General features: G+C 37.9%; 4 protein-coding genes and 2 pseudogenes across 8 annotated transcripts in view; 4 read left to right on the forward strand and 2 right to left on the reverse strand.

The window, feature by feature from the left end:
• Positions 1–11,302: 11,302 nt before the first annotated feature.
• LOC112204024 lies at positions 11,303–14,812 on the reverse strand (annotated as a pseudogene).
• A 327-nt stretch (positions 14,813–15,139) lies between these two features.
• Positions 15,140–18,068, forward strand: LOC112190790 (DEAD-box ATP-dependent RNA helicase 21). Of its 2 annotated transcripts, XR_002932594.2 has the most exons (2): positions 15,140–17,479; positions 18,035–18,068. XR_002932594.2 is itself a non-coding variant. In XM_024330268.2 (1 exon), the coding sequence occupies exon 1, from the start codon at positions 15,235–15,237 to the stop codon at positions 17,371–17,373; it is 2,139 nt and encodes a 712-aa protein (XP_024186036.1). In that variant the 5' UTR covers positions 15,140–15,234; the 3' UTR covers positions 17,374–17,633. The 2 variants fall into 2 exon arrangements, 1 of the variants encoding a protein (XP_024186036.1); XM_024330268.2 differs by lacking the exon at positions 18,035–18,068 and having other exon boundaries at positions 15,140–17,633.
• Positions 17,937–19,781, forward strand: LOC112190827 (cell division control protein 2 homolog). The gene is made up of 4 exons (XM_024330320.2): positions 17,937–18,078; positions 18,166–18,350; positions 18,576–18,696; positions 19,387–19,781. The coding sequence occupies exons 1-4, from the start codon at positions 18,070–18,072 to the stop codon at positions 19,546–19,548; spliced, it is 477 nt and encodes a 158-aa protein (XP_024186088.1). The 5' UTR covers positions 17,937–18,069; the 3' UTR covers positions 19,549–19,781.
• Positions 19,782–22,456: 2,675 nt separating this feature from the next.
• On the forward strand, positions 22,457–34,091 carry LOC112190809 (annotated as a pseudogene).
• Positions 34,092–38,812: 4,721 nt separating this feature from the next.
• On the reverse strand, positions 38,813–46,022 carry LOC112190800 (protein GLUTELIN PRECURSOR ACCUMULATION 3). Of its 3 annotated transcripts, none has more exons than XM_040516990.1 (17): positions 45,628–46,022; positions 45,443–45,540; positions 44,709–44,844; positions 44,583–44,611; positions 44,357–44,453; positions 44,214–44,269; positions 43,978–44,085; positions 43,261–43,317; positions 42,520–42,611; positions 41,740–41,824; positions 41,063–41,215; positions 40,343–40,443; positions 40,173–40,196; positions 39,885–40,064; positions 39,689–39,792; positions 39,306–39,396; positions 38,813–39,109 (listed from the first exon to the last, which is right to left on the reverse strand). In XM_040516990.1, the coding sequence occupies exons 1-17, from the start codon at positions 45,687–45,689 to the stop codon at positions 39,038–39,040; spliced, it is 1,545 nt and encodes a 514-aa protein (XP_040372924.1). In that variant the 5' UTR covers positions 45,690–46,022; the 3' UTR covers positions 38,813–39,037. The 3 variants fall into 3 exon arrangements, with proteins under 3 accessions (XP_040372924.1, XP_040372925.1, XP_040372928.1); XM_040516991.1 differs by having other exon boundaries at positions 38,813–39,091; positions 45,628–46,021; XM_040516994.1 differs by lacking the exon at positions 40,173–40,196 and having other exon boundaries at positions 45,628–46,021.
• Positions 46,023–67,749: 21,727 nt separating this feature from the next.
• The window catches only part of LOC112190847, a 7,700-nt gene continuing 3,360 nt past the window's right edge, over positions 67,750–72,089 (forward strand). Inside the window, exons 1-5 of one of the 2 annotated variants that reach the window (XM_024330351.2) lie at positions 67,750–67,910; positions 68,035–68,112; positions 69,571–69,691; positions 69,806–70,239; positions 70,773–71,121. In XM_024330351.2, coding sequence (XP_024186119.1) covers positions 68,078–68,112; positions 69,571–69,691; positions 69,806–70,239; positions 70,773–71,121 — 939 coding nt within the window. In that variant the 5' untranslated portion in view covers positions 67,750–67,910; positions 68,035–68,077. The remainder of the gene's footprint in view (positions 67,911–68,034; positions 68,113–69,570; positions 69,692–69,805; positions 70,240–70,772; positions 71,122–72,089) is intronic. The other variant, XM_024330364.2, reaches the window with a different exon arrangement.

The raw sequence follows: 72,089 nt of genomic DNA on the forward strand, positions 1-72,089 counted from the left end.
TAGATCATAACTTTCACATTTGAACTCTGATTTGAGCGCCACATGTCCATGGATTCAGTTTAATGTCCTCTACAACTTTTGTGAATGAAATTTTCTCAAAATATGAACGAAATAAAAATTCAACTTTTTGATCCACTAAAAGTCCGAAACATAAGTAAAAAGTAATGATAGTTGTTGTTTGCTATCCAAATGACTAGTAAACCGATAAATTAAGATATATGATGTAACACCCCCTATCATTGCCCTATAAACCGGTAAATTAAGATATATGATATAACACCCCCTATCATTGCCCTATATACCAATGTTTTGCCAAAGTTCATTTATGTAATTTAATTGATACAAGCTAAAATTTTGGAACAGATTTGGGCTTGTAAAGAGTTACCCACTTTCTATGGTCGATTTGTCGTTCGTTCTCCTGCCACACTTATTTTATATTCTTGTCGTTTGCAGGGGAAAAAGGAAAGAAAAATTAAAGTATTTGTAATGAAAATTTTATTCACAAATGATGAATCAATTTAGAAGCCTTTTTCTTTTTCTTTTTTTTTTTAAATAAGGATTAGTGCAGCTGTCCTTAAGTCTAATGAAACTACTAAATACAATGTGGGGGACACATAACCTAAACTCTGAATAATTAGTAAAAATAGAACATCCACAAAAATAATAGGAGTATCCACTAATCATATGTATTCAAACATGTATCAACTAGCAAGGGTTAATGTACCAGACATCTGGGCAACTCTATTTGCGTCACAAGGGTGACATATCAAAAAGATAAAACTCATGTAAAGCCATAAAATAATTAAACATGCTTTCCCTCGATGCTGCCGACCATAACAACCTCTGGCAACACTTCGTTTCATCTTGCCACTAGGAAGTTGCCTGGTGACGAGGTTTTTTCTAGGACAGATAAGGCACTTTGCATACACACATAGGCATTCGGCCCGACTCTTCCTACAATAACTTGATAGGGCTTTATTCATGGCCTAAGACTACCAACTCCCAAAACATTAAGGTAAAAACAAAACAAAGCAACAAACTAGCCAGAAGAATCCCAAAAAGCTTAGCCAGATCCAAAGACCCCTAATCCATTAAGGAAGCTAAACGACAACAAAAGGCCAGACTAGCACAGTCGCGATCTCTTTCGTATTGTTGCACCACCATCCACCCACTAGCCATGGAACCTATCTCTCGCTATCTGCTAGGCTACAATCCAAGCTCCATATTTTCTCCATAACCAGATTGAGGAAGACTCGATTAGATCTGGGTCAGCTGCACGCGGCGGCCTCTGTAGCAAACATGGATTTAAGGTGAAATCGTGCCTAAGCAATAGTTGACTATAAGAAAATATAGCCTCCTTCCCGGGAATGATAGTTTTATACCTTTAACCCTGCAACCATAGAAGAAATCTAATCCCGCCACCCATTACCAGCCATCGTTCCTCCTCTTAACGACCCTGCCCAACCGAAAAATGCCCAATAAGAATCATGGCCACCAAACTCACCTGTTTCCTCATTTGGTCTCAACTTTGCTCTAGAGCCCAACCGATGACGGTGTCCTAAAGACACGCCGTCGGACGAAAGGGAGACCTCACACAGTCTGCAAGTGCGTACGGCTCATTCTCTTATGTTTTTTTTCTTCTTCTCTTTTTATGGTTAAATGTTCGATTTAGAAACTTTAAAACCACAATTGTCAATCCACTAATGATAAATACAAGGTGATTGATATCGAGAGAAGAAAAAATTAGTATTGTGTGCTTCTCTCTTTTGCTTTATTATGATTTGATTTCAAGTGCCTTTTTAAGGAAAATCTTTGGGTTAAATTCATTTCACCTTGATCTTTAGATTTTACACCAAAAAATCATTTGTCCCTGGAGTTCTGATTTGAGCCTCTCTTGATTTTGTCGATCATAGCCATCAGCCAACTAATTCATCAATTTTTCATGAATTGTTGATGTAACGAGTTCACTTGGAACAATTTTTTAACATTAATTATGTAGATTGGGTGTTTCTTAGGTAACATATGGTCTAAAACTAGTTTAAGTGGGCTCGTCACATTAATAATTCATTAAGAAATTGATGGATTAAATAAAAGATGGTTATGATTGATCAAATTTGAGAGTACAAGAGCATATTTGATCAAAATACAAGTTCATGGGCTCAAACGATTTTGAGTGTAACATTTGGAGAGGTAAAAGGAATTTAGCTTTAAAAAATTTTAGAGGGTAAAATTTGTTTCCTCTTTGGCCGTTACACCCTAAATCACTTGTGCCCATGCACTTCTAATTTTATCTCGAGCTTACCAATTTCAATCGGTCTTGACAAATGTTTTGCTTTTTAACCAACTATTGTGTGATATATTTTGAAATTTTGTCACTTATGATATAATTTTGCATATCATGTAGTGAATCATTATCATACAAGGCAGCCTCTAGAGCCATCTTTTAAATTTACAAAATATTTTGAGAAGAAAATTAATAATATAATAGTATTCACCTACTTTTCTTGTCAAAAGTGTGAAGCTTGGATCTCTAAGCTCCATAACTCTCTTCCTCCTTTCCCCTTCCCTTTCTTCCTTTGTCCTCCCTCCTGCATGTTACCTTTTTTGGATCTAATCCATAATCGACCCCCAAATATTTATTCCTCTCATCCTAATATACTCAACCTTATAGTTTTTCTCCTTTGGTTAACTTCCAACCCATAACTTGCACCTACTACACTAACTATGCAAAACGTCATGATGATTTATCATGCTCCGCTGTTAATTTCTTGGATTTCTTATGTCTCCAACTTGATCTGTTATCATTTTGGCGCTCTGCGTCACCTACCTCTACTTTGTCTTGACTAAAGTACTTGACTTCCATTAGAAGACCGTTTTGGACATCTGTCTTCTCCTACTCTCATACAACCATCGATCTTTTCTTCCTATTCTAATTGTCTCAATTTCTCAATTATCCTCACGACGCTAGCATTCATTGCTAGTCCCTTCAGGTTCCCTAGAACTACTAGGCATAGTATCTGGCCCTATCTATTTGTCTCTTTTATTTGTCTGCCTTTCTACCCTTCTCTCTTTATAAATCTTATGATTCCTTATCATTCCTCTTCTCAACTTCACTACCTTCTATCTCGCCTCACACTCTCAGTTTACTCTTTCATTATGTCCAACATACAATCCTCAAACCCTTTCGCTCTTTTGAGTTCCTTCCTTGAATATATTGATCATCCGCTCTCTCCTTACCCCAATTCTCTCCACATGGAAGGCTCAAGCTCAAGACACCTATATATTGCCTCCCCTAACCTTAATTTTACCACTCCTATTCCTCGAATGATTCGCAAAGTTAAAGATCAAATTTCTATTGCTTCGAATCCAGTTGAAGTGAAGCTTGACGATCCATTTACCCATGCATATGTTGGTGAAAATACTCACATTTGCCTTGATGGGAAAATTTTTGGTGCACCTATATCTCTTCATCATATCCTTCAAAGACTCAAGTCAAGTTGGGCAAAGCTAAGCGGAGGCTTCAAACTACATATTGTCGGCTTCAAGTGGTTCAAAATTAAATTTTCTAAGAAAGAAGATCTCATGCATGTGTTGGAAAATAGATCGTGGTATGTTCAAGGTCAGACTTTTGCTATTAGAAGATGGGCTTCTAGTTTTCATTCTACTCATGCAAGACTTGATTATCTGATTATATGGATTAGATTACCTTTCTTACCTTTCATCTCTGCAATAATCCATGCATCACTAACATGGCTAATCATATTGCGCAATGTGATCGAATTGATAAGGCTACCATAGATTGTTACAAGTACATCTTTGCTTGAGTTTATGTAAAAATATCCTTGAAAAAGCTTGGGCTAGAATGTTGCATGTTTTAGCTAACCCCACTAATGATGTGTCCACCCCTATTCACTTGCACACTATGAAACATACATAATATTTTGACTTGACATTCAAACTTGGTTCATATTGTCAAGGTAGTTTACCACCAGTGGACTTATGAGACAAAGTATATCTAGCAGTGTTGACACTAGTATCAAGATTAGAAGAGACACCACTAAGATCAAGATCAGGGCGGTCCTCTAGAATCAATTTATCAAGGGAATCATTATCTAAGAGGGAATAGGGGTCTTGACTTCTTGAACTTCAAAAAATTTCAATTCTTTCTAACCCAACAGGAGAGGTGATAGGTCCCTACTTACTGTGCGATCGACATTTGAGCCATTGTGATATCTTGGTTCTTCTGGTCCTCTGATGATCGATCATTTGTCTAATGTGGTCTTTGGAACCTTTTGAGTCAGAGGATGAAAGCACTTATATATAGCCTAACCCATAGTCCCAAGAACAAAACTTGGCTTTAATACCAAGTCAATTATTATGAAAATATGATTTGATTGAATAATATTCTGATGTGTATTCTTCTCACAAGGATGACATATATATATATATATATATATATAGATACAATCTATGTACCGTAAGGTAAGTGACAATCATAAGGCAAGTACTAATCCTAATTGAAGTCTAATTAATCTAGATTACAGAATATACAAGAATATCCTTGATATACAAGGAAAGTAGCATGAATCACACCAACACTTTCCTGTATATGTATCCTCATAAAGAATTGCAACTAGACTTATGGAATGAACTTAGATTACTTGAACCTATTTCAGCCATACCTTGGTTTTTTTTTTTTTTTTTTGAATTCACCCAAACCGGGCACCAACATATTCATTTGAAGCCAGAATACGTCATTACATACCCTTCCACTGTCCTTTCATAGACAGACTAGAAGTTAGTGGTAGTACCCACAAGTGGTAAGTACATATAGTTCTACTCATTATACATTCAAATATGTAAAAATAGCGGATATCCTCCTTCGGTACTACTCCAGAGACGCTAGAAAGACAGAGCAAAAATGCCTAGTTTCCTAATACAAGGAATTATTGTAACTAGACTAACTAAAAACATAGGTTGGACCAAAGGCTAAAACCCTAGCCCAAATTAAGCCTAACAGCTCAAAGGAAAGGACCCAAACTCAAGGCCCAAAAGGAATGCAGGACTAGCAGGTAACATCAACCCACCCGAACGCCAGATTGTTGCTCTGATGCTACGCCGCCCGACTCTTCAACACCACAAGTTTGTAGGACCACGCCATCTCGACCCATACCGCCATAAAGCCACCCCGGCCAATGCAACACCCACGAAAACCATGCTGCCTCAAATCCTCCAGACCCATGCCTCCACGATATTGCACCGCTCAATACAACATCCACGACTCATGCTGCCATCCACAGCTTCGATGCTGTTGACGAATCCCACTGGACCTGTGCAATACCACCACCCGCTGCAGCGACGTCCACCCGACGACCATGTTGTTCATCTTGCAAACCTCGAGCTGACAACTATCCTTGGGAGCCCCGGACAATACCATCTATCATCCCGTCTGAGCAGCTTGCAAACATTGGCAAGGCTGGCAAAACTAGCTCAGATGCGAAGCCCTACCGGACGAGAGATTGATCTCTCAGACGAAGTCGGCTGTAGCCACACCTTGGTTATTAGATCTTCTAATATTTATGATAATGCTGCCCTTGTAAAATTAGGCTGGAAAATATATACTGAATCAAACAATTTTAAAGCAAAATATCTCAAAAAGCATTCTTTCTTTACAGTGAAGAAAATCAGTTCCTCCTCTATGGTTTGGAAAAGTATTTTAGATTCCAGACACATTCTTTTGAATGGAATGAGATGGATAGTAGGTAAAGATAGTCAAATTTATTTTTGGCTCTATAATTGGGTTTATCTCTTTCATCTGATCAACATGGTTGAAGACATTTTAGACATTCCATCAATATTTTTGATTTAGTCAAGGACTATATTATTCATAATTAATGGAATATAGGTAAGCTAACTTCTGTGCTATCTCAAGATAGAAAGATTTCCTCTATACCTCTTCCTTATTATGACTATATATTAACATGAATTATTTGGGGACCAAATGGTCATATGGTAAGTTTACAATTAAATCTACTTCTAATTTACAGAATGAACACATTCCAACTCATTCTCAACCAGAGTTTGTTCGCCGTCGAACTCTCTGTTTGTCAACCTTGTACTTTCTTCATCTTTCATGGAGATTATGCGCATTGGTTTCCGGTGGTGCTGTTAAGGGCAGGAATCTCCTTATTCTTCAGGGCTTCATTTCCTTATGCATTTTTACTGCGGGCCTCTTTGTGGGTGATTGTTGGCGACTGGAGGGGAGTTCTGCTCAGGTGAACGGATTGTGGTATGCTTCTCGGATCAGATCGATGCCGGACTATGATTCTGTTGATGGTAGAGGCGATACCAGTAAATTTGATGGAGTTGTGGCTTGGAGACTGGGTAATGGCAGCGTTGGGGACTGTGCTACATCAGACTGGCTTGAATGGGGTCAGATTGTTCCGATTGGGGTGACAGCGGGTCGGGTCTGCTAGTCCATCTCAGAGCCGATTTCTGCTACCTTCGACGGGGACAGTGCGTCAATGTCGTTGGTGGGTACAGCAGCTGTAAGTGTGGTAGCAAGTGCGGCGACATATCTATGGGGGCGGAGAATCTCTCACCTAGGGTCAGTTGTTTCATGGCTCTGGAAGGGTGGTTTGGAGTCAGGGTCCTGGGCTAGAGTTTAATGATCCCGTAGTGCTGGTCGGCCAGAGATTTGGTCGTGGGTTGATACGACGACAAGATCGGGGACGACAGTGATGGTGGTAGCAGTGTCAGCGTTGGCAGTAGTATTTATGGCTGGTGGTGGGTAAGGAAGATTCTTTTCCTACTTAGGTCGAAATTTGGAGTGGCTGGGCCTCTTGGGCCTTGAACTAGTCTGTGGGCCACAGCTTTGGGCTCACTAGTCTAGAGTTTCAAGTGGGCTGGATTACCCTTTTGCTACGGGGTTAGATGGATTGGGTCTCTATGGCCTACAGTACTGTTTAATTTTTATTTGGGTCACAAAAATCAGAGGCTTAGTTGAAACCATTTTATATCTGCTTCGAGGCTTCTAGGTTTTTGTTAGAATAATGGTGCATGGATTTTCTAAAAGGTGGGTGTACTAGGCGTATGCTGGGTTCTCATTCTTATCTTGGATAGGATGTTAGGATGCTCTGAGGAACGATTCTTTCTGTCGACCCTATATGGGTGTTTCATTTTTGTCCTACTTGCTGAACTTAATGAATGGGCTGTCCTCTTTCGATTAAAAAAAAAATTCATTCTCAACCCTAACTTTTAAATACAATGTGGAAACTTAATTTGCCTACTAAAGTTAAAGTTTTTAGTTGGCAACTAATTAGATAAAAATTAAACTAGAGACTCCATTTTTACCAATACTGTAATTGATAGATCTTGCCCTTTTTGTCATAATGATCTTTAGCAACTCTTAACCATCTGTTCTTACATTGCTCTTACTCTAAGAAAGTTTGGTCTTATTTTTCTCCTCAATTTTAACCATTAAAATCAAATCTCTCTTATGTTGATCGGCTCATTTCATTAATAGCACTCCAAGTATGGAGAAGTATAGAATTCTAGAACAAATTTTGTTCCTCATTTATAATCTATGGAATGCCAGAAGCAAACTAATCTTTAGAAATATTCATGACTCCACTAATCAAGTTGCCTTTGCTGCAGCCTCTATGGCTAGACAATATATACAAATTAACTCCCTTACCCCTTTAAGGAAAAGAAAATGTACTTGATCAGATTATCATATGGAAGTCTCCCTTACTTTCTTATGTTAAAATGAACTTTAATGGCTCAGTATTACATGATAAATAAGCTTCTTTAGGTTTTGTTATTAAGAAAGATTATGGCATTCTCATAATAGCTTTAACTAAAGGCATAGGAGAAGCTGATGTGCTGATTGCTGAAGCTAAAACCTCAGAGCAGGCCTCCATGCTACTTCAATTCATGGTTTCTCAAAAGTTCAAATTAAAGGTGACTATAAACTTTTGGGGCCGTGACCACTTACCCATTTTCAGCTTTTAAATTGTCCACATACTCCACTAAGAGTTTTTAAACCCCATTTACCCAATCTAACATCCATTGACAGTTTTGCCCCTATTTTAATTAATAAATTACGTCTCTCTCTCTCTCTCCCTCCCCCGTCTTCGATCTATTCTCTCTCTCCTCCCCCCTCACCGGAGACTTTCCTTCTCTCCTCGCCGGATCGTCGTCCACCTCGTTCTATCCCAGCCGCACAGAGGAAAAACGTCACCCTCTCCAATCATTCCCTTCCCCATGCCGGAATCAAAAGCCCAGACGCAGATCGAAAAATTCCGATCGGATCCAACCCATATCGGGTCAAATTGCGCCGAGCCAAGCAACGTCACAACAATCCCATCAACTCCAGTCCACCCGCGACGCCACTTTACGCCGCCGACAGCCCTGAACTAGACGCGGACCAGATCATTGACGCCGGTGGCAAACTGTTGATGGTGGAGTCGGACTCCGCAATGGATCGAAGGACTTGAGAAGCGAGCAAACTCGGTGGCCGGTGAGTCTGATTCGGATTCCAGCGAGGGCTTAGGTGTGATTCACTCTCTGCTCTACCATCCCACCGATCCCCTCGTCCTAGATACCCCAGCCTCCAAATCGCTGTCGGGGAAGCACTGGCGAAAAAAAAACCGGTCTCACACTTTGGTGGGTGCCCAAAGCACTTTTTTTTTTTTTTTTTTTGGGTATACTGTGAGCAGAAGGCTTATAAGGAAGGAAATAAGAAAGAAGAATGAAAAAAACAAGGTTTTATTGAGGAGTTATATATGTCTATTGCGGGTCAATAATACGATTATTAAGGGCCAATAATAAGATTATTACGGGGTAATAATAAGATTATTTATTTGGATAAACCTATACAGACTTTCAAAATTGTAAACATCTTCATTTTTCATTAATTATTGATCCCTAATAAACTTGTTACTGGGGGGCAATAATATGTTTATTGGGTGGCAATAATATGATTACTGGGTATTATTGGGGGGTAATAAAATCAGACGCCGGAATCCGGTCACAGGTCCTGTAGCCGGATTCGGGATTCCGATCACCAATCGCCGGATTCCGGTAATCGATAGTAGGATTTCGATCACCGGTCGCCGGATTCCGGTCACCAGTAGCCGGAGTCCGCTGCCGGCCACTAGTCACCGGAGCATAGCAAGGTGGAGGATGACTTTTCTCTCTACGTGTGAAAGAAGAAGAGGGCAAAAAAGTCCCAAAAATAAATAAAAAGAATAAAAAAAAAATTAATTGGGTAGTAGGGAAATAATCCCTTAGAGTGTTTTGGGTAAATGGGATTAAAAAACTATTTGTGGAGTAAGTGGGCAATTTTGTTGTTGAAATTGGGTAGATGATCATTTCCCCTAAACTTTTTGGGAAATGATCATGTACCCAATTTTAGCTTAAAAATTCCCCACTTACCCAAACACTAAGAGATTATTTCCCTAAATTAAGTATTTTTTATTTATTTTTTTTATTTTTTTTGGGACAATTTTGTCCTCTCCTTCTTTGTCACTTAGTGAGAGAAGTCATCGGAGACCTTGCCTGACTCCGGTGACCAATTGCCTACCGAGGACTCCAGTGACCAGTCACTGGAATCTAGAATCCGGCTACCGGACTGGTGACCAGATTCCGACATCTGATTTTATTGCCCCCTAATAATACCCCGTAATCATATTATTGCCACCCAATAATTATATTATTGCCTCCAAATAAAAAATGTATTGGCCCCCAATAACAAGTTTATTGGGGATCAATAATTAGTGAAAAATGAAGATGTTTTTAATTTTGAAAGCTTTCGGAGGTTTATCCAAATAAATAATTTTATTATTGCCCCCCAATAATATTACTATTGCCCCAATAAATATTTTATTGCTCCCCAGTAATCTTATTATTGCCTCTCAATAATCGTATTATTGCCTCCCAATAATCGTATTATTGCCAACCAAATCATCTAAAAAAAAACAAACTTGACCATGCGCCTGAGAGAACATTGAGTTTTTCCTCCCTGTCCGACATCACAGACTTGTCCTTCTCACATTTGGAACATAGTTTTTTTTTTCTTTCCTTCTGGGTTTTCTACCCTCATTTTACCCAAAAATAATAATAATAATAATAATAACGACGACGTTGTCATCAACTCTGCCTCTAAGAGAGAAAATGGCAGTGGAGCCCTGTGAACCTCAACATGATCAGAACCCTTGAACCTCAAGATGATCGTGAACCTCAACCTAATTGGATCCCTGTGAACCTCAACTCTAAACACTCGAGTCGCTGAACCGAGTTAGGACAGCATGCCGAGCACAGCAACGCCAAGCAAAGAACTGTTGACCGGAAATTTCCGAGCCAGAATTCCAGATCCGTAGACATGGAGTGAGAGAGAGAGAGAGAGAGAGAGAGAGAGAATTCGGTTCAGGACGCCGAGCACAGCGACGGAGATCGAACCAGTTTTTCAATTTGTTTTTGGCGAGGAGCCTAATCTCCATCGCCGCTTGCTTCTGCTCTTCAATCAAACCAGACTCGAGGATGCCGATTTCGAGGCTGACTGTGGTTGCTGAGTCGACTCAGCTGGGAAGAAAGAGAGAGAGAGAGAGAGAGAGAGAGAGAGAGAGAGAGTCTGAGACGAGTTGAGAGAAAGAGAGAGAAATTAGTGAGGGGAGGAGAGAGAGAATAGATCGAAGAGGGGAGGGGAGAGAGAGAGAGTCTGAGAGAGAGATGTGTGTAATTTGTTAATTAAAATAAGGGCACTACGGTCAGTAGATGTTAAATTGGGTAAATGGGAGTAAAAAACTCTTAGTGAAGTAAGTGGGCAATTTTTAGGCTAAAATTGGGTAAGTGGTTAAGGCCCTTAAACTTTTTATGGACATTATTAGTAAGCAATTAAAATTTCTTGGAGAATTCATACCCTTGTTCGTGACAATTGCATCATTACTACTTCATTTGAAGACATTTCTTTTAGACATAGATATCACTTAATTTGGTCATCGAACTATTTCTCGTTCAACACTTTGGTCACTCAACTATGTCACCGTATATCACTTTGGTCTCTCCGTCTATTTTCTCCATTTAAATGTGGCAATTGAACCTCACGCGCCTAATAAGAAGGGATATATTCGTCAACCCATATAAAAAAAAAAGTCTTAAGTGTTCGAGCTCTCTCTCTATATCAGATTTCAAGACAAACTCTTTTTTCCACAATTGATTCGTTTCATTGTAGAAACACTTTCAAAACTTGAATCAAATATAAGAGATACATGTTCCCAGTCCTCTACTACATGTGATTCTATCATTGAACATTAATGTCCAAAACCTTGGAGCTGCTCGTAGCTTTAGGAATAGTGATATACAAAACCCATCTTTAATTTCAGCCTTAATCTTCTCGAACTGAACCTTCTCAGCAAGTAACTCTTGTAACGTCCCGAACCTGAATTCATTAGTTTACTAGTCATTTGGACGGTAAACGATCTTTACTTTCACTTTTACAGTCGTTTTAGTACTTGTAGTTGCCCTAAAAGTTGACTTTTTGGTCGGGTCAAAATTTGAGAAAATGTTCTTCATGAAAGTTGTAGAGGAAGTTAAACCGAGCACATGCATATGTGGTACGTAAAAATTGGAGTTCGTATGTGGAAGTTATGGGTGAAATACGAAAGTTACTACTCATAGTAAGTTTCTATAAAAAGGTGGAAACTACTGTGATAAGTTTCCATTTTTGGAAACGTACCAAGTTTTCTCTCTCCTCTCCCCCTATCCTTTCCTCCTCTTCGGCCCGATTTTTCCTCCACTGATTTCTTCCTCCTCCGGCCACCCCACAACGGAATCCGAGCACCGGCAAGCTCACCTCCTCCCCCTTGTCACACCTGCGGTGGTGTTTTTCGATGACTCGACCGGAGGAGCTCGGATGTGAGCCGTGAAGCTCAATGTAGCAATTTGGAAGTTTTGTCGATTTCCGACGATTCCGACTGTCTCCGGCCACCTAACCAGCGTCGAAGGTGCAGTTTTCACCAAAGATCATTTTCCCTCTAGCCTTGAGCTACAATTTGCAGTGTAGAGGGAGAATCGATCAAAACCCAATCCAAAGGTTCTTAGATTTTCTGGGTTTTCTTCACCGGCCAATTTCGATCACTTAAAGGTAAAATTGGAATGTGATGTAGTTGAGAAACTTGTTGGGTTTGTTGTGATGTTGCTGCTGCCAAAATTTGGTAGCCATCGGAGGTGGTGGCCACCGGCGCGTGGAGGCACGTAGGGCAGTTCTCTGACTTCGATTTTTAGCCTATTAAATCCTATAATTGATGTAGAGCTCATAAATGTGAATTTGGTTGGAATTGAAGAAAAGTTGTGTTGATTATGAAATTTCAGGAATTTAGAATTTTCATTTCCGATTTACGAGAATCCGACCGTCAGATATCTCTCGGTTCTGCCTTGGAACCTTTAAATTAACGAATTGGTATTAGTGGTATAATTTGGGTTGAATCAGAGAAGAAGTGAAGATGTGATTATGAGGATTTGATTTTAGGAATAGTATTTAATTGCCGAATCGTTATTCATGAATTATAATTGTGTATAGGGCGATATACCGAGCTACTGCTTGATGAAGGAACTCGTATGTGTGATCTCCTAAATAGTACTATGAGTGGACTTTTATTTTAAATTAAATGTGCATGTAGTGTATTATTATTTTTCCTATTGAGGTTTAATTTATTATTTGAATTCTTGAGTGTTATGATTTTATGAGCTTGATTTTTTTAGATTTATTATGCTCTATGAGTTACTGGATTTTTTAGTGGATTTCCTTCCCAAGGGCTTTCAATAGATTTTTCAAGCTATTTATTTATGAGTTATTGAGTTGGGAAATGATTTTCGGAAAGTGGCTGATTAAGAGAATATTATGAGAACTATTGATTTCAAATATCGGTTTTTATGAGGATTCAGGAGTACGAATGTTTCATCGAATATTTGAGCATGATTGAATTATCGAGATTTATTGAAATATTGAGCTCCGCACTTATCATCCTTGAAGTTAGATTGAGATTTCTTTCCGAAAGCATTTATTGATTTATAGAGTATTTGATTTATGCTTTCGAGGATTTATTGAGATATTGAGGTTTGAGTTAGCGAGATAATCCTGAGTTATGCTTTCGGTGAATTATTAATGATTTATTGAAGTAATATCGAGTTTCTTTCCGAAAGCAAGTAATTGAAAGAGGTTGTTTCCAGTTTATTGAGGAGGCTATTTTCGGCACATGCGTATATTACCTAGTTGGCAGTCCCTTCTAGGTAATAGTCTGGTTGGCAGTCCCTTCCAAACTACATCCCTGTTGGCAGTCCCTTCCAGATAACATAAGGTAGTTAGTTGGCAGTCCCTTCTAACTACCTGTGGTTAGTTGGCAGTCCCTTCTATCCACCGCCTCCTAATCCGGTTGGCAGTCCCTTTCGATGCATCATCTGGGTGGTAGTCCCCCCTGATGGCTTGAGATGACTAGACAGCAGTCCTTTCTAGTCATCAAACGAACCTCTTGAAAAGGATGTTTTAAAAAGGATTGAGGATGAGATTTTAAGAGATTGCAAGATGCTCTATTTTTACGTGATTAAGATTGCTGTAAAAATGATGATTGAAAGTATTTCCAAGATTGTTACTGCATGTGAGGTTTTAGAGAATAACTTGGAAAAGCATTAAGTTTTACTTATTCATTCGAAATTACTTAATTTTCGTCCACTCACTCTAACGATTTTTAAATGTTTTCCCCTGGGCCCTTTGGTTTTAAATGCCCAGTTTAGCTTGAGGTTGAGTGTACATGGGGTTGAGGCATAGCTGTCATAGCTTCCGCATTATAAAAGTATCAGTCCTTTATCTTGTATTCTATTCTCTTGTACACATGTACATTAGATTGCTCGGATAACCTATGAGATTAATATTCTTAAGTTCAGAATTGTTTGTGAAATGGGAGATGTTGTGATATAGGGAGCAGGGTGGCTCTAGAAGAATAAGGGTGAATTATTTTAGAAGTGTAAATGTCTTTCTATAAGTTTTTGGGTAGTCCACTTTTAGACGGAGTTCCGCCAAATTTTTGGTAGAATTTCTTCTGAGGTGGGCCCCGCAGGGCCACTTTGGATTTTCAAGGTGAAATCCGGGGTGGGTCCTATCAACTCTACTATTTTACCTTCCATAATTCTTAGCTGACCATTCTTCAACTTCTTCTTTCTCAATTCATGTACCATCTTTCTTCTTGGCGGTCTTCTCACCTTGATGACTAGCATTTTCTCCTCCACCCAAACCTTGACATCCTCTTTGGTCATTTCGGGCATGTCGAACCTCTCCCACAATATCCTTCCCTTGCTATACTTGCTAGTCTCCATTGGCAACGGAGGAGCCCACCCGGCTGATTGACCCGAATAGACAAACGGGTCATCCATCATCCTCTCCATGGTCTCCAGGACATCATCTGCTAAACTGTCCTTGCAATTGGAACCCTATTCCATAGTCCTGCAAAATTGAAACTCGAAAGATTAATCATTTGTCCAATAAGTTTGTAACTTTTGAGGTGGGAAGTTGGGTTTGGTGAGGGATTGAGTAACTACGAGAGGGGTAGGGGTGACTCTCTTCTTGGGTTGGCTTTGCTATTGTTGTTGGTGGTGATGGACTCTAGCTGGCTCTCTGTAAGTGGTCAAGATTTTCTCTTATACTTCGTTTGCCATGGCCTTCAAGCTAAAACGTCCACCATTAATTGAAATTAATAGAGAAATCACATTCAAACGGTAAAACTAGATTGAGAGATCAAAGTAATATACAGTGTGACATAGTTGAATAACCAAAGTAAGTTTTTAGAAGTTCAGTAACCAAAATTTCGAATGAAAGATAGTTCGATGACCAAAGTGATATTTCTGCCTTTCTTTTTAAACACATTTGAAGAGAGAGGCAAATTTCCTTGCAGATTCTACAGTGTCATTCACTACATTTAGCAAGCTTCCTCCAACAGCGGCTCACGCTTTGTATTTAGACATCTCAAGTTGAAAGAAAAAAAAAAACTTGAAGCCTGGCTCGTGTTTCGGTTTACCGGCCCATATGATTTAAACTTATTAAGCCCAGTGTTACATATTATATATACACTTGAAATCCCGTTCTTATAAATTTTCGTCAGTTCTCGAGTATCGAACAACATCCGAAATAACAAGGAATTTCTCCTCCCGCGAACTGTGCAGAAACCCTAAACCTTCTGCACAATGAAACGCTCCGTCGATGGCGTCGCCGCCGTCTCGTCGTCGTTGCCGCCGAAGAAACCCGTCTTCTTAACGAAAGCCGAGCGCGAGAAGTTAGCCCTACAACGCCGCCAAGAAGAACACGAGGAACAGAAACGCCGCCAGCACCAGCTTCTCTCCAATCTCCGGTCCTCCGATTCCGTCCCCAACAACTCCAATTCCGACCGGGACCGCGACCGCGATAGGGACCGAGACCGAGAGTCCCGGGACCGATACTCCCGAAGCGATCGAGATCGCGACCGGGAGAGAGACCGGGAGCGTGAATTGGAGCGGCGCAACCGTGACCGTGACAACCGTGAGAGGGAGCGCGAAGAGGAGGCCAAGGCCCGAGAGCGTGCTCGATTGGACAAATTAGCGGACCGTGAGCGCGATAAGGAGCTTGAGGCCATTAAAGAGCAGTATCTGGGCTCGAAGAAGCCGAAGAAGCGTGTTATTAAGCCTAGCGAGAAGTTCCGATTCTCTTTCGATTGGGAGAATACAGAGGACACTTCGCGTGATATGAATGCTTTATACCAAAACCCTCACGAGGCGCAGCTCCTGTTTGGGCGAGGGTTTCGTGCCGGAATGGACCGCCGAGAGCAGAAGAAGCTTGCGGTGAAGCAGGAGAGGGAGCTTAGGGATGAGATTCGGAAGAAGGACGGCGTGGAGGAGAGGCCGGAGGAGGCTGCGGCGCAGAGGCTCAAGGAGGAGGCTGCGGAGCTATATGATACTTTCGACATGAGAGTGGATCGGCATTGGACTGATAAGAAGCTGGAGGAGATGACTGAGAGGGACTGGAGGATATTCCGAGAGGACTTCAATATATCCTACAAAGGGTCTAGGATTCCTCGCCCTATGAGGAGTTGGGTTGAGAGTAGATTGAGTACGGAGCTGCTCAAGGCTGTGGAGAGGGCTGGTTATAAGAAGCCTTCTCCGATTCAGATGGCTGCCATTCCTCTGGGCCTGCAACAGCGTGATGTTATCGGCATTGCGGAGACTGGTTCTGGTAAGACTGCTGCTTTTGTTCTTCCTATGTTGACATATATTTCTAGGTTGCCTCCTATTAGTGAGGAGAATGAGGCTGAAGGTCCTTATGCTGTTGTTATGGCACCTACTCGTGAGCTTGCGCAGCAGATTGAGGAAGAGACTGTGAAGTTTGCGCATTACTTGGGTATTAAAGTGGTTTCTATTGTTGGTGGGCAGTCAATTGAGGAGCAGGGTTTTAAAATTAGGCAAGGATGTGAGGTTGTTATTGCTACGCCGGGGCGGTTGATTGATTGCTTGGAGAGGCGTTATGCTGTTTTGAATCAGTGCAATTATGTTGTTCTTGATGAGGCTGATAGGATGATTGATATGGGGTTTGAGCCGCAGGTTGTAGGTGTTTTGGATGCAATGCCTTCCAGCAATTTCAAACCTGAGAATGAGGATGAAGAGCTTGATGACAAGAAGATTTACAGAACCACTTATATGTTTAGTGCCACCATGCCTCCTGCGGTGGAGCGCCTTGCTCGGAAGTATTTGAGGAATCCTGTTGTTGTTACAATCGGCACAGCTGGAAAGACCACTGATTTGATTACTCAGAATGTGGTCTGGAGTAAGGATGCAGAGAAGTTTGAGAGGCTAAAGAGATTGCTTGATGAACTTGGTGATAAGACTGCTATTGTGTTTGTTAACACCAAGAAAACTGCTGATTATGTAGCGAAGAGTTTGGATAAGAATGGATATCGTGTGACCACTCTGCATGGGGGGAAATCACAAGACCAGAGGGAAATTAGCCTTGAAGGTTTTAGGACCAGGAGATACAATGTCCTTGTTGCAACGGACGTTGCAGGACGTGGTATTGATATACCTGATGTGGCCCATGTAATTAATTATGATATGCCCTCAAGTATTGAAACATACACCCATCGTATTGGACGTACTGGACGTGCAGGGAAGACTGGTGTAGCCACATCATTGTTGACAATTCACGACACTGATGTCTTCTATGATCTCAAGCAGATGCTCATTCAGAGTAACAGTCATGTTCCTCCTGAACTGGCAAAACATGAAGCCTCGAAGTTCAAGCCTGGTTCTATTCCTGATAGGCCACCTAGACGTAATGACACTATCTTTACGCATTGAGAAATTTGGAGTTCAACTGACTTCTTAAAGGAATGTCCAACGCACTGTTTCTTGTGATGGTGGTTTTAGTGGCGCAGACATCTTAGCTTCTGCTGGAACTAAGGAAGTGAGTTTCTTTGAATAGGATTATGCTCATCTAAAATTTAATAGGGATCCTGCTGTACTGAACAATTGATATTTTTACTTTCCTCGTTTTTTTGTTTCTAAATATTATTCTTAGACCTGCCATTCATTTATAGTTCGTAAGATGTTCATGATGATATCAGTTTGCAAAAATTGATTTACCATGCGAAAAACACTCCTATTTGTTGGGTAATCATCACCATTTTTTTTTTTGATGAAAAAAAATAAAAAGATTACAAAACAAAACCCTTAGAACAACTTAAATTATAGAAATCAAACTTATTTATGACCGAGATTAACCAGAGCATCTGCTACGAAATTAGCGGGTAATCATGGTTTGCCAAATGAATGCAGAGTCTTGCCTCCTTGGGAAGGTTTTATATAAATATCCTATTAGGCGCAAATAAAATAAGGAAAAGAGTTGAAAAAAGCAAGACTTTGAAGTACGAGACATGGCCGAAGAGTCTCTTCCTACCAAGCAATTGGGGCTCTGCAGACATGGTTTTCTCGATTCTTATTAACAGGTGATTGCTTTTAGGGACGGATTCTTCGGGAGAATTCGAAGCCTACTCGATGGACAAGGTTAGTCAGTGATTCATGGAGAGTCTCATTTTTAAATAAAGAGCTTGGATTTTGTGTGATGCTGTGTTTGTGGGATTTATGGTGCAGTACGAGAAAGTAGAGAAGATTGGGGAAGGAACTTATGGCGTGGTTTACAAGGCTCGTGATCGTCTCACCAATGAAACCATAGCTTTGAAGAAGATTCGGTTGGAGCAGGAAGATGAGGGCGTCCCAAGCACTGCCATTAGAGAAATTTCTCTCTTGAAAGAAATGCAGCATGCCAACATTGTCAGGTATTCGTGTGCTTTTCTTTCCGATTTCATCAGTTATATGTAGTTGCTGCATAGGAGAATAACTTTATCCTAATGAAACATTTTCAATTTTCTTTCTGTGGCATTGATCGTGTTTCGTTACACCTTGGTTGCCCAGCAAGATTGTTCATATCTAATGCGTATCGTCTATCAGGGAATGTATATTATGTAACTGACAAATACTTTTGATGGGTGTTTGTTTGACAGGTTACAGGATGTTGTGCATAGTGAGAAGCGCTTGTATCTGGTGTTTGAGTACCTGGACTTGGATTTGAAGAAGTATATGGATTCTTCTCCTGAATTTGCAAAGGATCCTCGCCAGATAAAAGTGAGTGACTACTTTATGCTCTTTGGTAGTATGCGCATTCTTTCTTTACGGTTTACTTTTAGAAACTTTAGATGATAGATGGTGCATCTTTCGAGTAGTCACTTAATTTTGGGTTCTGCATGAGATCCTGGTCGGTCCCACAAAGTTATTTGTACTGGTAAATGTGGAGTTCTGGATTTCTTTTTCCCATTGGGAGATAAGATGATACTGCCATAGCAGTTGATTATCTTCTGTACAAACTGTTTCTCTAGTGACTCTTGCGCTGATGCAAAGTTCTCTGTGATACTTTATCTATTCTATTTGTTTTTGTTTTTCTTGTTTCTGAGCTGTTATAAGAGAAGCACCCTGATGTTCAATGGGAAAATTATGATAATCAAATTCGAAATTGAAAAAAAAAAAAAAAAAAACTGGAAATAAGTGTTTTTTTTTTCTTTCTTTCTTTTTATTATTACTATTATTATTATTATTATTATTTTTTTTTTTTTTTGACACTGGAAGTAAGTTTTTAGTGGTGACTTTTGTTGTCCATTCCTTTCATGACTTCTATTCCTGCGTTATTGCTAATACACTTTCTACGTGTCAAATTTAAGTGGGACTGGTAGACAACCAGACATGAAGAAAATGAATGCAAAAGCAAACACTGAAGTTTGGTTTTCAAGCATTTAAGTACTTGCTTCTTTTATTTTGCAGAAAATGCTCTGCTTGGATCCGAGCAAAAGGATTATGGCAAGGGGTGCTCTTGAGCATGAATACTTCAAAGATATTCCATTTGTTCCCCGAGTCATTTCTTCCCATTGTGGCAGTGTGTGTACTATCGTTGAGCATATCCTGTTAACTTGGTTTGCAAGTTAATTATGTTGCTCTTATGCTTTTTGTCGCTCAACTTTCTCACACGCAGTTCTCATTATATTGATTTGGCTATCAGCAGACTGTATCATCAATTTCCCCTTGTTTTGTGTTTTTTGTTCTTATTTATTTCTTTATGTTTTCTGTCACGCTTTTACCTCTTCTTAGTTTATGGTATACAAGTTTTTCTAGATTGCTTGTAATTGGCAGTACATGCCCTATGAGAAACAATTTTTCTTTGAGCAATGTAAGAGATAGGTTTGCTTCTGATATCGTTTTAGTCTTCCAACAGCATGTCAACCCTGATTTTCCTGGTTTGGAATCCGGATAAACCATAACTTGGGGCTCCCAACGGTAATGTTACTTTGGCACCGACTCATTAAAAAACACTAAAATTCAAATTTAAATTAGAACTTAGATATTTAATTTTAATTTACAAAACAAACCTTTTTATTTTTTCATTCACAAAATACTGATTTTTTTTTAATTCAAAACAAAATACTTAAATTGAATCTTTTTAATGCCTCATGGGACCTCTACTGTGTAAGGGTACCTTCTCCATGGAATGAGAAAATTCTACCCAAACAAAAAGTAATTCATTCAAGCACTGAATTTATTTTTGGGGAAATGATAAGGAAAAAAAAGAGTCATTTACTTGTGTAAAAATAGCACCTCTCCCCCTCCTGTGAACCAAATCTATCTGAACCCTTATCAATTTGCACTCTTTGGTAAATCTCTCTCTCTCTCTCTCTCTCTCTCTCTCTCTCTCTCTCTCTCTCTCTCCCCCCTTCCCCCCAGCATGGTGTAGATAGAGAGAGAGAAACTTATTGACATCATTAATCGTGAGTGGTGGTGTTGTTGCAGTAAAGACTGCAAGAATTATTGAACTAATTTGTAGAACACAAACAGAGGGCACACTTTTTTTTTTTTTTGGTAATGAGAAAAATAGAAGAGGAGGAACCTCTCTATCACTCCATGAGATTAAAAGAAAAAAGAATACAAAGAAGGGGACCAAAAACCTAAACCTCCCAATCCAAAAAACAAGCATAATGAAATTCTAGCTAATTAACGAAAACGAAATTGAGGAAGACCCCGACGATCATTCTCGTAGTGCAAAAGGATAAATGAAGGAGGTGAATCCCACCACACCATTTCAGAAGAAGATGAACCATAGTTTGCTAAAGCATTTGCAACTTTATTTCCTTCACGGAAGATGTGAGAAGACTGAAATGTCATCATAGATGTTTGTTCAAACAATTATTCCACCGAACTCGAAGATTCCAAGGCACAAGAGAAGGATTACGAAACTAATCAAGTATCAAGGAGGAGTCTACAGAGGGCACTTAAGAGTAAGAGCACAGAGTTTAAAGCCTAAATACTAGGACCGTGCTTTAACACAGACGCAAAATCACACGACATGTCAACATCACATGAGCGCTTTAACAAACTTTAAATAATGGATATAGTTAAGAGAAAATGAAATTTTGATTAATAACGATTAATAACATTAATACAATATTATGAATTTAATCGTTGATCACAATAATTTATATTTCGAACATATGATTGTAAAAATTTATATGTTTTATTTGACATCAATTCTCCTTCTAATTAAATAAATGTAACAAAAAGATGGATAAAGTGTGAAACTGTGAATGAAAGAGAAATGGAGCTCTCTTCCCTTGGCATGGAGTGATGGGAGAGTGATGCAGAGCATATGGGCAACATTAAAGGATTAAATTTAGTTTACCCCCCTGAGGTTTGAGGGTATAACTTCATGTTAGTCCATGTCCTCTCAATTTAATCAGTTTACCCCCGAGCTTGTCAATTTTTCTCAACTATGTCCAATTTCTCATTCTCCATCCAAACAGGTTAATTTACCTCTTTATTAGGTCATATCCTAATTAGAAACTATTGTAAAAATTTTGCACCTTTATATAACCTCCATATTCCATAATGTATGTTTTTTGTGAATAACTGAGTTTTTTTTTTTATCAAATTTTACAGATATTTCTTGATTTTATCGAGGATATATCCCAAATATATAATATATCGGGATTTGACGATATCACAGAAATTTCACAAAAACGATGGAAGATAAGATATTTTACCCCTATGATATATCGATCCTTCCAAAAAGGGAGATATTAGGGGATAAAATATCCATAGATATTTCAATCCTCGAGTAAATTGCAAGGGCGCAAGATACACAGATCTAAAGTCGTAGCGTTAGCGCACCTATAGACCCATGGACCCGGCTCGTTGCTCAACATGTCCACACTTGTGATACAGAGTGTTTCTGCTGAATAGCGGAATGTCTAGTCCAGCGGAATAACTGGATGTCTTGTTCTGCTACTTTCATTATCGGTCTCATTTATCTGCAAGATGAGCAAAGGTCAGAGGAAAGACCGGGTCTGGCAGCCTTCAACATTCCGATGTCTAAGTCAATATCGTTATAAGATAAAGATAATGAAAAGTGATAGTAAACAGTTATCTTTTTCATTCGATGTGGGACGATTGGGCTTCCGATACCGCTCTGAGGGGTATCGCGTTCCCTGGCTGGGAGTTCCTTCGTTATCTTTTGATAGCTAGATGAGTCTTGTGCTTCCAGTATATATATACCAACACTGAGCTACTTCTTAAGCTCTTGTCAATTCTATCAACTACGCCTGGCAACTCAGCCGATTATCCTTTAACCGCCCATTCCCCCTGATAAAATATCGTGTTAATGGACTGTCAACTAGTTAACAACCCATTAGTTAACGGACGAAAATGGGCTCCCTGACGGACCCTAATTGACCCAATTAGAAAGAAAAAATGGGTAGAGAAGAAGAGCACTCTTCTTGAACTCGACGCCACCGATTTGTAGATGTTAAAATTTTCTTTATCCAACTCGGGAGACGGGTGGGACAAAATGATGGTGTTTGACTGGTGGAGCATGCTAGATTTGAGCAGAAAGTCGAGGTCCTGGAACTGGTTACTGAGGGACTCGGCGGCCATGTTGATGTCGGTCTGCATATGGAGCTTTCTATTGGTGAATGATGTGTCGTTGCATTGGTTGGCGAGGGCCTTGAGGCGCTGGAGAGTGGAGAGGAGGTTGGGGAGGAGAGTGTAGAGAAAGGGTTCTCAGCCCAGTGCGGGGAGTCGAAGATGTCAGCGACGGAGGTCTGGTGGGAGGCGAGCTTGGAGTGGAAGGATCGGACGGTGGTGCTCTACATTGGGGTGAGGTGGGTCGGGTTCGGGCTGAGGTTGGGTCGGGTTTGGGTGGGAGTTTGGTAGTAGTGGATGCATGAAAGTGAAGGAGAAGAATTGAATGTAAAAATATAATAATATATTTTTTTAATTTTTTAGAAGAGTTTTAATGAATAATGAGGGTGAATATATAAATATGAATTGAATTTTAAAAAAATGCAATATATATATATATATATATATATATATATATATATATTCATTTTATGTTAGCGGATCTTAAAGGGTTTCAATGGCGAATTAATTGCTAACGGGTTTTAATGGGTTTTTTTTTTTAAATGGTTAAATAGGAATTTTATTAGCAAAGGCTAGAATCGCATGAATGCATATCATCCACTACCACCATAGGGCTAGTAAGACAGTGATATGTTAGCACCACTCACTAATACAAATCCATGCTCACTTATTAAACTAAACAAGCTTGGTAGGGTAATCGAAACAGGTCACCTGTGTTGCAGCAACTTTCTTGGACTTTGGGAGATTTTTATTTTTCAAACCAAGTGGCCTTCCTCTTTTCTTCCTTGGTTCCTGCATCTCCATTATAGGTTCCCTTGGCACTAGAATACTACCTGGTGCCTCAATGAGACCAAGAGATCGTGCAGTAAATTTGCTTGGAAAGGTAGGTGTCTTCAGCTTCTTTGTTGGTGCGTCCAGTATCTCAACTTTCTTGAATAGTTCAGGCAGCAATCTTTCAATTTTTTTGGAGAAGCCTTAAAGGTTGGAGGGCAACGTCTTTTCTCCATCTTCGGCTCAACCTTTGTAGGGGTTGTGCTATTATCTTATTGCACAAGCGTTGCAGTTTCAGTAGTCCCTTGCAGCAACATTACTTCTTCACTCAGTTGAGAGAGACTTTCTGTAACGCCCCAAACCGCACCTCACCAGCTTGGGCGCGTCACAGTGCCGCGGAGCTCTAAAATATAAACCGAACGCTCGATTTACATTCTAGAGAACCGCTAGGCTTTTTGTTTGAAACTTTTCGTAAAACACAGCGGAAGCTACAAATATTTTTGAGGTGAAAACTTGAATTGCTAGCAACTATTTTGTTTGTTCAGAACTTGGAAAAAGACGTACACGGGGTACGGATTTCAATGAAAGAGAATCCAACTGAGTTTAACCTGAGGCTAGATAACAACAAGCTCCGAAACACGAAGTTGAGAAATAAAAGTTAGCACAACTCCAGACAAGGGTTTACCGAACTTGTTATGCACACCCAGCTCCGTCCGCTAATGTCCCGTCACCAGTGCACAGTACCTGCATTCATACTGTTGTAGGGGTGAGCTTTCGTCCTCGCTGCTCAACAGGAACTCTAACTCGACTAGGCATGAAACCAATAAATAGATTTTGGAGCTCCAGTATGAAAATAGGCTTAAACCAAGTATTTAAAAATGAACGACAAACTTTAATATTTTTCAACGTGAAAACTGATGCATGATGCTTAAATAAATACGGCGCCAAATCCAAGTGTTACCTGATGGCCGGTCCCATAGACCCACTACACGACCTTACCTCAAATTAATTTATCACCAGGTAAGCGTAGCGAGAACGTCCACTACCTAGCTATACACACGTACTGAGTCCGTGATTACAGATACTCGGACGACCGGTATAGCTAACCCTCCGGAGGTTTAGGGGATCGAACCCAAGGAAGTCAGTGCCCCTTTCGCTCTCAAGCCATCACATCTCTCACAATTTGGTTAGTATGCATAGCATTTTAACATAACCAAACCGTACCACCCATCATGCATATTTTAACACAAGATATAAGAAAACAACTAACCGAGGAGAGTCCTGAATCCCTACCTGGATTCCGGTGCTTTCTCTCACGTACTCCGGGAGTTGCGAACTTTCTGTTCCTCGGATAGCTGGAGCCCTAGATTCCGACATTTCGACCGTTAATAACTCACTGAACTAATAATTGAAATCACGACGATTAACAAATCGTCCAAACCAACTTTCCTGATTTGACCAGGAGTTGACCAAGGGTTGACCACTTTGACCAATGTTAAATAGGTTCGATAATTAACTTAAAATATCGAACATTTCTTCAATTTACAATATACGGAAGTTATATTCATTTCCCGATTTTATCCATGAAGGGATTTAACTTTTTATTTAACGATATCGTCACATAGCAATTCCATCGAATTACTATGGACACCTAACTTAAATCTAGCTTCACACAATGTGTCCCCAAAACTGCTAAGGACACCCAATTAACCAAATCCAAATATTTCACAACCAATTAACAATTTCTTGACAACAGCCATGTCATAATCCATTCACATCGACACACAACCCATTCTGCACATGCAATCGAGCTTATACACATTCAAACAACCAACTATCCATTTCAAGGCCATAACAACAGGTTATCCATTCACTTTCAAACTCAACCTTGAGCAACCAAACTTAGAACCATCGTAATACAATCTCAGCCAAATGACCCATTCAATTTACCTAACCTCCAAACTTGGTTCGAGGGTTGAAATATACCTTCAAAATCTGAAGGCAGCTAAGCCAACTCCTTGCTGAAACTGGGCAGACGAAGAACTGAGGATGTAGACGTTATCTTCCCAGCAAACTTCCGAATACCTTGCCTATAGTTGCATTCGAGGCCGAGGCAAGCCAAGAAGAGCCGGAAAAGTAGCCGGCGTCAGCAACAGCATCGAATCCGGAAACGAAAACCATCAGAACCCAACCCAAACTGAAAACTAAGTATCAAATCGTGTAGATTATGACGAAGGGATGAATTTCCATACCGAATGCGCCCTGAACAATGGCCGGAAATGGCTGAACTTCGCCGGAGCAGTTCGATCTTCTCACTGTCGTTTCTCCCTCCTCGTCCGGTGCATGGGCGATCGAAGACCACAATCGTGACGGCGACAACGAGACGAAGGCGATGGTGTCCGTGCGCCGGCCGGAGGTGTCCTGACGGTGGAGCGCCGACAGGGTTGAGGTGTCGGGTCAGAGAGCTCCCAGCTCTCCCTCTTTCTCTCTCTCGATCATTCTGGATCCATTCTGACTTGGTCCCCTTCCTTTAAAATGAAATCAAGGGCCCAGATCAAGCGGTGGATGAATCAATGGCTGGGATTTCTCCACCTATTTTCCATTTCTGGTTTTAAGTTCTAAATTTCCACACCTTCGGAAATTCACTAAAAATAGTTCGGGTCACCGGAAAATTCTCCGAAAATTTTCACTAACTCGTCGTGACGCGTACTTCATTATCCAACTCCTAAATTGAGGATTTCACGTCACGAGAATTTCTGAATATATTCTCGAATACTTTAACTCTTATCGAAATCGATAAGTCAATTAGCGAACTATTTCATTTAAGCTCGATAAACTTTTCCGGGGCTCACACTGTGCGGGTTCAGGAATGATTACCAACACCTTTGACGGTGAAGCCACTACAAGTTTGTCTTTTGAAGGAGACTTGATGTTCTTATGAAGATTGTCATTGGAACTAACGCCAAGGAATTATCAAGTTTTTTGGGAAGCAGCCTGTCATGCAGAATGACTAGTTTGCGTGCAGTTGTGCCATTTTAGAATAGAGCCCGGTTTACGAGCGGTAACACCAGCATTTACACTCCTAGAAGTGAAAGGTACTTGCAGTAAAACTCAAAGAAGGAGTTCCAATAGCAAGCCTTTCAGCAGGAGCCCGATCCTGCTTTGCAGCTCCCATGCTAATTGGGCATCAATCCCCTTCATGCATTAGAAAATGGCAAGAGTTGCACATGCCAACCAAATTCTCAAAGAAGGATGTTTCAGCTTCTACACCTGGAGCGAGTCAGAGCATTTTTGGGAGAAAGAAAGGCTTGGATAGGTCATGAAAAACCCTAACCCTAACCTTCCCCATGTTTTCAAATAGTTTGTCATGCAACTCTAAAATCTTACCCGTCACAGCAGCAATATCTTTGATAGTGTATGAATCCTCAAAAGATGGTGGAAAGTTAGAGATTTTCACCCAGAAGAAAAGGGAGTTCATCTCTATAGATTGAATCGATGCCATACCATCATATTCTTGCATCACAATTGGAGCATGATTGAACCTCCAGGGTCCACCCCAAAGGACTTTGTTACGATCAATGGCGGAACCTTATAGGGGCGGGTATGGGCCTTGGCCCCCCCAACGTGTTCACATTTTCTTAACAAGGTATATATTAAATATATGAAGTCTACATATTTGTACCTTTGTGGCCCAACCAATTTTTTAACCATCAGTTTTCAAACTTCTCATTTGTTTTGTTCTTTATTTAATTAAGTTTTCCTACTTCTAGGCTTTACTTTTCTAGCTTTTTGCTATTCCCATCCCACGGTGGCTTTTGAATGTTCCATGCTCACCATTTATACTTTCTAAGCTTTTTATATTTTATTATTATAAGTAATTAAACGGTCATTAGTATAGAAAGTAGAAAGAAAAGGCCAAAAGGGGGTCAATATATTTCTACCCAATACCCATCGTCAGATCATCTTCTACAAGAAGCTCTACAAGGTCGGTCAAAAAAAAAATTCTCTACAAAATAAAATAGGCATGAGGATGAGCCTCCTAACTTAACTAGGTTCCAAACTCCAAAAAAAAAAAAATGTTATTGTATTTTTTTTTCCGGCCCCTCCAAGGTTCGGCTCCTAGTTCCGCCACTGGTTACGATCTTGCAATACGTCAAAAGGCAACACAAATTTGTTGTGCTCAAGCTCTTGGATCTTGAAGCCTTTGTCAAGAACCCACACCCTTCTAAAAAATTGTCTTAAGTCATTCAACTAAGCCGATTGTTTTGCCAAAGGCTTGTACAGAAGGAACAATTGTTTTGGGTGGCACTGTGCAAATCAAGCAAGAGATGCAGCAAATGATTCCGTGACATCTTCAATGGAAGGTATGATGGTTTGACATTTCCGCAGGAAGAAGAGTAGCCTGTGCCGCCATCAAGGGTATTAGGGTTTGGGTGCGTGCAGAGAACACACTTAGGGTTTTCATAAAATTAATAGGTATTCTTACAGTTTAATAGATAATTAATTAGAAAAGATTAAAAAAAACAACAACAACAATACCACCACCACCTTAATGGAGTTCCAACAAGTTACCCGCGAATTCATCGAACTCAACCCATTGTAACCCACCTTAACTGATTATAATGGGTTGAGCCCGTTAAGACCGCCAACCCAACCCTTCAAAACCGCCACGCGCGACCCCTACTTCGAAGTTAAAAGGCTTAAAGCCGTTTGAAACTTTGAAAGACCCCTAGCGGCGCGAGACTCTTCAATCTTCATTTTCTCATCGGACGACGTCGTTTTGAAGTCTCGGAATCCCAACTCTCCGAGGGCTCTGAGGAAGACGATGATAGTGAAGGAGAGGATGAAGATGAACTGAATAAGAAAAAGGGAGGGGATTCTCGGACTAACAAGGTGGGTATTGTGATTTGTGTTCAAAATATGCAATATGCCCAATTTGTATTGGAGTTTCTTATAGAAAACAACCCAGTTGTTGGAATTTGATAAAATCAGTGTTAGGTTGATGAAAATGCATATAGGTTGGAAAAGATTGGAACTTTATGGCTGTGGGATCGAAACCCAATTACACAAACTTAAATATCAATGCTTGGTTACTACTTGTAGATGGCACCATCATTCCTTTTCACACAAATGTTAAGTTTCTTGAGCTAATTTGGATGGAGCTTTTGCTTAAGTGCTTGGTTCTCTTATGTCCAAGTATAATTACTGAGAATGATAAGTTGGAATTAATGGTGAATATTAAGTCTGGGTACTAGCATTTTGTTTGATTGGATAAGTGAACTTGATTGCTTGTTTTTGCAGGCAGCAGCAGCAATGTGGGTAGGAATAGGCAGCTTCTCTGACCCTCCTGAGCCACAGGGGCTTGCACACTTTCTAGGTCTGTGTTATAAGTGTGCATATGCTCAACCAAAGCGTGGTTAAATTTTTGATGTGCGGACTTATGTTGTGCGTGCAGAACACATGCTTTTCATGGGGAGTACGGAATTTCCAGATGAAAATGAGGTATGTTTGGCAATCGAGTATTTTCTTCTTGCTAGTTAACTTGGTTTTGAATCACAAATCCTTGGGAATGCACATGCTCCTCTGTGTTCTTTATCCTAAATTGAGATTTACTGAGAGCTCATGGCAGTGATTCAGCAGCATCATTTTTCTTTCTAATAGAGGTTACTACGTGGAAATTCAAGAATTATGTTATGGTTATCACTTGTTCTGACTCGTTTCTTTCCTAATATGACAGTTAGTTACTTATCCAAGCACGGAGGGTGGTCAAATCCATATGCAGAAGTAGAGCATACTTGCTACCATTTTGAAGTGAAACAAGAGTTTCTCAAGGGTGCCTTGACAAGGTAAATACTGAGCTCTTCAAGTGCTCGATCTGAGTAAGTCATTTCCTTGGTATTGAAGATATTTGTGATTGGTAAACTGAGATTGTAAATTTTGGTGATGCTTCCTGCATTGATATTTAGTATTAACTTTGTCTCACTCATTCATATGAAATTTGAACGGATATATGTCTGCTAGTCATACTTATGTTCCAAAACAAATGTGAATTGACTACAGGATCTGTGGTGTAAAAGTTTATGCAACTTTTCTTGTACTTCTTTTCTCTTTTATATTTATATGTTCCATATATATTAAGGATATTACTTGTTAGACTACCTTACCAGAAAATTTTGGGATGGACATGAGATTTAGGTTGCAAATCTAAGAACCAATTGTGTTCTTTGTGGTCCCTCAGCATCTCAAGTGTTATATCATTTCAGTGAATTCTAATCAAATCTGTAATAGTCTAAACACTCATTTATTAGAATATTTTTGCATATGTTACTGTAGCAATATATTTCCCTCTGTCATAACTTTTCATTTTTTCTCTGTTTACATTTCTATTTCAGTAACTTGACTTCTGTTTACTAGGGCTCTTTGATTTATCATATTTTCTCAGCTCTTTGTTTCACCCCTTGTAAAAAATGAAGCCATGGAGCGGGAGGTACAGGCTGTAGATTCAGGTGCATGCCACTCTTGTCTGATTTTTGATAGTTTTCCAAGAAATGTCCCAGTTTTGATAAACAATATACAAGTTCCTTATTGCTGAATGGTATTCTATGTTAAACAAAATGGAATGCAGAGTTTAACCAGGTTCTGCAGAACGGTGCTTGCCACCTTGAACAACTTCAATGCCATACAGCCTCAACTGGTCACCCGTTTAATAGATTCGCATGAGGTCAAACTTAAATCTTGGGGTTTTACTTTTATCTTTCCGTTTCCTTTTGCTCAAGTAAGATCTTTATTACATAATAATGTATGCAACTATTTGTAGTTGTGTATGCATGAAGGGAATAAAAAGAGCTTGAGTGATGCCATGGAAAAAGGGATCAATTTGCGGGAACAGTATTGAAAACAGAGATTATTACCATGGTGGATTGATGAATCTAGTTGTAATAGGAGGAGGTGAAAGTTTTCATCTCTATGTCTTGTTGTTTTCTTTGTTTTTACCATTGTCTTTTGAAAGTTGAATAAAAGATATGCCAGTAGCAGAAAATTTAAATTTGCTTAGTAAATTTCAATCAGATTACATTTGTTAGGCCAGGGATTCTTTTTGTTGATCATCATATTTGATTCTAGGAACTTGTAGAGGACCAGAGGTTGATGTTGGAGAACACAATCAAGCATTGTGGGTTTGTCAGTAATGGTGTTCATAGTGAGTATTCTGATACCCGGAATTCTATATAGGCAATGCGCTGGAGAGATCTATGGTACTCTTTGGCCTATGAAGCCGAAAATAATTTCACTAGCAATTATGGATGAGGCCTTTGGGCCGTTCCGTTAGAAATCACAGTGGGAATTCCAAATAGGCAAAAGTGCTGGAGAGATCTAGGGTATATTTTGGCTTTTGAATCCGAAAATAATTTCACTAGCACTTTTCAATGAGGCCTTGGGCAGTTAGAAATCATAGTGTTTTGACAGTTGTTATTATAATGTAGATGGAATTTTGTATGCTGTTAATGAGCCATTGTTATTACATTGACATATAATATCCTGCTTTTTAATGCCCCGGACATATCAAAATATATATTCATTGTGATATTGTACTCGATGCAGAATCTCTTGATGTAATTGAGAATTGGGTTTTGGAATTGTTTGGTAAAGTCAAAGAAGGTCCCCCAGTAAATCTGGAATTCAAGGCTGAAGGTCCAATTTGGAAAGCTGGAAAACTTTACAGGCTAGGGGCTGTTAAAGATGTTCGTATACTCCACTTAACATGGACATTGCCATGCCCTCGTCAAGACTATTTGAAGAAATCAGAAGAATATTTATCTCATCTCCTTGGGCATGGTAAGATGACCATTATTAATTAGTTTTATTTGTTGTTCCTATGCAGGGCGCAAGGTGTTTTTATTGGATAAAAGAATGTGAAGTTGAGAATTTGATTTTCCTTTTTAAGGAAAAGGCAGTAGTTATGAGTCTTGTGACTCCTTGAAGTAGACGTCTCTGAAAATTTTAAGTTAGCTTAGATCCAAGGAAGGAGCTTGAATGCTTCTTTGCTATCACCTTTTGTGTAGTATATTTCTTTTGACTGGCATCTGTCCTGCATTAGATTTTGTTGCTCTTGTGTGCTTCTGATCGTTTGTCGTCCAACTATAAAGTGGTTTTCTGACTTTTAACACTGAGCACTATGTTTTGTGTTTTCCAGAGGGCAGGGGAAGTTTGCATTCCTATTTCAAAGTTAAAGGGTGGGCAACATCTCTGGCTGCTGGTGTTGGGGATGGCGGGATGCATCATTTTTTTTTTGGTTTATGTCTTTCGCACGGACATTCATCTCACTGGCCAGTCTCTGGATTGGATAAGGTAGCATCTCTATTTTATCTTCAAGAACCTTTTGTTAGAACAATAACTCCTTTTTTTGGTGGGTAGAAGAATAACTATTCCATTTCTGTCTGTCTATTGTCATGAGAGTAAACATTAGTCTATGATATTGCAATCCTACATAAATTTTTGAGAAATTATTGGTTTTATAAATGCACGCCTCAATGTTCTCTTGATATGCATGGTATTGGTAAAACATCAGTTAATTTACTGTTTGAACATATCCAGTGAATCAAAATCTGCTCCATCTTTGTTACTTCTCATTTTCCATCTATGATACTTGCAGATTTTTTATATAATTGGCTTGGTCTACCAATACATAAATTTATTGCATCAAGTGTCCCCACAACAATGGATATTTAAGGAACTGCAGGATACTGGGATTTAGATTTGCAGAGGAGCAGCCTCAGGATGATTATATGCCTCAGAACTTGCAGGTTTCTTTTGTTATTGAAATTGCACATCTTTTCATAGACATATTCTAAAAGATAGTATCACCAGATTCACCCCTGATAAAATACATAGCTTAGAATATTATGTCTTGTTGACTAATGTCAAAACGTCTTTATGTTGCAGGAAATTTACTAATTTATGCAGCAGAACATGTTATTTATGGGTCCTATGCATACAAGATTTGGGATGAGAATATGTTCTTGATTTCCTTAGACCAGAAAACATGAGGATTGATGTTGTATCAAAGCCCTCATTTAAGTCAGAAGGTAATATTTGTCTCTTATGCCAAAAAGAAGAAGGATGCTACTTATATATCTTGTTCTATCTTACTGTTTTGGTGTTCTTAGATTGTGTTTCTCATTGCATCAATATAAAAAGTGTCTCATAGATGGTCTTTTCGTGTTATCCTTGTAATTTTATTATTTGTGACTCAGAGTGGACCATGATTTCTCTGTCTATTTATATGTTAAATCATGCCATAAGCATTTGTTTTCCGGGTTATACTAAGTGAAACAAATTTTAAGCGTTGAGATTTCCATGTATTTGTTTTAACTGTTTCAGATTTCCAGTGCGAACCTTGGTTTGGGTCACATTATACTGAGGAAGATGTATCTCCATCTTTGATAGATTTGTGGAAGGACCATCCAGAAATTGATGTTTCATTGCATCTCCCAGAAAAGAATGAGTTCATTCCTACTGATTTTTCCATTTGTTCTGATGGTCTTGATACTATAGATACAGCTTCTCCGAGATGTATATTGGATGAGCCATTGGTGAAGTTCTGGTACAAACTTGATAGTACTTGAAAACTTCCACGGGCAAAATACTTCTTTCTGCATCAATCCCAAGGGTGGATATGATAATGTGAAGAGTTGTGTCTTGACTGAACTATAATATCCCTCCTCAAAGATAAGCTGAATGAGATTGCCTATCAGGTTATTGCCTCATCTCATATTGACTAGTGGATTTTGTGGTTTAGTTTTAATGGCTGGGGCTTAATGCTTTTTTGCATCCAAGTTTGTGCACTAGAGGAAGTTGAATTCTATAGTAACTTATAGTACAGACTTAAAAATTAGAAAATCGGTTTAGGTAACTTCTAAATAAAGTACCTGTTGTTACCTTTTATCATACAAGTTATAAATTACAAGTGTGTTCTCTGTCCATTCTTGACAACTCACTTATATTGATCTTGAATTTAATTTATAATGGTAGTCTTCCCCAGCCTTGCGTAGCTAATTTTGAGAACTAAAGAAACGTTTATCGATGTCTATGAAAGTTATACTCAATTTTGTAGAAAAATATTGGTCAGGTTGTCCTCATTGACTTATACGTGCATGTAGGCTGGTGTTGCCAAGCTGGAAACTTTGGTATCTGTATCGACTGACAAGCTGGAGCTAAAGGTCTACGGTTTCAATGACAAGCTTCCAGCTCTGTTGTCAAAGATTCTGAAAACAACCAAAAGTTTCATGCCAATTTCTGATTGTTTCATGATATGCTTAGTCATTCATCCCCTGCTATCCACTCTATGTCTGGTTTTTAAGTTTCATATAGATAAGAATACCTTGCTGGTTTCGGGCTTGTTTATGACAGTTACACTTAACAGGTTATTAAATGTTGATATGCAAGTATATGTCTGGCTATACAAAACAGGAAGCAGAACGATTCAGAAGCATTCAGAAGGAGGATGTCATGAACCGGTACAAAACAAATTTGCAACAGTCATCTCCCAAGTGTCGGAGACTGACTTGCAATTCGTGTTTGGGGATGCAAAACAGACTTGAAATATGCTGAAGCACGGCTGGAGTCTGTACAAGTCATTGAAGACCTTGCAGCCTTTAAGATGCCTTTAAAATGCTCATTTGTTGAAAATTTATAGATGGTTTCTGAATTTTTGATGTAAACTGAGCATTTTGAGGTCTTATTGTTTGCCAGGTGTTATTTGCGTTGATTACAACCCACCTGGCCGATGAAAGTGAAAATCAAAACCATTGTAGATACATTGATATAAAAAATTATATTGATTCACTCAATTTTTTTTGGTGAAAATATATTGCTGGTTTTTTTTTTTTTCTTTTTCTTTTGGTCTTAGTACTGCAGGTTAATCTCCTTGATGTGATATGGTTGGGTTTGGATTTGGTGATTCACATCATACTAATGGCCAGCCAGTGGCGGAGCCACTTTATAGCATATATGCAACGCCACTGGCCTTTTCTTGTTTCTATGTACATCTTGATGTCGAGTTATCTCTACATTGTCTTTTGAACCACTATAGCTGTTTAACTAGAATGCACAATTTCAACTTTCAACTATCAACCACAATCACAAATATAAATTCATATGATGAAGCCAGCAAAACATAAGAATTCTGCTCTCAAACTCTCAACTGAACTCAATAAAGCAAGAGGCAATGAATTTCCAATCCTCAAAATTCAAAAAAGTAGTTGGTCTTATATGCTAAATAGCCTAAATATCAAGTTACTGATATCATTTTCAATTATAGATTTTCTGTATTCAGATAATGTCAAGCCACAATTGTGCACTATTTCAACACAATGCCCTGCATTCTTGGCCTCTTCACTTTCTAAGTCATCATGTCCAGGTAAGTCACTCAATGAATTGCGTCATTATTTGAAAATGATTTTCAATGCATATAATCAGATTGTCTCGATTAATGGTGAAACATCAAAATTTGAGCATTGGACTAGTTAATCCTTTTGATCTTAATCTCATGAAGACAAATAATTCACCATTGTACTGCAAAATTTGAGCAAATGCCACATGTGTCTGCAAAACTGACATTTACAAGCAACTCTTCATATGTACTTATGTCTGTAGAAGTCAGTTGTGTTATGCAGCTTTTAGTACATTGCTTGTTCAATATAATCATGTCCTTTTTTCTGCTAATACTATCATGTGATTAATATTTATCAAGCGTTTAGGCTTTTGTCCAGTATTTTTTCATATTAATATTGTCAGCATTTCCGATTTTTTTTATTTTTATTTTTATTTATTTATTTATTTATTTATTTTTTTATTTTTTTATGTTCTGATTTTTCGTACTGGTTTCCAATGGTTTCCAAGTTTGGGTTTAGCAGTGGCAGCAGGGCATCGAATCCTGAAGTCTTGGTTGGGAAGATGGTTTAAGACTTGTATCCTCCTCTGCCTCTTATGGTTCTCGATTTCTTGATATCGATCGTGAAGCTTCCTCTTTGTGGCCTGAAGCTTCGCCTCAAGAGCCGCTTCATCGAAACACGGCTTTGGCTTGATCGATTTTGCTTGATCACCAACACAGGGTGCGGCGGGCTTGATCAGATCATGAGAACAGGGCTCGATCAATGAACTGGGTTCGATCGGGGTACCATCAACATTTCGCTTCACGATCTTTATGCGTATTTTGAGCGATGGCTTTGAAGGCTGCTCAGCCTTTTGATCGGACCCAGATGCACAAAACCCTAGATCCGAGCCCAAACCCAAACGTTGAATCGAATCGAGAATTCGAGTCCTCTGGCGAGTGAACTCCTCCGGGAAATCAGAGGCGGCGACGGTGATGGCGTGGTCGAGAATATCGAAAATGGTGGAGGAGTTGTTTGCAGTGGCAAAGAAATCCCTCCAGTACTGGAGCGACTCTGGTTTCTTCTGGATCGCCGCCGCCATGGAAGAAAACGGAGATCGAAAGTAATTAACGAACAAACAGCTAGAGATCGAGAGAATTGGGAAATTTTCCTAAGACAAGAGAAGAGAAGAGAAGAGCAGAGCAGAGATTATCAGAATGGAAAGTGGAGATAAGGATTAGGAATATATAGAAGGGGGATTCCGTCTATCCTTCTCTTCGATTGGATTGGGGCTCCCAACGGTAATATTCCTTGGCCACCGACTCATTAAAAATTCAAATTTAAATTATAACTTAGATATTTAATTTAAATATGAATTTACAAAACAAACCTTTTTCTTTTTCTTTTTTTCATTCACAAAATACTGAATTTTTTTTAATTCAAAACAAAATACTTAAATTGAATCTTTTTAATGGCTCATGGGACCTCTACTGTTTAAGGGTACCTTCTCCATGGAATGAGAAAATTCTACCCAACCAAAAAGAAATTAATTCAAGCACTGAATTTATTTTTGGGGAAATGATAAGGAAAATAAAAAAACGAGAGTCATTTATTTGTGTAAAAATAGCACCTCTCCCCCTCCTATGAACCAAATCTATCTGAACCCTTATCAATTTGCACTCGACACTTACCAAAATCTCTCTCTCTCTCTCTCTCTCTCTCTCTCTCTCTCTCTCTCTCTCTCTCTTCCTTCCTGACCGAGTCGACTCATCGACCACCGTCAGCCTCGAAGATGCAAAGTTCACCAACTTAGAGTGGACAATCTCTTAGAGTGTTTGGGTAAGTGCGGTTAATTAACCCCAAAATTGTGTAAATGGTAATTATCCCAATGAATTAAGAGCTTTAATCTTCAGCCAAAAAAAAGAATGTAAATAAAGGGTGTAAATAAAAAAAAGAGTTGAGAGTTTTGGTGTTGGCAACTCCAACACTCCACATTTTTGTTTCTCTAAGCTGAATACGGTGATACCACCATGGGTAAGTGGTTGGCCAACAGTTGTGGAATCTGTACTTAACAAAGCATTGGTCTTGTTTTGTTTTCATCTAAATGTGACATCTGCCTTGTTTTCCTTCCTGAAAAAATAATTTTGTCTAATTGCACTTTGTTTTATCTAAAGACAGTTAAAAGAAATGCCTTGTTCCTTTATTTTTATTTTTTTTTTTTTTCCAACTTAATCCTTGTCCTTCTTGGTCATCAAGTCATTCTTCACCCAGAAGGGAGATATAGTATTCAGGAGGATCCTATTCACAGCACAAGTTTCCGACCAACAATAGCTTGGGGTTTAGCTGTATTTTACTTAACAAAACTGATTTTCATCACTTTTATCTATGTCTGTCGGCGATATTCAATTTTTGGAAATTTACTTCTAATTTATCATTGAAGTCAATGACAGATCAACGACTAAGTTGACTAGGTATGTAGGTGTGCTCAGCTCAAATTCTCAAAATGACCAAAAGGGTGGAAAAAGCTTGTACTTCTCATAATTAGGAGAGGAATCTTAGAACAAATCATGCAAATGAGGCTGAGCTTGTCTATGTATTGATCTTTTATTTATATATTTATCTATTTGTTATTTTGCCAAAAGCGCATGAAATAAATAATGAATTCAAGTATTTTACACTGAAATCTGTAATTACAAATTCAATACCTCCATATGATACTGAGAAATAGTATAAGCCCTGCCTAGTGGTATAGACTACATGTAACACTCTGCATATATCCCCAGAAGAAACAATCGATTCTTCTATATAGTAGATGATCCCAAGTACGTACACTAGCAATCTACCATCATGGACATTGTGCATCAACCAACAATGCTTTGTTGTTTCTTGGACATGGAAAACCAAAATTCTGAGTTGATACAAAGATGAAGCATTTCCTTGCAGTAGAATTATTTGAGTGCTAGACTGGCAGCTTACAGTGGCATAATTTTCACAATCACCAAAAGAGTTGCCAAACCTTGCATATAAGATTCTGGAGATGTAACTGTTTGGAGGAGGTTCACGGTTGGCTTTTGATCATTAGACCAAAAGAAGTTGAGACAATAGCAGGGGAAAAAAACTGACACCAAGTTTAAATCAGCTTTGCACAATCTATCAATGAAGTTGCATCTAAGAAATAGATGACTTGATCCAATATATGTAGATAATACATAGCTGAGACCTAATACAATCCCCTTGTGACAACATCGCTTTAAATATTGGAAACCTTGGGTGATAAAGATTTGAGCATGTATCAAATAAACATAGATTTTTTTTTTTGTTAAGGGTAAATGGTAAATCTCTCCACAGTATAAGATAAAGAACTAAACTAAAAAAAAAAAAAAAAAAAAAAAGATGAAAATAGCACTCAAAATCTATGAAAGACCATTTCAGTCCAAAACTCCCTAAATAAGCTATACAAACCTCTATTCATTTCATGGACTATTGCTCCTGTACCTAGGAATCTGTTTGAGGATTGCAAGGGGGTTTTTAATTTTTGGAGTATTGCAAGGGGATTTTTTATTTTTGGAGGATACAGCCTTTAAGCACAGCCTTTAAGCATTTGATCTTGACCATATCCTCTATCATTCCTCAGAAATTCAATATTTAATACTAAGATGGGTAAATATCAGATGACTACATTGTGGAGTGCCGGATGGAGGCAAAGGCAACCTAAAGAATAGCGTTTTTTTTTTTGGAATGAGTTTGGATCCACCATCGAACTCTTTTTCTTTTCTGCATACTCCTAAGAATAAAGACTATTTCGAAAAGACTTGCAAACAAGGCAAAAGCCTCTTAAGTCGGTGATCTCGTGGTCCATTTTGGCAAAGAATGGAGGGCACTTGCGAGCTTTGGACTGGGTGAGAGACTGAGCGATGCGGAAACTAAAACGCTTCTAAAGATTGTAGAGCTAGAACACAAATGGCCTAATGCTGATTAGTGGATTCCGCCATCTGCTATATTCTCTTCTCATTTTATTTTAAGACATTTATCGGTTGTAATAAAAGAAATTATGGATGTGAATATATATATTTTAATATACAAACATCTGTATACCTTAATAAGGTCAACCGAAGCCACATAGTACAGTAACTCATAAAACATCATAAAAGCAGTGGATTTCGGAGGTTATAAAAATGGTACTGATATTGTCTACATCACATCAATTCCGTAGTAGACATCTAGGTCTTTGCACCACTCTAGTTATGAGTTCATATTTCACAACGGAAGCTTTGTGCAAAATTCAAGTCAGAATATCTGTAGAGGAAATGCTTTGTTTGCTTTGTTTTTTCCTCCTCTTCTAATTTACCCAAAGGGACGTCCCTCCCTTAATTTAGTTGTTTGTACTCTGCCAGCAGCTTTGGAATGTCATCCATACGCAACTGAAAATCATCAGCACCCTATTATCAACATGGTAAGACGGAATAATAAAGGGAGAGAATAAATAGAGATGGATGAAAGCTCTCTTGTCAAGGTTTAAACATATCAAGGATCAGTAGAGTACATACACCAGATGTGCAAAAAGAAAAAAAATCAGTAGCATCTGGTAAAGATGATGATTAATTAGATTACACAAAATAACGATATGATGGATACCTGATTAACATTTCTAATATGATAGAAACCATAAGCCACTTTTCCAGGAGAACCAGACTCAACCAACTCTGGATCAGATCCGCCATTCTCCCTATCATAGCCAAGCAAATACCACCAACAAATGAAGGATTAATCAACCAAGTTTAGAAAGTGACAGTCCACAAAATTTACGGGCAATACATGTAAGTATTTATTTGGAGTGCTCCTGGATATCATTCTGGTTCATATGCAATGAATGTGCGGAGGTAAAAAAAATTTTAAGTTAAAATATGGTTCATCGATGAATCAAGCTGGTTAAGCTTGTTAGACTTTTGTAAACAACCACAGAAACAGGACAATCTAGCTGATTGTAAACAAGTCATGGTGTAAAACATCATTCTTACAGGTGACGACGAGTAATTTGGCGTTGGTAGTCCCGAAGCAAAGGCCCAAGCTCTTTAAGTGGTATGAACCTTGCAGTAGAATTCCTCCAGTGGTCACGAAGTGCCTGAGATACATTATAAGTAATTTTGTACTTTTCTGCACCATAGAGAACATTTGTTGTTTTAAAAGTGATTAAATGATGATCAAATATCCTACCTGAATATGTGAAATATGTTCACAAGTGGTATCTCTTTCTCCAACCAAACTTGAAGCTAGTTCAGTAAGTTCTCTGTCTTCTAACTCATCCACAACAGGAACCCCATTACTAGGGAGAGAAACTGATATTCCTAATCTTTTTCGCAATTCTGAGACAGCAGATTCTTCTGCTTCGCTTTCCTGTTAGGAGAATGACTTACAAATTTAATATCCAACCCAAAAACAAAAAGTTAATATCTAGCAGTGTACTAGTAATTGAGGGAACCATTCAAGATATGACATGCATGCCTGAAATTTTGGCAGAACAGTTCCCTATTCTAATATCATGCAATCCAGCTCAATATGATGTTAGCAGACATGATTCAAAGCACACATATTTACAGTAGAAGTAAGGCAGTATGGCCGTTGGCAAAATCATATTGAATGATCGGCATAATTAGAGGCAGTAGCACTAATACCTTGAGTTCAGATTGGACATTATTATTTTCCATCATGACATCCTTATTTTCGGTAATATTGGTTGGTGAAGTTGCACGAAGCCTGTTTGCAATAGGGTCCTCTATACAACAAGCAAAATGCGACAATTAGAATGTGTTAGAATAAGGTTTCAACTGCATGAAACATCTAAGAAATACAGTTCCCTTCTGCTTAGATATATAATAGGAACACAACATTGTTTTCCATACCAAGATGCGCACAACAGTTTCTCTCCTTTACTTAACTTCTAAGTTTTCTTTCTTTAAATTTGATATCACTGAGAGATGATTTTGGAGCCTTCTCATCATCACTTTGGATAACCCCTCTAACACAGTATTGTTTTACATTATGGAATCATCAGATCAAAGTTTTACGTCCAATTTTAAGCACTATCACATGAAAGAATTTGTACGTGCTCCAGCAGGAGAAACTTGAATCAAGATAAAATAAAGATTTTTTTAGATTTTTTTTTTTTTGAGTAATATATATGACCTAACAGACAAACAGTTGAAGACTCAAAGTTCATGAAGATTATATGCTCAGTTAAATTTGAGGCTATGACCTAACACAGCCGCATTTGAGCCCTTTACAACTGAAAGGCACCAAGTTACATAGAAGATTGGTCATGATGAAATCCTAGATAAAAAGGGGTCCAGAAGCAAAGGAGTTCGATCAGAAGCCATAAGAAGACTGTGTAGTACCTTCAGGAACCAACCACCATAGATCACCAAATGTGGATTTGCCATCAAAGCCACCAAATAACAGATGACGTGAGCCAATGCATGTCAGTGAATGGTATGCTCGAGCAGGAGGGGGTTCATTGCCAGTAGGTAACCGCTTCCACTGTGCAGAAACTTAATGTTTGGGAAAAAGAGGGGTAAGGAATTATAATTAAATGCACAAAAGAAGTGAAAGATGTTGCAATCTCGTCATGAGATGAAAGTGTGGCATAAAATATTTTAAATTTCCACAAGTAAAGACATGTATTATCAAAGACAGGTGGGCAATCTCGTCATGAGATGAAAGTGTGGCATAAAATATTTTAAATTTCCACAAGACATGTATTATCAGACAGGTGGAACCCAATAAACACGGGGGTATACAAGGGAACCACCAATTAACAATAAGAGCATTAGAGAATCTCTATCCACATGGTAAGAAGGATATTACTCTACTTTTGCACCCTTTTTTCTAGTCCCTTATGTGTGTTTTGGGTGGGGAGTGGGGCATTGTATACAGTTACTCATACATTTGTCTACTGTATCATCTAGCAAGTAAATACATCATAGTAGCATGGTGAAAGATGGATGGTCAATACATTATCATAGTCAACTCAGTATCAGCTAAAAATTTGAGAGTAAAGGCAAGAAGCACTCACCCCTGTCTAAGATGATGCAGTCATTGTAATAGATGTCATAACGACTCAACCAGCCACCAGTTCCATGGCCTCCAAATAGCAACAGCTGCATAAATGGTTTTTGAACTCAGTTACAAAGAACATCAACAAAATAGAGTGAACTTCAATATAAAAATATATAAATAAATAATAAAAAAATTCTACGATAAGTTAATATCTCCAACACCATTATTAAATTAAAATCCTTCCACCCACCCTAGAACGACAGAACTGAAAATTTTACATACAGTTGAAAACATCCTATTTTATTCAATAATTGCAAAAGTCTTTTCAGTTTTATGCTACTTCCATGGTTCAGAAAATGAGTGTCTTCCTGCCCAGAGATAGGGTATTTTCTATTGGGCAGCTGACAAATTTACCTCCCAAATTTTAAGATTTACTGTCAGCCTAAGTAAAATTATCTACCATATACAATTTTTCCATAATAACAATATTGCATTACAAAATAAACTAAACCAAAGTACTAATTAAAACTGTCCATGAATAATGTCAGAAATATAAACTTCAGGTTGCCAGTGGTACAGGATTGTCAAAATTATTGTGTTTGTGTGGGTAATATGGATTGAAGAAACAAAAGGTTTTAGATAATCAAATTCATGAATACTTCAGGATTTCCCACTCTCCATTTTTTATGTGAATTCAGAGGAGGATCTTAATCTTAATTGACATTTTGTCATCAGTTTATTGACAGGCACAAAACAAAGACAGAAAAACTAATAAAATTTGTGAAATGTCAATTACATAGTGTCCTCCAGATGTGATGGTATGGCCACAACGTGCAGAAGGAGCTTGACCTGGAAGCTTCAGTTGGGTCCATCCAGGTGTTTCATTTTCTTCCTTCCACAACAAAGACAAAACAGAAATTCAAGTTGAATAACTAAGAAACTGAGCAGTTACGTATAATAGTCTGAATTGAGTTATATAAGACCAAAACTCATGAAGCTGAGTAGTTTGAAAAAATGAACAAGAAGAAAGTCGTGATAGTAAAAACACCAAAGCCATATACCAAAAAAAAAAAATGGTCCAACACGTGCAGGCTTGCACACCATCTCAATACAAAGTTCAAGTGAGCTTCCAAGAGGGAAATCCAGAGAACAAAAACAGGAACAAAAGTGAAATGGGTTTTACAGAACAAATAGTTCTTATGTAGGGGATCAGCGTACTGACAGTATCCAACATCAATGTTTTCACAAATCATATCCTTGAAGTACAACATCAGAAATCTAAGCGCACAGCGGAATGTCTAGTAGAAATATTGTTATTTACATGGCATATATCAGAAGGCATCATCTCAACAGGTGCTTTAATAGGATGGCATGATTTACGACGATAGGGAAATTAAGATGGCTATAATCTTAAGACTAGAATAGAAGGCAAGACTAGAAATAGGAAACCACAACGAAACTGATCTTGAAAAGTCCAAGGGAAACTGTAGAAAAAGGGATCAACTAATAAGTAATAACCATTAGTATCACTACTAACCTTCTGCGATTACACCCTTCAAAGCCCATAAATCACCCATGATAGGACCTCCACCTCCTACAACATTCAAGATTATGTCAGCAAAAACCCGTCAAAGCCCCTTAAATAAACTCAAGCATCTTAACAGAAGTCATATATTCTCTCTCTCAAATCAAACAATCCTTGGTAATCAAATGGACTGTCAGACAGTAGAGTTTTGTTTAGATACCATAATGTTACAGAACAATGATATCATTGTTTAGATATATGGATCACACATCTGAGCTGTCAATTCAACTGACCCTCAAGAATTCCATAGTATACCATGGAATTACAAAATAGTATTATCTAACTTTCATTATGCCTTAAGGAGATTGGTTATATGGGATTCAGGAATTTGCAGAAAACCAGCACTCATATTCTATATTGATCCGAGAGGAGTTTCATGACACAACTTTGGATGAAGGAAAATTTTCAAAGCAAGCATCACCAATAGCATGTCTTTTTCCCCTTGCTTTCTACAAATCGGTTTCCAGAATTTGGAATGTCGAGAAGAAATAATCATTAAAACAATTATAAAAAATGTCATTTACTATATACTTATATAGACATCATTAATAGATTATACTACTTTACTATAACGGAAGGCAACCATCTGGGCAAACATTGTTAAAAGAAAACAAAATCAAAATGAAATGAATAACCAATTATTAACATAGTGGCAGCATTGTACTTTACCTCTGCCGCCATAGACAAGCAACCGTTTTTCAACCATAGTAGCTGTGTGGCCACATCTAGGTGGTGGCAGTGATCCAGTAACTGACAGTTCCATCCACTCTAGTGATACTGTTCAAAGAAGAGTAAAGATCCAAGTAATTTTATGATCATTTGATTCATTTCATAAAGCATCAACTCAACCAAATATGAAGCAGAAACTAAAAATAATTACAAACAAGACTCAGAAAACCATTTACTTGTGTCCAAGACATACACATCTGACAACCACTTTTTACCATCCCAGCCACCATACCTGCATTTATTTACATTTTACTTAATAAAACATACTAGAATTGTCACATCAATTGGTAAATAAAAAATGCAATGATTATATGCTAACATAATAATTTTCTGATTTCCAATAGCTGAAGCTGCAGCAAAGTCTCGTGCTGAGGGTAAGTCACCAAAGCTTGTCAACTCTGACCATTGCCATATATCTGGAAGAAACAAAAATTTAATTTATCCTCAGCATGTCAAAAAGGAGGCAAAACAAGCATTACCCAAGTATATTATTAACTCATATCACTCTTAATACATTTTTATAAGAAAAATAAATAGATACTTACCAGTATCTAGGACCCAAAAGTCACCTAACCTGAATAGGCCAACCTTATAGTTAATAGCATGTGGGTAGTTAATAGAATTATAGCACAATATCTTGCAGGTAGAACACTCAATGGATGTGAACACACCTCTTGCCACCGCAACGCCCACCAAAGATGAACATATGACAATCAATCACAACAGCAACGTGAAATGCCCGAGGACTTGGACCCACTTGTCCATCAGTGCCGCCAGTGCACTCTGGCTTATACCATAGTTTATTATCTGAAACAATCAAAAGCCTGAAATGAGATTCTTTACTTTTACTTGTGTGTATATTCTACTACAAAGCTCTTACCATTTTGTGTGACTTTAGGGCATGAAAATTAGTCAAATTTTACCATTTCCATAAAACTAAGCACATCCCACATGGATGGTATCAATTACATCCTTATTACTTTAATTCATTTTAAAAATAAACTAGAAAACCATGGATTATTTGATGACTGCATATCATCCCACTTTCAACCAAGTCAATCTCACATTCCCCACTTTATATATTCCGATCCATCATTATCCCCAAACAAGATGACACACAGTCCACTTCTTCCATTCCCTTGCCATTGTTCCTTTCATCGTCTCGGCTCGAATTCCGAGCCATTTCCCTCCCTTGTAACTATAACATACATATTATTTACACTATATTCCTTCTCCTTCAAATTTTGCATCCTAAATGCCGCTGATTTTTAATAAAAGTAAAACGTAACATGCCAATCAAATGAAGTTGACAGTGGATTTATGTTTTTGTAATGAATTACCCAGATAACGATTTCAATCAAAAATAAAAAATTGTGGGTGAAGTAAGGAAAGAGAAAGTGAGTACCAATGTCATAGACGACGATATCGTTGAGAAACCTCTTCTCTACAAGGCCTCCGAACACGATCACTTTGGATTTTCCAATGTTGACGGAAGTGTGACCACTGAGAATTCAAACACATGACAAATTCAAATGGAAAAATCTCCAAAGTTAATAATACATAACATGAGAAAGAGAGACAAGGGTTTGCCTGCGAGGTTGGGGAAGAGTTCCGGCGAAATCAGACGAAGAAGCTCGAACCCAGTAATGCATCTTCTCTTCGTCTCAAAGCTTCGTTGTACCGTACTATAGCTCTCTGGTTAAGTTGCTTATTACTATTATTATTATTTATTTTGGATTGGGTCTCGATTTGGGTTTGGGGTAATGGTGTTTATGTTTCGGGTATATGGCTTGCCTTTGATTCTCTGTTTTCTGAGACTCAGTGATTTGGGTATATGGCTTGCCTCTGTTTTCTTTGTTTATGGGAGGTGCTGAAGCAGGTGGCGAATGGGGAACGCCGCAGAGGAGGTCGTAGAAGGTGGAGCTGGAAGAAGGAAGAAGGAAGAGGAAGAGATAAACAGATTGACCAAAAAAAAAAAAAAAACGCCCCAAATCGGATCTAAAACTATTTATAAATCAGTTCAAAAGATGCTTGCTCCCTTTGAAATATTTTACTTTAGGTGGACTATAATGTTTTTCACTATATAGTATGAGAAATGTCATACTGCAAATTTGTGTTAAACAACTACAATATTATATCAAAAAAGTAGACATCCAATAATATAGCAATACATTCTTGGATAAGTAACTGAATAATAAATACAATAATTACAACAATAATATTTAGTACATGTGGTTGCAATACATCTCACGTGACACAAAAAAAAAAATTCTTATCATAGATGTTTTCTTCAAGTCCCTGCTTGCAAATTCAAATTTCAATGCCATTGTTTTTTTTTTTGGGACACCAATGACAACCACCATGGAAACAATGAGTTTAAACCCAGCTTCCTCTATAGCATCAAGAAACAGCTTCCTCTATAGCATCAAAAAAAACCCAGCTTCCTCTATTGAAGTCACTTTGATGGCTATCATCTTGCAATAAAAGAACCTCTAGCAAGGTGAAAGGATCCTAAGCTAGAAAATATTTCATCAAACAATGCATTCAACCAAAATTCTTATACACGACACGAAATAAACATACGACCAACTCCTGCATACATCTTTGACAATAAAAAAAAAGACCTCTTATATACATCCGAGGTACTATCAAAATCAAAAAATATGGAAACATGACATATAGAGTATAGAAACAAAATTCTAGCTCATTAATTTCATCTCTCTGACAAAGGTGCTGCAAAACTGACATAAATAGATTAAGTATCTATTCAGTAAACATAAACCTTATATTACCATCCATAAAAATTAGATCATCTTAAACTTCAAGTGATGTCAGTTCTCAACCATCCTCAAGCAAAAATTAAGATCTATGAAGTTATCAAAGAGATTGGAGACCTTTGTTTTTTTTTTTTTTGGCAGAATAAAAAATGTATTAAACCTGAGCCATGGCACCGTAGTCCTTCATTCCTTTTCTAATGGGTCTATAAACCATACTTTATGATTCAAATCCTCCATGTTTTATGAAATGACAAACAATGTGTTGATCCAGGAAAACCTGATATCCTGCCAACATTATACAAACAATGTTTTAATACACCAAAATGAAGAAATAGAAAACACAACAAACTACATGCTAATTAAGAAATAAAGCAACAACTAATTCTCTTAAGCAGATCGATGGTTAAACTAAGATCCCTTAAACAAATGAAAAGGAAAATTTATGACTCAAATCCCTCACAAACTAACTACGAGAAACATGAAATGGTAAACCAAATTGCATCGTTCATTCCTAAAACACTCAAAATCTTTTAAGGCCAATTCACCAAATTGAGTAGCTTTCATCGATTTCTCTTTTTGGTTCCTTTTTCATGAAATGGCCCTTAATCCCCTTATGTAAACGAAAATCATAAAAAAACAAAAAATGCTTCTGTTTGCCGATAGAAGTTTTTGCAGGTTAGAGAGAACGTAGGAGCATTAACTGCAAAATGCAAATCAGTTTTTGTTCTCTCAAATGGACGTGGGAAAACACATTTATGGTGTAAATTCTTCTAAAAAAAAAAACTTTACTTAGGTACACTTTTGCCCTTATTTTATTAAATCTTGTTGTTGTAGAATTATAGAGGGAGTGGTTTTAGGTTTTCTATTTACTTGTTCTCCAAAAAAAAAAACAAAAAGGTTTCCTATACACTTTTGTCCTTCTTTTATTAAATCTTGTTATTGTGGAATTCTAGAGGGAGTGGTAGTTGGAGGGTTTTTGAAAATTTAACCATAAGCTTATTTGCTTAATTAATACTTATGCATATAATATATGTATAATATATTAGACAACACACACACATATATTGTCACGCCCCTGATTTTTAACACAAATAAAAATTGATATACAATCTCATAATTATATATGCGTGAACGTTCAGCCATCAATACAAAATACCTGTAAACTTTTTCCTTTAAAACCAATTACATATTGATGCGCTAAACCCACTGTGACAATATTGACCCGCTCTATAGAGTCACATATTACATAAGCTTACGAATTAAATTGTCAACAACAAAATAAAACGTAAATGTTGCTCAGAGTTAACTATACAACGGTAGTCCTTATAAACAGTAAAGTCACAAAGATGGTTTCCCACAATAAAGCTACAAAGGCGCTACCTCAACTTCAGCCTTGATTATCCTGACCTGCAAGATTAACCCCTACACCGTTTGAATAGTATACTGGGTTGCCACACAACAAACCCGGTAAGCTTTTGCAAGCCCGTATGAGTAAACTCAAAACCATAAAGCAAAACACATTTCTTAAGTCACCTCAACCTAAACAACGATATGCACATATCCTACACCTACAGCCATCAATTCCATATCCTTCCATATCGTGTTTATGTAAGTCAATTAGTGACTAAAGCCTCATGCTCAGATCCTTAATCCTAGCATCCAATTATACAAATTTAAGTCAAACAAGACTTCCTCAAGCAATGTTTGATGCCATCCTAACACACTATGGCGAATTCAAAATCACACTCATTCCCCTTCCCACTAGAAGCTTTTGTCATCAACATGACATCGAAGGTGGAAAACAATGAATCACCTTCCTATCCTCACCACAGGGTACAATTCGTCACCACTATGGCTTTTACAATAAATCAAACCATCAATCAATACAATCAAGAAGAAACAAAGCAATCACAGTTCAAAACAAGCAAAACAATTCATAGTAACCCCTGCATATAATTTAGTTCAGGAGGTCACATTAAGTCAAGCAATTCAAGTCAAAGTAGTCATCGTAATCTCACACTCTGACGTCTGTAGGTAGCCCCGACCATCACAGCAGTCCTCTCGATCTTTGTTAACTTAATAACAATTCAACTCCTCTACCGAGCTGTCATCACACTGATCATCACATTGATTTCACCGATCATCACACAGATAGTCATCATCCTACTGATTATCACACATATATCGCCAGTCATCACACAGATAGCGATCATCCAACTAATCATCACACAGATATCGTCGGTCATCACACAGATAGTGATCATCACATAGATTCATCACACAGATATCGCCGGTCATCACACAAATAGCGATCATCCAACTAATCATCACACAGATAGCGATCATCACACATATTCATCACACAGATATCGCCAGTCATCACACAGATAGCGATCATCACATAAATTAATCACACAGATATCGTCGGTCATCACACAGATAGCGATCATCCAACTAATCATCACACAGATATCGCCGGTCATCACACAGATAGCGATCATCACATAGATTCATTGCTAGTCACCACATAGATAGCAATCATCACACAGATGTCCCTACACAAGCTACACAGATATTTCTACACAAGCTTTACATGACAATCATCACAAAGATTCATCATACTGATGTCCACACAAATATTCCTACACAAGCTACCATATCTTAAATCTCACTTAAGACGGTCATATTAGACCCATAGTATCTCAACACATGATATCCTACAATCATAACTCAATACACAATTTCATCAGTCATCACACAGATAGCAATCATCCAACTCATCACACAAATTCCACCAATACATATATATATATATATATATGATCATCCACTCAGGAATGCCACTAATACCACTATTATCACAGTTAATCCCATAACTCCAAGACAATATGGTAAACCCTTTCGTGAATGAACGTCGTGAGATTACTCACCTCAGAATTCCGGTGCATCTTCACACACTAACCAAGACAAGCACAATTCATTGCAGTCCGCTCAACACAAGCCTGTAAAGTACCTAAACACATAAGGTTTCGACTTAGCAACAATTCACAAACGATTTAAGTTCGAAACCCCTGTTTTGAATTAAAATCCCCAAAGTGGCTCCAATCGAGGCGAAACCACATCCGAAACCACCCAATGTCTCTGGAATACTTCTACAATCGATATGCCAAAACCACAAGTCGATCGGATAGTTGGATCCTCACGGATCGAAACATCGAATGGTCTGAAACTGTAAAAACCCTAACATGCTCATACGATCTCCAAAAATTACAAACAATATATCGAAATGCTTGTATCGATGAGTAGATCGAACTCAGGAATAGAAACTATCCCTGAGGTGGCCGGAAACCACAGGAAAACACCACCACAGTGGCGGCGCCGCCACCGGCCCAAAGTCGGAATTTGACAAAACTCCCAACACCAAAGTTCTTCATCTCAACTCCAATTTCAACTTTCATAACTACACCAAAGTTCAAATATGAACCAATCGATCCAATTTTACCTTAGAAGCCGACGAATCTAATGAAGCCTAGTTTTGAATTCTCTCCAATTCGATTTCCATAGATGAAATCGATGCAACCCACCTTGGGGAAATGATCTACGTCCCTTGAAATGCAAAATCTCTTTTGGAACCACGGCCAAAGGTGGCCAGAGCTGGGAGAACGAAGGTTGGTGAATAGAGGCGATTCCGACCTCTTCTCGGGCTTTTCTTGACGTTGTAGCACGAGGTACAGCTCGACCCACCCTCGATTGCTTCCACAGACGTGTAGAGGGCAACAAGGCGAACACAACCCACCTTGGATCGAGTCCTATGGTGGCTGGAGGAGGAAGAACGAAGCCGGCGAAGTGGAAGGTGTGACGCGGGCTCGGGAGAGAAGAGAGAGAAAAATCCTTCCCAAAATGGAAATCTGATTTTTCTGAAAATTTTCCGGAAAAATCCCATATATACCAGAATGGAAACTTTTTCTGACGGCCGTAACTTCTTCATATGAACTCCGATCTTCTCGTTCCATATGTCCACGAACTCGTATTGACGCGCTCTACAACTTTCGTGAAGGAAGTTTTTAGAGAATCCCAACGTATAAAAAGTCAACCTTTGCACTCCCCTAAAACCATACTTTTCAAATAATTAATTCGTCCGAAACACTTCTGCTCCGTCCACGAGCCACGAAACTGTCCAATAACCATAATTAGATTCCGAAAAATCCTCAGAAAATAGCTACAAATTTCCGGGGCATCACATATATAATGTGTGTGTGTGTAGGCCTTCTACTAAGAGATTCATTTTTTTGGCCATTTTAAGAGATCCCTTATGGGACCCACTTTTCGATCGTATTTCGGCATCTCGACCGTTCAGTTTTTAGGTCCTAATGTATAGATCATTTCTGCAAATTTTTAGCCAAATTGTTGATCGATCCAAAAGTAGGAATTGTAAAATTCTCATACTAAACTTATTTTCAAATTATGGTGAAATGACATGATTTGGATGATATGATATACTCCTGTTGCCTTCAATTTATAACAGATCCTTTCAACAAATTGCTGATAAATTAATTCACCAAAATAATCAGGTTTATTATGGGTTCATAAAGGGTTTATTGCCTGCCCGCCCCCCCCCCCCCACAATAATGTTTATTAAGATGGTCAAAAGTTACTCATTTGGCTTTAGTTTAGTTTAGAAAAAAAGTAAATATATTCAAATTCAATACTTGGTGAACTCAAGTTCCCAAATAATCAGGTTTATTAGGGGGGTCATAAAAGGTTTATCGTCCCCCAATATTCTTTATAAAGATAGCCAGAAGTAACTAGGTTGGGTTTTAAATTAGTTTGCAAAAGTATAGATTAGTTTCAAATCACATGATGAAGTAATGTCCTTGAATAATCAGGTATATTGGGGGCCAATAGACAGATTACTGCCCCCAATAAACCACCTGTAAGCAGTCATTGCAATCTCAAATTAGTTCAAAATTTAATTTAATTTTTCTAAAATCAACATAAATCAAAATAAAAGTTAACATCAATCATCCTCAAAAGAATAATGGTTCAATGAGCCTGAATATAAACAATTATTGCCCTCCAATAAACCTATTACTGCCCCCCCCCCCCAATAGAAACCGTAAAACCTATCAACCCTTTACAAAAACATGTACTACTGCTGAACAAGAGGTTCTGTGCAGCTTAACTTGTTTTGAGTGCCCATTTTGTCGCAACGGCCACAATGAATCAACTTCTTTTCAACCTCTCCATTAAACTTGAACCGCTTCAACCTTGGCCTCTCGAGTGGCCTCTTTGCAAGAGGAGGTAATATAAAGTCAATAGCAGATTCAGAAGAAGACATATCAACATTGGTTATCGGCAGAATAGGAAAACTGTAGCTCTTATTGAACATATCAACACGAAAGTACTTGTCAATATAAACATAGACATTTTCAAAGACAACTTGTATTGCAGCAAGGTCGTGAGGACAAAGAAAGCAATTGATTTGTCATTTCACACATGACCATGAATGATCGGAAATGTTAACTACATAAGAAAAGTCAGATCGAACCTCATAAACACTAGGGCTAGAGTAATGGACACTGAAACGACGGGATTTCTGCGTCTACTCTTTCAACCTTTCGTCCATTTTGGGAGTTAGTTTTGTGGTCCATCATTGTGCCTCATCTCTCCTCTCACCCATCTGCTCCATTTATTTAATTCTGGTCTAATCCAACATACAATATACCGGCGTCAAACGTTCAAGTGCAATCTAAGAGTTAAATGATTCAGCAATCCTATTAGCCATAATTCCATATCGGCAGCTAGTATAAAATGCACGGCACCAATTTTCCATTGGAATTTCAGCAAAAAAGGGTCAATAATCCCTTTCTCTAAGCAACCGCAAATTGAAACGGTATTCGTTCTTAGTAGAGGAATAAGCAACCTTAAAAAACTTCTTCTTAACCTCTTCTATCAAAATAGAATTACCTTTACCCCTATATTTACCATCGAGGTTAATCACCAAATGCTTGTAACAAAACAGGTGAGGATAACCAACAAATACCTTATCGAAAGCACTCAACAGTCCAGTATCCTGATCACTAATAAATGTGATGACTCTTCCTTGAGGTTCGAGCAAACTCTTCAAATGCTTAACAAAGAATGTCAAGTTTGCATTTGTCTCAAAATCACAGACACACATGGTTAAAAGGTAGAAACTTGCAGAAACCAGAACACAAAAAGGTCAGTCTACTGGGGGCAATAAAGTACTGTTTATTGGGGGCAGTAAACTATTGCAGCATGCCTCTGCACCACCAACCGGAGCCAGCCGCTCCAAAATGATAACAATAACAATGAAAGATAAAACATATAGGAAAAGAAACCAAAACAAAAACAAGTATTATTGGGGGCCAATAAATATATTATTGGGGGGCAATAAAGTATGTAATTACTTTGATTTCCATTCCTTCCGATTGCAGAAGGAATCTAGCCCTTGTAAATACTTTTACCAAATGTGCCATTGACATATGACACTGGCAAGCAGAATTGGAAACCTTCAACACAACCTCCCTAAGCTACGAATAGCCTCTCAAAATGATTAGTAGATGGGTCAACTTCCAACACAAAATAAGAGCCCATATTACTCTCCAGAACAACTTCCTTATACCAAGATAACATGCTGAATAAATCTGCATTGGAACCATAAATCGCTTCCCCAGCCCTTTGCTTTGCTTTCAAGGCAACCTTGTAGGAAATATCAAACCCATATGTTAACTTGAACTTACTCATGAAAGATTATAGCTTACATCGGCAAGTCTTGACAACCTTGGATCCCAAAAGCGTGTGCTTTTGAGTCCTAATTACACCCTTATAAGTATGAATATTATTCAACTCTCTTATATAAAGGCAACCATTGGCAGATGATGCAAGAGTGCGAATATGCTAATCACAACCTTTAGTTCCAACATTTGAACAAACTGCATGAATACGGTCCAAATCATTTGTCAAAAACACAAACTCGAAACCAACTGCAATTGCATACAACCTGAGCTTCTTACAGAACTCAACTGCACCATGAAACTTCTGCCCGACATGATGAATATAAGAACTCCACTCATCAGACAAATACAACTTGTGAACTTTAGTCCTAAATGTCTCCCCAAATAATCATCTCCATCAATAACACTCCCGAACAACTATCCACTGAACACGTTTTGCTGCAACTTCCACCAATCTTTGAAACAGAAATCTCAATACAATCTAACTTATGTATTCTAGCACCACAGAACAGCACCTGGAAATCACATCGGAACGAAGAAAATAAACTTCACAACCAGGAACTGAATACTGAAGATCAATAACATCACTTGGCAAAAACAAGAACGTACCAAAAATGTCTTCATATAAGTCAGAATAGCTCATACGTTGATTCAGAGGAATCATATAACCTTTTTCAGAATAAATGCAACTAGCAACTAGCAACTAGCAACTAGCAACTAGCAACTAGCAACCAGTAACCAGAGGATCAACCATAATCCTAAAAAATAAATAAGAGAACAAAGCTATTATTGCTCTCCAATAAACAGATTATCGTCCCCCAATAATATAATCAGAACTACCAAAACACATCACAAGCAGTATCAAATTACTCTGGAAACAAAGGAAAAGATCACTAGACAGTAATTATAGAGACTTCATAATACTTAAGACACATTACTGCCCCCCAATGAACATATTATTGCCCCCCCAATAATTCAGTTAGAACAACAAAAACACTTCAGAAACTATAATAAATTTCTCTGAACACAAAGGAAAAGATCACTAACCAACAATTATATAGACCGAATAACAAATAAAACACATTATTGCCCCCAGTAGACAGATTATTGACCCTCAATAATATAGTCAGAACTACAAAAACACTTCACAACCAGCTCAAAAGTTAACACTAAGCTCAGATTCATCAAAATCAGTTCGAATTTAACACATAAATTCAAAAGTAAAACAATGTACACAAAAAAACCTAGAAATTCAAATCAGAACTACAAAAACACTTCACAACCAGTGAAAGTTAACACGAAACTTAGATCGTCCAAAATCAGTTTGAAGTTAACACAACAATTCGTACACAAAAAGACCTAGAAATTCAAATCAAACAGAATAAACCGAGCTAATATCAAACAATTACAGATCGATGAAGATAAGAATCAAACCGCGATGGAGGAGCACAAACAAGAGCTCGATCTCGCTCCATGTGATAATCACAGCAGAGCTTCTCTCTCTAGAAATCGCAGAGCTTCTCGCTCTATAATTCGAACAGCTCCTCTCTTTAGAAATCTCACAGCTCCTCTCTCTCTCTCTCTAAAATGATTGATGCGGCTGAAATAGCCTCACAATTTAACCCTGCAAAATGTAGTTGTCAGTATAGGATAAGCAGGGATCGTTCAGTCCGGGGATTGTAGGGTACACCTACACAAAAAGGTCAATTAACAAATAAAAGAATAAAATGGGGGGTTTTGAAAGTTGGTTTCTAATCTACTTAAAATAAAAACAAAACAAATAAAACTATATACAATGATCGACTTCCCTAACCTAGACCAATACCACTCAGAAATTACTAAGTGTAAAAACAGAAAATTCATTTCAACATGCTACAAAAATGTGCCCACCTTAAATGCCTAGATAAGAGCTCAAATGAAAAGCCTCAGCGGATCAATTCACTTATCTGATTCATTCTAATGTAGGCTTGAATCGGAAAAGTCCTTACCAAGCCTAATACTACTAATTTTCGAAAACACTCAGCGTAATTCTCTTAACTAGTAGTATTATCTAACCCTTGAATCAACTCACACGTGCAAATTAACCATTAGACATAGAATTTAACACGTAATTTCCAGAATCGTTTAACCATTGAACATAGTTTTTACCACTTTTTAGAACTAATTGCTACTTGTTTAACTCAGCGTCTTAACAAATAACAATTACTCTTGGCAAATTAAGCAAACACACAAAAACTCTCACCGTTATTCTAGCATGCAAACTTATGAACCTAACTCTGAAAATTACCAAAACACATAAAAGGGCACAAGATTGTAACATGCATCATAAAAGAATTCTCAAAATTAACTCAATAATAAACTGAAAATCTCAAAAATATTAATAAAAATATTCTGAAAATTCCGTGTCTCCAATTACACAACTCGCAAATTGAAACACACAAAACCGAAACAAAAATTATAAGTAGAGTCATAGTTACACTGTGAAGCTTTCCTCAGCGGCTTAGCAATAAGGTGATGAACTTGTCTCTGCTTTGGTGGTGGAGCGTCCTTGACTCAGCGCCTAAGAGCTTTGTAGATTGATGGATGGATGGTGTCACGGTCTTGTAGGAGATGGAGGTTTAAGGAGTGAATTGGGTAGTCTTGGAATGATCTTGGCTGGGAAGTGATCTTGGCTGGGAAGTGATCTTGGCTGGGAAGTGATGCAAATTCAGTTCTGGACGTTGCCTATTTATAGGGGAGCATTGGTTGGCTGTCCCAACTGAAACGTCTTCTTTATGGCCTTAACTCCTCTCATAATGGGGCAATTCCTTTAATTTCCAAGCTGAAACATCTTTCTCTTATTTATTTTTCCAGCTGAAACATCTTTTTCTTTTATTCCTCAACTGAAAACGTCTTTTCTCCTTTATTCCCCAACTGAAAACGTCTTTCTCTTATTTATTTTCCAGCTGAAACATCTTTTTCTTTTATTCATCAACTGAAAACATCTTTTCTCCTCTATTTTCCTTCTTCATTGCTTGGTCAAATATCTTAATGCTTTATTTTATGACTCCATCATTGCTGTTTCCAAGAGTTCAACCAGGCAACGTTTCCTACAACAAGCAGGAGAATATCAGAATTTTCTAGAGAAAAATAAAGGGAAATTAAAATGTAAAGACCGCAAAAATAGTTGACAGTTAGGAATCCTGATCCAGCTAGGATTTTTCATGAATTTTACTTTTTCCGCCTATTTCACTCCAAACACTCAACAAGACTTTCAAAATGACTTAATGACTCAAACACTAAACTAAGGGAGAAATAAGGCTAAAATGAGGCACATAATTAATAATATCGTCACACTTTTTTGCTCCTATCAACTACCCCACACTTAGCTTTTGCTAGTCCCTTAGCAAAATAAAAATACAAAACAAAACAACGACTCAACAAAAAAACAAGTAAATGACTCTACTTCCCCTAACTGTTGTCTCAGAGACTCCAAACTCATGGCTTTCACGTTAAACACTTAATCAAAATTGCATAGATAATTCCATGGTTAATAAACCTGTGACATTCATATGACTAAGCAAGATATGGAGAACTTAAGTTATACAGTGAATGATAGCATGTTTCGAACAAGTCCAATCCAAACTCACAGGGCATACTCTCGATTTTTCTCTCAGAAATGGCTATGCTTAAAAGCTTCACTCTCAAGTATATGCAAGAGAATAAATTGTAAGGCAACAAACAGCTTGCATATTTCATCAATAAATGCATTTTGTGCAGAATTATTAAAGACCTCATGAAATGACTAAGTGCACAAATGGACCTAAACCATAAGCTCGACTGCGTACCTGACTCCACTAACCAAAGACTGCCCATCTCAAGGATCAAGTTAGCACTTAAAACAGGTTGTAATGGGGCTAAGCTAGGGTTCTCGAAATGAAGATTAAGGATACAAAAATCCTAAGGACCTAGCAGAGCACATAAGGACCACCTTATGTCATCATTTTTGTAGACCAAATATCATTGTTTTGGGCCAAACCTTCACTCTAACCAACATGGGAATGGACAAAGGCATAATTTTCAACTTTGAGCCTTCTACAAATTTGAAAGTCCAAAACCACACTTCAACAATTTCCCAAGAGTTTTCTTTTCAATTTTTCTTCTATTTTGCCGCTTTTCTTTCTTTCTTTTTCATTTTCATTTTCTTTCATTTTTTTTTTTTACGGCAAATTTTTTTTTTTCTCTTCTTTTTTTCTTGGATTTTCCCCACCCCACACTTGTCTTTCATCGTCACCCCTACATACTATGTCATGCTCTACTAAGTCCCTAAGACAAGGGTAGAGATATCCTGTACTAAGCTCATGGTAGGATAGTGAGGGCGATGAAACAAAGGTTTTCAACGTAGGCTCAAAGGGGTTCATTCTAAGGAGTCCCACGACGGGCACAATTGGGGACACATGCTTGTTTGGCTTTGGTGGTTATCCTAATGTCTTCTATCCTATCCAGGATCAGTGCATATTATGGCATACAAGTTTTGACAGTCACAACAGCCGAGTTCTAGTACTCTCTAGTCCATTAAAATCTATGGCACATGATCATTGGATTTCCAAAGAATGATGAGGTTTTGCAAATACAGCCATGAAATTTTGAATTTATCAATAAGCACTCGAAAAGAAAGTATTTTAGCTCAACAGCTCACTTAGGGTAAAATGAATCAGACTTAATCCTAGCATGCTTAATGAACCAAGTTACAATCCTATCTCAAATCTTCATACAAGCATTACAACGTCGATTAACCACAGAATTCAATTAAGTCCTATTTCGATTGTGAAAACCTTCAGTCATGAATTCAGAGACATGTTCATCCTCGACGTTAGGGGCATCCTAAGACTCAAGCAAACAAAAAAAAAAAAAAAAGACACTAAAAAAAAACCATAGAATTTTTTTTTTTTTTATTATTTTTTTTTTTTAGGGAAGGGTAAAATAAACAAACAATAAACAAAGACACAAGTACAATTCAACCTAAGCAAGTGAAGGGATAGAAATTTCAAACTCTCGTTGATGGCTCCTTCACAGCTTCGGTTGAAATGGGTTGCCTCCCATGCAGCGCTTAATATTTATAGTCCTTCAGCCTGGACTTTTCTCCTTGTTCACATGTGCTCATTCCTTGGGTGCCTCCTGGAGGGGTATCTCTTCCAATGTGTGCTCCACAAAGGACTCACCAGATCAAGTGTTAGTAACATATACAAGGTTAGGAATACAAACATTATGTCTTTCCTACTTTCTAAGTTACTTTACATACTTAGGTACTGGAACAGAGGATCCAATATACCTTAAGCATGTCACACAACACGTTTTTTTTTTTTTTTTTTTTTTTTTTTTAGTTTATTGTAAACATAGTTAATATCTCAATTGATTCCAAGTTGTAAGTCGAGCCCAATAGAAACCACTACTATTGGTGAGATACGATATAGGGATAGTCGCCTAGACATAAGTCTCTTTCCTTTGTTTCAGAAGGCCGAATGGCCAGATTAAGAGGTAAGTGAGAGGGAGGACTCATTTTAGTGATACTACGGAGGCTACTCCCTCATTGAGGTTTAGGCCCCTATCGGCTACTCCAACATAGTGGTTTACGCTCATTCTATAGTATCTCTGAGATCCAATTGAACCCATCACCCAGGGTCTCAACCTAAGACACCATCCGTATGCGCCCCTTACTCAGCTGGGAAATTAACTAATGTGTTAGACCGTTCTCCAAGTGCTAATAAAGGCCGCCCTCAACCTCAAGAGACCTTAGCAAGGTACTAATGAAGGGTTTAGGCCAATATTAACAAAAGGGCCCTTGTCTACTCATACGATTTTACATACTTACAACAATTAAGTATTTAGCTAAATTCATAACCTAAGTATATTAATCTAAGTGAAACACATACAATTTACAACATGCTAAAAAAAAATAAATATTAAAAAAAAAAAAAAAAAAAAAACTCATTCTACAATTTACAATATACAATTTAAAAAATGCTGGAAAAAAAAAAAAAATCTAAGTGAAACACATACAATTTACAATATGCTTAAAAAAACAACTTCTACAAATTGTACAACAATGATAAAAGACATGCTTAATTTCGTAACACTCATAAAACTTAAACTAAATCACAATTAAAGCTTGGCCTAACCGAAATTGCAATTTGTCACCATTCCACAAGTGTAGTACAAAAATTAGCATGCATTCTATATACAACAAAATCGATGACACTTTAAGTGCAAGGGATTTTAACAATCCCCGGCAACGGCGCCAAAAATTGATGCGGCTGAAATAGCCTCACAATTTAACCCTGCAAAATGTAGTTGTCAGTATAGGATAAGCAGGGATCGTTCAGTCCGGGGATTGTAGGGTACACCTACACAAAAAGGTCAATTAACAAATAAAAGAATAAAATGGGGGGTTTTGAAAGTTGGTTTCTAATCTACTTAAAATAAAAACAAAACAAATAAAACTATATACAATGATCGACTTCCCTAACCTAGACCAATACCACTCAGAAATTACTAAGTGTAAAAACAGAAAATTCATTTCAACATGCAACAAAAATGTGCCCACCTTAAATGCCTAGATAAGAGCCAAAATGAAAAGCCTCAGCGGATCAATTCACTTATCTGATTCATTCTAATGTAGGCTTGAATCGGAAAAGTCCTTACCAAGCCTAATACTACTAATTTTCGAAAACACTCAGCGTAATTCTCTTAACTAGTAGTATTATCTAACCCTTGAATCAACTCACACGTGCAAATTAACCATTAGACATAGAATTTAACACGTAATTTCCAGAATCGTTTAACCATTGAACATAGTTTTTACCACTTTTTAGAACTAATTGCTACTTGTTTAACTCAGCGTCTTAACAAATAACAATTACTCTTGGCAAATTAAGCAAACACACAAAAACTCTCACCGTTATTCTAGCATGCAAACTTATGAACCTAACTCTGAAAATTACCAAAACACATAAAAGGGCACAAGATTGTAACATGCATCATAAAAGAATTCTCAAAATTAACTCAATAATAAACTGAAAATCTCAAAAATATTAATAAAAATATTCTGAAAATTCCGTGTCTCCAATTACACAACTCGCAAATTGAAACACACAAAACCGAAACAAAAATTATAAGTAGAGTCATAGTTACACTGTGAAGCTTTCCTCAGCGGCTTAGCAATAAGGTGATGAACTTGTCTCTGCTTTGGTGGTGGAGCGTCCTTGACTCAGCGCCTAAGAGCTTTGTAGATTGATGGATGGATGGTGTCACGGTCTTGTAGGAGATGGAGGTTTAAGGAGTGAATTGGGTAGTCTTGGAATGATCTTGGCTGGGAAGTGATCTTGGCTGGGAAGTGATCTTGGCTGGGAAGTGATCTTGGCTGGGAAGTGATGCAAATTCAGTTCTGGACGTTGCCTATTTATAGGGGAGCATTGGTTGGCTGTCCCAACTGAAACGTCTTCTTTATGGCCTTAACTCCTCTCATAATGGGGCAATTCCTTTAATTTCCAAGCTGAAACATCTTTCTCTTATTTATTTTTCCAGCTGAAACATCTTTTTCTTTTATTCCTCAACTGAAAACGTCTTTTCTCCTTTATTCCCCAACTGAAAACGTCTTTCTCTTATTTATTTTCCAGCTGAAACATCTTTTTCTTTTATTCATCAACTGAAAACATCTTTTCTCCTCTATTTTCCTTCTTCATTGCTTGGTCAAATATCTTAATGCTTTATTTTATGACTCCATCATTGCTGTTTCCAAGAGTTCAACCAGGCAACGTTTCCTACAACAAGCAGGAGAATATCAGAATTTTCTAGAGAAAAATAAAGGGAAATTAAAATGTAAAGACCGCAAAAATAGTTGACAGTTAGGAATCCTGATCCAGCTAGGATTTTTCATGAATTTTACTTTTTCCGCCTATTTCACTCCAAACACTCAACAAGACTTTCAAAATGACTTAATGACTCAAAACACTAAACTAAGGGAGAAATAAGGCTAAAATGAGGCACATAATTAATAATATCGTCACACTTTTTTGCTCCTATCAGCAGAGATTCTTTCTCAAAAACCAAGGAGCTCCTCTCTCTAAAAATTGCGCTGATCCTCTCTCTCTTTAAAATAGGGGAGCTTCTCTCTCTAAATCTCATTCTGTTACGATTTTGAAAGCTCGGTAGTTACAAAACGGCAAAATGATTAGAAAATTTGAAGAAAACAGGCTCGCTTTGAAAGAGTTAGGCAATTGGGTTTAAAAATTGTAACTTGTTATGTAAGTGGTCAAACTCTTAGAGTGTTTGGGTAAGTGGGGTTAATTAACCCTAAATTTGGGTAAATGATCATTTCCCTTAAATTCAATTGACATCTAATCAGCAGACGACATTTAATACTTGATTTTACTTGGAGTCAATTGATTTAATTTGGTTGATCCGCCTTAATATCAATTGATCTAGTCGGAACTGATTCATTTATTGCTGATGGGTCTTTCATATGTCGCCATGTGTCATTCTCGAAGTTTACATGGTTTTGCTGACTCACAAGACACGTGTACATTTTGTAGGACCCGCATGCAACTAAATTTGGTTGGTCATAATTTCAAGTGTTGACCAAATTATTTAATGAATTTTAATTTTCATTAAACTTTTGTGTCTACACCCTTGTCACGCCCCTGATTTTACACACATGAAAATCGATATATATAACCCCATAATTATATATGCGTGAACGTCCAGTCATCAATACAAAATACCTGAAATCTTTTTCCCTTAAACTTACACACTTATTGATGCCCTGAACCCTCAAAGTTAATATACACTCGCTCCAAAGAGTTATATATTACACAAGCTTACGAATTAAATTGTCAACAACAAGATAAACGTAATGCTCCTCAGAGCCACTACAACGGAAGTCCAAATAACGGTAAAGTCACAAAATTGGCTTCCTACCGTAAAGCTGCTAGCTCGCTGCCTCAACCTCGATTATCCTAACCTGCAGGATTAACCCCTACACCGTTGGAATGGTGCACCGGGTTGCCACACAACAAACCCGGTAAGCTTTTGCAAGCCCGTATGAGTAACTCAAACCACACACAACTCACGCCAAAAATAAGGAAAACAACTCACGCTTTGATTCCTTAAAACACGAAATAAAGGAGAATAACTCACACTTTAATTTCCTTTCAAATCGAAATAAAAGAAAGCAACTCACACCTTGTTTCCTATCAGTAAAACATAGAAAGCAACTCACTCCTTGATTTCTATCAGTAAAACATAGAAAGCAACTCACTCCTTGATTTCTATCAGTAAAACATAGAAAACAACTCACACCTTGTTTCCTATCAAATGTACCATAATCGTACCATAGAAAGCAACTCACACCTTGATTTCTATCAAAACGTTAATAAGGAAAACAACTCACACCTTGTCCCCTTAAAAACCATTAATAAGGAAGCAACTCACACCTTGTTCCCTAAAAATACGTAATGTCATGAGTTGTAAATAACCAATTCCCGTTACCCCATGAATTACCTATATGGCAGACAGATTAGAGCTCTAACTGAAAAACGTAACCACTCGTCCGGCCAAAGACGTGGTCACCTGATATTCTGCCCAAGGTCTCAGACCTTCGATCCTCGGGCCGCACTGTCCCTTGGAGCAAAACATTAAAGGAGTCGCATCGGACCCAAAATGTTACACAAATCGCAACGCTTTTGAAAACAATCGAAATCAACATTTCCATAATCATTGTTTTCCGAAAAAGCCATAACACAAAACAATAAAAAAGCATCAATTCATGCCTATTGTTTTCATACCCAAATCTCAACACTTTTCTCAAATCTCAACGCTTTTCAAAACAAATCGAAATCAAACATTTCCACAAATCATTTGTTTTCCAAAAGCCACACCCCAAAACAATAAAAAGCATCATTTCATGCATATTGTTTTCACAAATCCACAAACCACCCAAAACATATATATTTCACGTAAACATATATCTACTAATACATGAATACGTATGTATATATATACATCCCATAATATACATATATACACACGTAATCATCTACTCAAAAGTGCCACTAATACCATCTATAGTTTGCAGTTAACTAAATAACTCTCAAAATAATAAGGGTATTCCCGTTCGTGAAATGAACTTCGTGAGATTACTCACCTCAGAATCCCGCTGCGTCTTCTATACAGAACCGAACTAGTACACTATCACCAACAACTCGTCCAATTCACCTTTTAGAAGCACCTATTCACCAATGATCTCAAATCAGTAACGATTCATAACCAATTTTAAGTCCGAAACCCCTGTTTTGAACTAAAATCCCCCAAAGTGGCGCCAATCGAGGCAAAACCACATCCGAGACCTTCCAAAGTCTCTGGAACACGTCCACGATCGATGTGACCAAACCACAAGTCGACCGGACGCTCAAATCCTCACGGATAGAATAAATCGATCGGTATGAAACTGCAAAAATCATAACAATTCCATACGAACTCCAAAATTTGCATATTATATATCGAAACGCTCGTATCAACGAGTAGAACATATATAATACCAAAAACAGTTCCTTAAGTGGCCGGAACACCGCCGGAACGCCGCCACAGACGGAGGCGCACCGCCGCCGGCCAAAACTCAATATTTCACAAAACTCCCAACATCAAAGTTCTTCATCTAAGCATGCTTGTGAATACTCATAACTAGCTCGAAGTCAGAAAACAAGCATAAAGGGTCGAAAACTACCTCACAAGCCGTGAACAGTAATCCCAACTGAGTTGATCGAATTTTCACGTAAACCGGTCGAAACAAACACCAAGGATCGATCAGCGAGCTTGTTCTGAACTCAACCCAAGAAGCCTGAAGTCATGAGGTCGCCGGAGTTGTGTTTTCCGGCCGGGTCCGAAAACACAAGGCTGCACCACCTTGCAGCGCCGCCGTGGAGATGAATCGGCGCTAGAGAGCACCACAGAGACAACCAGACGGAGGAGGCGACCCTGCTGGCCAAGTTTCACGGCCGGAGACCGCCGCAGTTGGCCGGAAAAGCCGGGTCGGATCGGCCGGGTTCGGGTCGGGTCAGTCGAAAATCTTCGACTCTGAGGGAGCGGACGAGAGAGAAGAGAGAGAGAAAAAGGCTTCCGGAAAAGGAAATGAGGAAATGAAAATATATTTCTGATTTTTCCTATATATACTAAAATGGAAACTTTTTCCAATAGCCATAACTTCCTCATACGAACTCCGATTCTCGCGTTCCACATGTCCACGAACTCGTATCGACGCGCTCTACAACTTTCGTGAAGGAAGTTTTCGGAGAATCCCAACGAATAAAAAGTCAACCTTTGGCAACCCCCCTAAAACCATATTCTTCAATTAATTATTCGCCCGAAACACTTCCGCTCCATCCACGAGCCACGAAACCGTCCAATAGTTATAAAACTAATTCCGGAAAATCCTCGGAAAATAATTACGAATTTCTGGGGCATCACAACCCTCTTCTTACTCTACAACTCTAGGTCAGTCAAGCTCCAGATCTTTAATGTAGATGAACCTAAACATATTTTTGACAAGCTGGTGATTTGGGTATATACCAGCTGATCTCATCAAAGGTACCACTCAAATCTTTGATTTTCATTAAAATTTCTCTAATCACCTAGCCAATCATACTTCTTTATTCAAATAAGAGTTAAATACTACTTACTCCCTATACTTATAGGGTTTCATCGTTTCAGTCCCTGACCTTCGAATTTCACCTAAAAAGTCCCTAAACTCCCAATTTCCTCCAAATTGGTCCCTGCCGTGAAGCATCCATTAAAAACTCTGTTATCTTCCCCTAAAAAATCTATTATACCCTCAATTACTTAAAAAAAAAAAATTCTCTTCCTCTCAATTTTTTTTTTCTTTTTACCTCTTCTTCTTCCGGCTCTCTCGCATCCTTTTGTTCATCTCCTCATCAAGATGGTTCCAATCCACAGACCTTCAAGAGGTGAAATGAAAAAAAAGAAATAAAAGAGAGAGAAAAAATAAATTTTAAAAAAAATAAGTGAGGGCATAATAGACATTTTCGGCAACTTTAACAGAAAATTTTGACGGCAGGGACCAATTGGAAAGAAATTGAGAGTTCAGGGACTTTTTAGGTGAAATTCGAATGTCAGTGACTGAAACGATGAAACCATATAAGTATAGGGTGTAAACAATAATTAATCCTTCAAATAATAACTTCCTTAGGGTCAGATTCTACTACTATATTCTTAAAATTCCAGTTAATATTGCTTCCGATTCTGCCAAAATTACAGATCCATATAATAAGAATTTGGCTTTGGTCGGGTAATTAAGAAGAAAGTGAGACGAGAAGAAAAGAGGGAGAAGGAGAAATAACAATAAACAAGCTAATAACTTTATGATTAGACCTGTAAATGAACTGGATTTGGATCAGATCGACTTAAATCCAAATCCGTTTACTTAAAAAAAAAAATTTGATCCAATCCCGCTCCGTTAACCCGGCGGATCATTGATAACTAGATCCAAATCCGTATCCGTTGGATTAACGGATACCCGATCCGCTTATCCGACCCGTTTATAATTTCAAATATTTAAAAATTTTAAATAGTAATATTAAATTTATATCATGATACCTCATAAGATATTAATAAAATATTAAAACAACATGAAAAGTATCGCCAAAAGTAGAATTACATTATCAAAATTCTTAATGCTTCTGGAATCATGGGTGATGGACTGTCCCTTAGATTTCTGCAAAAAATTTGTATTTAGAAATTCTTCATATTTTATATGTTATATTTTTTTAAAATAATCATATATTAATAAAAAATAATATTTTAAGGTGGTTCTAGTTGAACCTCCTAATTTGCTTTTTGGACCTCCCATCCCAATTTTTTTCAACGAACTTCCTATTTTGTCCTTATTTGTATTTTACTTTTTTTTTTTTTTTTCTATACCTCCTACTATGATACGTGTAGTTCCTTTGAACATCAATATTTTTTATCTTTGTCCGTTAAGGAACTATATACATAGAGAGGAGAGGAAGGATTAATATATGATCACACTACCAACTTTAAAGTCTAAACTCTATACATGGCATGAATGGTCATCGACAGTTTCGTCAAAAGGGATAAATATAGGCATACAATAGAGTATTTAATTGAGAACTACAAGTGCAATTGTGTTGGAGTACAGAAGAAGGGCCAAGCTCAAGGCTACGTTCTCAACCCAAAAACCCACAAAAATTTCTGAGTTCTTGCATAATTTAAAACCACATGCATATCTCAAGTGATGTAATTTGCTCTTTACTCGTTCTTCTTTTCCTCTTTAATTTCTCATGAGTCATGACTATGGAGTTATGAAGTGCATCACAAATTTTGAATAAAAAAAATAAAAAATAAAAACTCTATGATTCATATTTGTCAATTGGCTAAAACACAGAGTATTTTTAGAATAATGACTCTTGCGTATCAATGGTATTCATTCTATATATTCATTTTTTTTAAATTATAACAGAGGGTTAAAATAGGGATTAAATTCTGACAAAAATTTAGATAGGTCCAAAGAGCAAATTGAGAGGTTTGAATAGAACCACCCAATATTTTATTATTATGAAAACGAGTCGGACCATTAAATGATCGGATCGACCTAAATCCGTACTTGATCCGTTAAATAAACGGGTTAACGGATTCGGATCATTAACGGATCAACGGATCAAAATTTTCGATCCAAACCAGTCCAATAACCAAGGATCTGGAGCAGGTCAGAATCAAAATCCGGTCAATTTACAAGTCTATTTACGACTGTCAAATTTTACATATTGATTATCAATAGTCACCCATTATGGCAATGATATTTGGTAGGTGAGAAATTTATTATTAGCAATCCACTGTGGCAAAAACTAACAACCTCTCACTTACAAATTAGAAACTTCTGCCACGTATGGGCCTAGATGCTCTTTTCAGACAATCTAGATATTTCTTCGGCCTTTTCCTTATAAAAGAAATGTATAATTACCATTTCTATGTATAATTACTGTGTTAAAGTACGAGGATGCTAATAAATGAAGAAAGAATTTCCAAATTCAAAATTAAAATAAAAAAATAAAAATAAAAAAAAGGAAAAAGGAGAGAAGAGAAGGAGGAGGATTGTCCCAAATGGACCCATCGAGCATGATTGGCTTGTTGCTGTTTTTTACCGTCGCTTTCAGAAATGGTCGTCCCAAAGAAGCTTCCTCTGTTCATTCCCAACGGACCAAACTCTCTCTCGCCACTGCAACAAAAAGTCTCCGTTAGGGTTCATCGCTCATGGAATTTCCATTCCAAGGTTAACCACAACTCTCTCTCTCTCTCTCTCGCCTCTTCTACCTCAATCGCTAACCTGATTCGATCTCTTTCATCTCAACCACCTCTGTGATTTGAACTTGATTCTGCGTCTTTTATGGTTGCAGCAGCTGAATGCTAGAGTTGGGGTTTCGTTAATTTGTATTAGAAATGCATAATCCCAATCAGGACATTCAAGATCGGAGGTAAGGATCTTCTTCCGATCTCTCATTTCAATGGTTTTGAATTATGTTCCTTTCTGTGGGTTCATTTTTTTTTTTTTTTTTTCACTTTGGGTTTTGCAATGAAGCTGAAGAATAGATAAGGAATTTTCAAAAATTAACCGTGACTTTTAGGTTTTAATTCTGTATTGTTATTTGATGCTATGAAAATAATTATGATTTCGATTTTTCTTTGCTCCAGTCTGCCTGTTTGTTTTAATGTGGGCTAGATTTGATAATTTTCTTCAGTGAGATCCTAAAAAACTTGAACGTACTATGTGCTCTATTGCTCATTCATGATTTCTCGTAGTCTGGTAGAAATGATCGATACTGTACAAAGCAATCTTTACCTCTGTAAAGACCCTAATCCAGAGATAAAACTTCCGAAAACGTAATCTTGTCAGTAGACACCGACGGTCCTCAAACTTACCATCATTGTTCGTAATGAGCCAATTCCAAATAGTAATCTCCAAACATTGTTGGCCCTTTGAAGGTTCCTAGAGTTTAATTTCAAACATAAAATCACTGATAAAAGGAGGGTAAGAAGAAATGCCCAAAGAAACCCGCTTCATTACCAAATATAGAACTGGCGAATCAAGTGTGGGACTTTGGGAGTGACCAATAATCTCTTGACTATGAGAGATCGAAGAAGAAAAATTGGAGGAGCAAGAACCTAAGGCTGAAAAACAGGTTTCACACTTTATGGGTGGGCAGTGACTCTAGTGAGGGTAATAGGCTGTTGTATAGTGACAATTTTTTCTTAGTTGGGATCAACTGGGAGGCCTATAGGTAGCTGTGCGTGGGTCTTGGGGATGGGGATGGGGATGGGGTTTTCACTTCCTTATTTATACGTCTATTTACTTCATTGGACTGGTCTAGCAGTAGTGGGTAACTTATGATCATCAGTATTTCTTCTTTTCCTTTTACATACCTTTCCATATGCAGAAGCAAAGCTTGGTAGCTACTTGGCATCATATAGGTATTGTTTTATTACACCCAAGATTAAAAACTATAAACCTGATGTTTTTGTTCTTATCATACTTTTATCAAAGAGAAAAAAGATGACTAAATGGATTGGTTCTATGCTCATTAGTCCCAGTTAGATGACTACAGAATTCATCTATTTATTTATGAATGACTTAGTGACATTCACTTTAGAAGTTCGCTTATTTAGATTACCATATCCTTTTTCACCCATAAAAGGTAAGAAAAAATAAAAGAGATTGCTATATCCCTTTAAAGACAATTAGTCTTTGATGTTCGAACTTTGTAGGTTATGTTAATTGTGATTTGTAGGTTGATTCGTTCTGGAAGCATAATATTCTTGAAAGTTTCCACTTACACGGGAAACCACAAACATTCACAACTTCCCACTACAGTCTTTGCTCTTGTCATGTATTTTATGTTTGTATTGTGCTAATAATGTGGCTGCTTTATAATCAGGAGTAATTCAGGCATGGAGGATTCTCCTGGGATTACCATTGAATTTCTTCGGGCACGTTTACTGTCCGAAAGGTCTGTCTCTAGAAGCGCAAGACAAAGAGCTTATGAGCTGGAAAAAATGGTATGCTTAAAGTTACAGGAATGCCCCAAGTTTACCTCGTTTAATCTAGTGCTTAAAGAATTCTTTCTCCCTCTCTATATCTACTTAGAAGTGTTGTTTTTCTACACAATTTAGGTAGAAGAACTGGAGGAACAGCTTAAAATTGTTTCTCTTCAAAGAAAAATGGCTGAGAAAGCCACAGCAGATGTTCTTGCCATTTTGGAGAACCAGGGGGCAAGTGACATTTCTGAGGAATTTGATTCAAGCTCTGATCAGGAAACCCACCAAGAATCTGAAATGGGTAATAACTCGAGAAAGGAAGAGGAGAGCTTTTTAATTTCAAAGGCGAGAAGAAATGAGCACGAGGAACATTTAGGTTCTGACCTTGATTCTTCTTCAATACCTGGTAGAAGCTTGTCTTGGAAAGGCCGCATTGATTCTCCGCGTTCTCGTGAAAAGTATAAGGAACCATCCATGAGAAGACGTAGCACTTTTTCAGCCATTGGTTCATCTTCTTCAAGACATAACCTTGGAAAATCTTGTCGCCAGATAAAACACCGAGAATCAAGGTATATTGATTTAGCTTACTTTCTTTGTATGGACACACACACACACACATAAAGGTATATGAATGTGGACCTAAGTGAAGACATGCATTATAGTCTTTGGATCAGATATGAACAACTGAGATGCACCCACCATTACCTAATGTGCTCCTGAAATCTTCATTTTTCAGATTCAAGAGAGCAGTCTGCCAGATTGACTTTTCCTTCCCCCACTTTTCATTCTGAAATAGATGTTATACCAATAGTTGATTTATTTATTTTATTTCCAATTTACTTTTTTCCAGCCAGTAAAGAGTTGGAGTTTAACTGGTTTTGCATATCTATTGCATAAGACTGTACATGGTTCACACCAGACATGTCATGAGTATTGACCTCATCATATCCAGCTCAGTTTTGTATTGATTCTCCCAAGAACATGATACAATATAAATCTTTGTGAGAGAAAAGGATTTTCCAAGTGAACATACTTTCTTCTTGATGTGTATTATGGGTTTTAACTTCTTCGTTTACAAAAATGGTGTACTTGTGCATTTCAGGTCAGTAGTTGAGCGCTTCAAAGTTGAGCAGGAGAAGTTTGATGATTCTGAAGAAAATGGAGTTGCTGCTTCTTCAGAAGGTCTTCCAAATTGCTCATACAGTGACCCTGAGAAATTGGGAGAAGGTTCTGAATCCCAGAAAGAGAAAGTTTTATTGAAGGATGCACGCACAGGGAGCAAAGAACATCAAAGGAATGGTGACCTTGATTTTAATGGGCATGGAAGAAACAAAGACATGGAAAAAGCACTTGAATTTCAGGCACAACTTATTGGCCAAAATGAAGAGATGGAAAAGGCTCAAAGAGAATGGGAAGAGAACAAGTGCAGAGAAAATAACACCAGTACACCGGTATGCTTATATGAACATTGTCACTCCAGACTTATTTAACATACTTTTTTCTTTGACTTAAAATGTTACTACTAATGCACTACATACAAAATATTGGTTAATGCACTACATACAAAATATTGGTTAATGCTTGAAATTGATACTACTACTGCATGGTCAGCGCTACCACAAAATATCATCAATAGCTTACTTATTGCTTCACTTCACTTCCTCTAATTGCATTTATCACCGGCCTGCAGTGCTCAATGCTATCAACTACCACCAACAGTGTTTCCATTGTTATCACTACCAGTCATCACAACCTCATTTCCCAATTGTGCCTCTGGCTCCTAGTTTTAACCTATACATCTGTACTTTGAGTTTTCGCATGTTTGGGGTCATTCTATTTTCAGTTAAATAATTACTGTTCATACAAGAATCTACTTCTCTCTTGTCAATTTTTGGGACATTACTAGGATTGACTCGGCCTTTTGAAAGGTGAAATTGTAGTTGAGTTATATTCAGTGAGGCAGTAGCCACTTGGCTAGAAAAGATTTACTCTTTTGAAACCCAAGACTAAGCACATTGGCCCAACTCTACCACCAACGCCTTTTCGGTCCAGTGAGAAGTCTGCCTGGGAGTTTAACTGTAGTCATTAAGTAAATAAAGAGACATCATTGGAGCTGATGCTAAAGTTTTATCAAAAGGCGTTTGTGCATCTAGTTCATAGAGTCTATTTGAGTTCTAATGGTCATAGAGTGTCTTTAAGTTCTCAATGGGTCTCTTGTTATTTAATAGCAATAAGTCTGTCTGAGGAAAATGCATTTGAAGTCTATAAATAAGGCTATCTCCTGTAACGCAGAGTCCTAGTGCTTTGATATCTCATCGTTACTCTCTTTTCCTCCCTTTATTCTCTATCTGTCTGGTTTACTGAAATTTACAGCAACTCTTAATATATGTTTCCGAGAATCATTTCCATATAGCAAGAT

Source organism: Rosa chinensis, chromosome 1 (assembly GCF_002994745.2).
Source record: "Rosa chinensis cultivar Old Blush chromosome 1, RchiOBHm-V2, whole genome shotgun sequence".
NCBI lineage: Eukaryota > Viridiplantae > Streptophyta > Magnoliopsida > Rosales > Rosaceae > Rosa > Rosa chinensis.

What these genes read in the sequence shown, in the direction of transcription:
- LOC112190790 (XM_024330268.2), top strand. Translation starts at nt 15,235, where the DNA reads ATGAAACGCTCCGTCGATGGCGTCGCCGCCGTCTCGTCGTCGTTGCCG.
- LOC112190827 (XM_024330320.2), top strand. An exon ending in CAGCATGCCAACATTGTCAG is followed by an intron (nt 18,351 to 18,575) that starts GTATTCGTGTGC and finishes TTTGTTTGACAG; the next exon opens with GTTACAGGATGTTGTGCATA. An exon ending in AGGATCCTCGCCAGATAAAA is followed by an intron (nt 18,697 to 19,386) that starts GTGAGTGACTAC and finishes TTTATTTTGCAG; the next exon opens with AAAATGCTCTGCTTGGATCC.
- LOC112190800 (XM_040516990.1), bottom strand. Translation starts at nt 45,689, where the DNA reads ATGCATTACTGGGTTCGAGCTTCTTCGTCTGATTTCGCCGGAACTCTT. An exon ending in ATGGTGGTTGGTTCCTGAAG is followed by an intron (nt 40,444 to 41,062) that starts GTACTACACAGT and finishes CTTGTTGTATAG; the next exon opens with AGGACCCTATTGCAAACAGG. An exon ending in ATGTCCAATCTGAACTCAAG is followed by an intron (nt 40,197 to 40,342) that starts GTATTAGTGCTA and finishes ATATTAGAATAG; the next exon opens with GGAACTGTTCTGCCAAAATT.